This window comes from Gossypium arboreum, chromosome 3 (assembly GCF_025698485.1).
Source record: "Gossypium arboreum isolate Shixiya-1 chromosome 3, ASM2569848v2, whole genome shotgun sequence".
In the NCBI taxonomy this organism is placed as follows: domain Eukaryota; kingdom Viridiplantae; phylum Streptophyta; class Magnoliopsida; order Malvales; family Malvaceae; genus Gossypium; species Gossypium arboreum.
Window position 1 is genome coordinate 137,238,022 of NC_069072.1, and position 72,089 is coordinate 137,310,110.

At 33.3% G+C, this 72,089-nt stretch overlaps 5 protein-coding genes and 2 pseudogenes across 5 annotated transcripts; 1 reads left to right on the plus strand and 6 right to left on the minus strand.

The window, feature by feature from the left end:
• Nucleotides 1-11,142: 11,142 nt before the first annotated feature.
• LOC128290622 (uncharacterized) lies at nucleotides 11,143-18,212 on the minus strand. Its single transcript, XM_053026352.1, has 2 exons — nucleotides 16,245-18,212; nucleotides 11,143-11,301 (listed from the first exon to the last, which is right to left on the minus strand). The coding sequence occupies exons 1-2, from the start codon at nucleotides 18,210-18,212 to the stop codon at nucleotides 11,143-11,145; spliced, it is 2,127 nt and encodes a 708-aa protein (XP_052882312.1).
• Nucleotides 18,213-21,238: 3,026 nt separating this feature from the next.
• On the minus strand, nucleotides 21,239-22,914 carry LOC128290623 (benzyl alcohol O-benzoyltransferase-like; annotated as a pseudogene).
• Nucleotides 22,915-23,887: 973 nt separating this feature from the next.
• On the minus strand, nucleotides 23,888-29,997 carry LOC108462564 (protein PUTATIVE RECOMBINATION INITIATION DEFECT 1). The gene is made up of 9 exons (XM_017762494.2): nucleotides 29,494-29,997; nucleotides 28,559-28,668; nucleotides 28,309-28,484; nucleotides 27,666-27,977; nucleotides 26,294-27,260; nucleotides 25,480-26,197; nucleotides 25,125-25,405; nucleotides 24,389-25,058; nucleotides 23,888-24,253 (listed from the first exon to the last, which is right to left on the minus strand). Exons 1-9 carry the CDS (start codon nucleotides 29,953-29,955, stop codon nucleotides 24,032-24,034), a joined length of 3,918 nt encoding a protein of 1,305 aa, XP_017617983.1. The 5' UTR covers nucleotides 29,956-29,997; the 3' UTR covers nucleotides 23,888-24,031.
• Nucleotides 29,998-30,358: 361 nt separating this feature from the next.
• Nucleotides 30,359-35,606, minus strand: LOC108464522 (protein transport protein SEC23-like). The gene is made up of 12 exons (XM_017764866.2): nucleotides 34,596-35,606; nucleotides 34,324-34,497; nucleotides 33,948-34,109; nucleotides 33,663-33,805; nucleotides 33,396-33,471; nucleotides 33,127-33,299; nucleotides 32,924-33,005; nucleotides 32,568-32,645; nucleotides 31,705-31,866; nucleotides 31,329-31,592; nucleotides 31,097-31,201; nucleotides 30,359-30,943 (listed from the first exon to the last, which is right to left on the minus strand). The coding sequence occupies exons 1-12, from the start codon at nucleotides 35,346-35,348 to the stop codon at nucleotides 30,797-30,799; spliced, it is 2,319 nt and encodes a 772-aa protein (XP_017620355.1). The 5' UTR covers nucleotides 35,349-35,606; the 3' UTR covers nucleotides 30,359-30,796.
• A 2,155-nt stretch (nucleotides 35,607-37,761) lies between these two features.
• Nucleotides 37,762-42,037, plus strand: LOC108462563 (peptidyl-prolyl cis-trans isomerase FKBP65-like; annotated as a pseudogene).
• LOC108461348 (cysteine proteinase inhibitor B-like) lies at nucleotides 41,604-42,173 on the minus strand. Its single transcript, XM_017761170.2, has one exon. The coding sequence runs from the start codon at nucleotides 42,171-42,173 to the stop codon at nucleotides 41,796-41,798; it is 378 nt and encodes a 125-aa protein (XP_017616659.1). The 3' UTR covers nucleotides 41,604-41,795.
• Nucleotides 42,174-63,527: 21,354 nt separating this feature from the next.
• Nucleotides 63,528-66,065, minus strand: LOC108461490 (transcription factor bHLH62). Its single transcript, XM_017761347.2, has 6 exons — nucleotides 64,741-66,065; nucleotides 64,578-64,643; nucleotides 64,439-64,507; nucleotides 64,283-64,354; nucleotides 63,944-64,196; nucleotides 63,528-63,859 (listed from the first exon to the last, which is right to left on the minus strand). Exons 1-6 carry the CDS (start codon nucleotides 65,566-65,568, stop codon nucleotides 63,822-63,824), a joined length of 1,326 nt encoding a protein of 441 aa, XP_017616836.1. The 5' UTR covers nucleotides 65,569-66,065; the 3' UTR covers nucleotides 63,528-63,821.
• Nucleotides 66,066-72,089: the final 6,024 nt, after the last annotated feature.

A 72,089-nucleotide genomic window follows, 5' to 3' on the forward strand; every position in this document is an offset into this window, starting at 1 on the left:
GATATGCTCCGCTATTGGTCCAAAGGCAATTTTCTTGCGACAATTCCTCCCCGCAATCGGAGGATTAGCACGATTCGAGTTCGCTTTCACGGGTGAAGGATATATGAAGAGAGTCCGAGACACCGCAAAGTCGTGGAAGGAAATTCATTTCATGGAATTAGCCTTGTATGCTGATACCCTTACCCAAGATTACAACGTATGGAGGAAGCAACGGTGAATAGTCGCAAATCTCGACAACAAACCACCCCATCCGAATCCTTTCTCGAAGGAAATGTCGTCGAGCTAGAAATGGCAAGACAAGAATTGAGCGAGAAAAGGCCAAGATGTCTCGAGACCTAGTGCCCTTCAAGAAGAAAACTATCAACTCAAGATTGAAATTCAAAGTTGAAAGATCCGAATCGAAAAGGTACAAAGAGAAGCCGAGATTGTGAGAAACGACTTAAGGGACCTTCATTTGGAAAATAAGAAATTAAGAAACACTATAAAGAATAGCGGGTTGGGCAAGTCGACAGCAGAATGGAAGGAAGAAATTAGCAATATCAAGGAGGAATGGAGTTTTGGAAGGAAAAGCAAAGAAAGAGGAGGAAAAAGGTCACACACACCGTGATAGAGTTAAGAAGGAAGAACGCCGAGTATGAAATAGCGGTAGAGAATTGGCGAATAGTCGGTCGAACATCAAGAATTAAAAGGAAAACACGAGATCTAGAAAATATGCTGCAATCTCATCAACAACAATTAGATAACCTTCAAGGCTCTAGAAGAAAAGAGTGAGCGACGATAGGGACATTCACGCGTATGAAGGAACTCTCAAAGAAAAGGAAATGCAACTCGCTTCTTGATCAATGAAATTAGCAAAGCGGCTATGCAAGTTGTTCAATTATCGATGAAGTGAAGTTCTCGCTTACCAATTCCTCGAGCCAAAGATCGAACATATCAGAGTTTTTAGAGCAAGTAAAGAAACAAGGCAATGTGGCTAGGAAATTTGTGTAACCATTGAAAAATGGAAACTTTGTGTAATAGGCTATGTTGATCAATGAAATGCCTAAATATGGGGCTACCTTGAAATTAACACCAATTTTTTGCATTCCTTGCATAATTAACATGTTAACATTTTGACATTCGTACATTCATTCATGCATTCATCCATACATTGCATATCCCATACTCGGTCATTGAAGACAAAATATATAATTCGCAGTTGTAATACCACAAGATGGAACCACGTCATCGAGATAAAACGCTACCGACAAGCTAGAGTGATGGAAGTGAATTCAATGAGAGAATTGAAAGGATGGAAAGGACTCAAAAAGAATTACAAGAGCAACCGCCAAATCACAACAAGAGACGAGAGACCTAATGATGAGATCTCGAGAGGAATCACTCGAGCAAAGAGATCAAATGGCCAAAATGATGGAGATGATGTCACTCTAGTTAAAGGGAAAGGACCCATGCGAGCCCGACATTGAAGAATCTCGATCAAGAATTCACCACGATCAGATCCACTCTATCCCCGTGATTCACTCCACCATTCGCATATACAACACAAAGAGGGTGCACTCAAGGGAACCCACGGCTTGGAACATCGACCCATGCCACCGCTCCACCCACTAATTTGGGGCAAGGAATATTCGCGTCAAGCCAGGGGATAGTCCTGGCGATCCACTAGTTCCGCACTGGATGACCCAAACAGAGGTAGCCAAGTTGAAATTGGATAACCATGATGCAAAATATAGGAGTCTAGAGGAAAGACTCAAAGCGATAGAAGGCACTGAAGTCTTCTCCGCACTAGGTGCCAAAGAACTCAGTCTGGTACCCGATCTGATTTTGCCCCCAAAGTTTAAAGTACCTGATTTTGAGAAGTATGATGGGACAAGATGTCCAAAGGCGCATTTGGTCATGTTTTGTCAAAAAATGACTAGTTATGTGAACGAGGATAAACTACTCATACATTGCTTCCAAGATAGTCTAACAGGGTCAGCTCTCCGGTGGTACAATCAACTTAGTAGAGAAAAGATTCGATCCTGGAAAGACTTGGCGTCGAGATTTTGCGATCAAGACAAGCATGTATCGGAGATGGTGCCAGACCGTATGACCTTGCAAATGATGGAGAAGAAACCAGCAGAATCCTTTAGACAATATGCGCAAAGATGGAGAGATATCTCGGCCCAAGTGGAGCCTCCACTGACTAAGACCGAGATAACAGTCCTTTTCATCAATACTCTGAAAGCACCGTTCTATGACAAGTTGGTGGGAAGTGCTACGAAGGATTTTTCGGATATCGTAATATCTGGTGAACTCATAGAGAATGCCGTCAAGAGCGGCAGAATGGAAGGATCAGAAGGCTCAAGAAAAGCAGCACCCGTAAGGAAGAAAGAGCCAGAAGCCCACATGGTGGGAACTGGGAGTCATTACATTCCCAATTCGTATTCTAACCAACCCCGACCTCGAAATTATCCACCCCCGAATTTCCATTACCCTCCTCAAACACCTTACTACCAAGCATCACATCCGTCCTACCCTGTATACGCCATGAATAACCAAAGGCCCGTCACCACATTTCCACAAAACACTCTGCCCACTCAAAGCCAACCCAGAAATGAACCAAGACCAACAAGGCCTAATCCTGAGAGACAGCAATTCACCCCTATTCCTGTATCATATGGGGAACTGTACCCAAAACTTCTGGAGAAACAATTGATATCTCCCCATTACATGGCCTCCCTTAAACCTCCATACCCAAAATGGTACGATCCAAATGCTAGTTGCGCATACCATGCGGGGAACCAGGGGCATTCTACTGAGAATTGTCTTGCTTTCAAAAGGAGAGTTCAAGGGCTCATCGATGCGGGCATTTTTCGATTCGATGGTACTGGCAGTAAGACCGGGAATCCATTCCCAAACCACACTGAAGGGAATGTGAGCGCAGTAGGAGAGGAGGATAAACAACAAAATAGAAGATGGGTTTCTGAAGTACGAACACCTCTGCAGAGAATCTGGGAGATACTAAGTGAGAAAGGGTTGCTCTGTCATTTTAACGGAGTATCCAAAGGAGAAGATGCAAAAGGTCACAGTTTTTGCAAGCTCCATGGTATTGGGGAGCATAACATTCAGTCCTGTAAGGAATTCAGAAGTTTACTGCAAAGCATGATGGACAATAAGGAGATTGGGATTTTTTGTAAAGCCAAAGAGGCCGACAGTGGAGAAATATGTGCCTCTGACAATCAATCATCAGGTTTCCCATATAGCGTGACCGACCGTTAATAATCTATTATGACGCGAAGAAGGAGCCGTGAAACCAAAATGATAATTGAAGTACCATCTCCTTTCCCTATAAGGACAATAAAACAAGATCTGTGGAAGTACGATGTCAACATCGTTACACCTGAAGGTGAAAAGCTTGAAGTCACAACTGAAGACATTGGGGAAGTAGGTCATTTTACCCGCAGTGGACGGTGCTATTCTAAAGAAGTTGAACCGATAAAGAAAAGTAGCGACTTGAAACAAAAAGGGAAAGTAGTGATGCACGAAGTCGAGGTCGAGCAAGAAATTCCACCCGTACAAGAAACTAAAAAGCCTGTGAATGAGGAAGAAGCTCAAGAATTCTTGAAATTTATTAAGCACAGCGAGTATAGTGTGGTGGAACAATTGAGCAAGCACCAAAGACGAATCTCGGTTCTATCTCTCTGTTAAATTGAGCCACATCGAATGCTTTATTGAAGGTGTTAAATCAAGCTTATGTGGCCAACAACATATCTGTCGAAAAGCTTGATAGATGGGTAAACAATCTGAATGCGGACAATTTCATCTCTTTTAGTGATGATGAGATACCGCCAAATGGTAGAGGCTCGGTGAAAGCGCGCATATCACGACTCACCGCAAGGGCTACATAATACCGAACGTACTCATCGATAATGGGTCAAGATTAAACGTCATGCCATTGGCCACGCTTTCCGAATACCGATGGATTTGTCCTACTTAAGGCCTGTCATTCCATGGTAAGGGCATTCGACGACGAGGCGCGAAGTCGGGGAAAGATCGAAATCCCTTTGGAAGTGGGCCCTTACATCTATGAGGTCGAGTTCCAAGTCATGGACATTACACCTCTTATAACCGCCTTTTGGGAAGACCTTGGATCCATTCTCATTGGAGCGGTTCCATCATCCCTCCATCAAAAGTTGAAATTTATCATGGATGGCTGTTTGGTCACGATCGAGGGTGAAGAAGACATTGTCGCATCTATCTCTGCTGATCGCCATACCGGAAGTAAGCAAGGACGCAGTGGAATGTTCCTTTCGATCCTCGAATTCGTCAATGCCACTTTCATCATTGAAGGAAACAAAATTCGATGCCAAACTATCGAAAAATACCGAATGGGTGTCAAGTTGACTGTAGGAAGAGGAGCTCGTGCGAGAAGAGGTTTAGGGAGACATCTACAAGGAATAGTTAGGGCTTTAAGGCCAGTGCACCACAAGGCCCGATACGGTTTGGGGTTCCAACCTAACATGCGTCAAAGAAGAAGACAATGGAAGAAGGATCAAGAGAGAAGAATTGCAAGAACTTTAGGCCGAGAACCAGAATGGGAACCGATAGAGTACCCTCATTTGTCAAAAATAATTACATCTGCGGGAATGTTGTACCGGACAAGATGATCCACGAAACATGTCAAGTTAATTGAAAGGGGTTTTCGAATGTCGATATAAGTGTCATCGACAAAGAAGTCGGTGCAAGTAAAGATGTCTCGAGGATACGCCTTTGCCCTCCCGGTTTTATGTTGAACAATTGGACTCTTGAGGAGCTTCTTGTAGTTTATAAGTCTTCAGAGTAATGCTAAACATTAACCTTCTATTGTGTCCTTAGATATAATAGAATTCTTTTGTAAGAGCTTTCATTCGCTCTTTATCATTTAAATGAATATCGATGAAGATGCATTTTGTCACGATTTTTCGCGTTATCACTAATTTCATGATCATTTTCTCATTTCATAGCCTATCTTTACATTTGCCTCATTACCATGACATAACATTTTGTTTGTTATTTCCAATACTTGGATGTCCCCCTATAGCTTCCTTTTCCATTTCAACTTTCGGTGCTCGATATTGACGACATGAATAAGCCCGCTTCTTAATCCTCGAAATCGATTTTGAGAAGGTTGTTTGCTTAGGAGAATTTGAAGTCAAGAAAATGTCAAGATTATGTCTCGTCTCTGAATTGTTAAGAATGGTGGAGCAAGAGGATAAACAGATTCGCCTCATGAAGAATCTGGAAACAATAAATTTGGGCAATCAAGAGAGGAAACAAGAAGTGAAGATTGGGACTTCTATTTCGAGAGTACCGGCATAGTTTGATCACTTTACTCCGCGAATACAAAGATGTTTTCGCATGGTCATACCAGGACATGCTGGGCTAGATGAAGATTTAGTGGTCCATAAGCTCCCATTAAAGCGAATGCAAGCCCATCCAAAGAAAAATTAAGACGGATGAGACCAAATGTTGTTGAAGATAAAAGAGGAAGTCAAAAGCGCTTGACGCGGCTTCCTACAATCCTCCAAATATCCGAATGGGTGGCTAACATAGTCCCGGTACCAAAGAAAGATGGAAAAGTACGAATGTGCGTGAATTATCATGACCAATCGAGCAAGCCCAAAAGATAATTTTCCTTGCCACATATTGACACGTTGGTGGACAACACAAAAAACATTCATTGTTTTCTTTCATGGACGGATTCTCGGGTATAATCGGATCAAGATGGCCCCGAGGATATGGAGAAAACTACCTTCATAACAATGTGGGGAACGTTTTGCTACAAGGTGATGCCATTCGGGTTAAAGAATGCTGGGGCAACATATCAGAGGGCTATGGTAACGTTATTCCATGACATGATGCACAAAGAAATAGAGGTCTACGTCGACGACATGATTGCTAAATCCCGAGGGGAAGAAGAGCATGTGGTGAACCTCAAGAAGTTGTTCGAGAGGCTGAGAAAGTTTCAGCTAAAGCTTAATCCAGCCAAATGTACATTCGGGGCTACCTCGGGAAAGTTGCTAGGCTTCGTTGTCGAGAAAAGAGGTATTGAGGTTGATCCAGATAAAATAAAAGCCATCCAAGAATTACCACCTCCACGCACGCAAAAGGAAGTTAGAGGATTTTTAGGGAGATTAAACTACATTGCCCGATTTATCGCTCAACTTACCAACCAATGCGACCCAATCTTTCGGCTTCTTCGAAAACATAACCCGGGAGAATGGAACGAGGAATGCCAGGTGGCCTTTGATAAGATAAAACAATATTTGTCTAGTCCTCCAAAGGCTAGTACCGCCAACCCCGAAGACCTTTGATATTGTATTTGACTGTGTTCGAAAGTTCAATGGGTTGCATCTTTGGGGCAACACGACGAGTCGAAAGAAAGAAAAGCGATCTACTACCTCAACAAAAAGTTCACTGATTATGAGGCAAAGTATTCGTCCATTGAGAAATATTGTTGTGCCTTGGTTTGGGTAGCTCGGAGACTTAGACAATACATGTTGTACTATACGATATGGTTGATTTCAAAGCTGGACCCGATAAGATACATGATGGAATCGCCGGCACTATCAGGAAGAATGGCGCGATGGCAGATTCTCCTCTCAGAATATGACATTGCCTATGTAAGTCGAAGTCGATAAAAGGAAGCGCAATAGCTGATTTTCTAGCAACTCGAACAATGAAGAATATGAGCCTTTAAGATTCGATTTCCAGACGAAGACTTAATGTGCATCTCGAAATAGAATCCGAAGTTATCAAAAGAGAGGTCATGGAAGATGTGCTTTGATGGTGCGTCGAATGCGTTAGGGCATGGAATTGGAGTAATCTGGTATCACCAGACGGAATCATTATCCTTTCACCGCAAGACGAACTTCTTCGTACCAATAATATCGCAGAATATGAGGCTCTGATCATGGGGCTTCGTGCGACTATCGAACGAAACATCGAGATCTTGGAGGTGTATGGAGACTCACCTAGTGATTTACCAAATTCGTGGAGAGTGGGAAGTGAGGGACCCAAAATTGATTAAGTACAGACAATTTAGTGGTTGGATTAATCAAGGAATTCAAAGAAATAACTTTTCATTACTTCCCACGAGAAGAGAACCAATGGCGGATGCCTTGGCCACTTTGGCTTCAATGTTCAAAGCAAGTAAAGAAGTAGAAATAATGCCCCTCAAAATGAGCATATACGAGGTCCCTGCACCCTGTTGTAGCATTGAGAAAGAGGCGCACGGACGACCATGGTTTTACGATATCTTAGAATATATCAAGAATCAAAGCTATCCGAACAAGCAAATGAGAACGACAAAAGAACGATCGAAAAAATGGCGAGGATTCGTTCTTGATGGGGATATCCTATATAAAAGGGGAAAGGATCAAATAATCTTGAGATGCGTGGATAATGTCGAAGCCAGAAAGATACTTGAAGATGTCCATGAAGGAATCAGTGGGACACATGCCAACGGCTTCAGTATGGCCAGAAAGATTATGAGACTCGGTTACTACTGGTTGACGATGGAAAGCGATCGTATTAGTTTTGCGAAAAATGTCACAAATGTCAAATCTATGGCGACAAAATTCATGTAGCCCCTTCACCCCTTCACGTCATGACTTCTCCTTGGCCTTTTTCTATGTGGGGCATGGATGTTATAGGCCAATTTCTCCAAAAGCATCCAATGGACATCGATTCATTTTGTGGTTATCGATTACTTCACAAAATGGATAGAAGTCGCTTCATTTGCCAATGTGACGAGGATCTAGCTTGCAAGTTTTGAAAAAGGAAATCATTTGCCAAGTATGGTTTGCTCGAAAGAATCATTTCAGATAATGCCACGAATCTGAACAATAAAATGATAAAAGAAGTGTGCGAGCAGTTCCAAATAAAGCATCATAATTCCTCGCCCTATCGCCCAAAGATGAACGGGGCTGTTGAAGCAGCTAACAAGAACATTAAGAGGATCATTGGGAAAATGATGAAACATATAAAGATTGGCACGAGAAACTTCCATTTGCTTTGTTTGCATATCGCACATCTGTATTTAACATCTACGGAGCAACTCCTTTCTCTCTAGTCTATGGAATGGAAGCTGTGCTACCTATCGAGGTCGAGATCCCCTCTCTGCGAGTATTGATGGAATCAAAGTTAGAGGAAGCGGAATGGGTTCGAGCTCGATATGATCAGTTGAACCTCATTGAAGAAAAACGTCTAAGGGCAATTTGTCACGGGCAAATGTACCAAAAGAGAATGATCGCAGCCCATAACAAGAAGGTACGACCAAGAGAATTCCATGAAGGAGAACTCGTGCTGAGAAAGATTCTCCCAATACAAAAAGACCTGCGAGGAAAATGGGCACCAAATTGGGAGGGACCATACGTTGTAAAAAGGCATTCTCAAAGTGAGCTTTGATCCTTCTTGAGATGGATGGGAAGGAGCTCTGAATCCAATGAACTCGGATCAATGAAGAAATATTATGCTTGAGATGAAAACCCGAAAAGGGCATCTAAAAAATAAAAAAAAATAAAAAAAAAGGGGGATCAGAGCGAAAACCCGAAAAGGGCGCTTTGGTTAAACATAAAAGATTAGGATGAAAACCCAAGAGGGCGTTCTAATGAAGCAAATATTCGGCTTACAAGGCAAGGCGTTCTAAACTGTACGACAAACAGTGAGACTACAGTATTTGAAGCATCTCTGAAAGCTCGAAATCTTCTACGCAATGAGCCATACTCTAAAAGATTCTTGATTGAGGAGCGTGAAGTGTTCATGTGTCGAATATCTAAAGCATTTGTATTCATTGAATACGATCTTTTCTTTGCACATTTGTACTATCATTAGTTAACTTTCTTTGTTTGCCACATTTGAAATAAAGGAATATGAGATATCCTTTTGTCCTGCTGACCATTTTCATGCATATCATTATGTGTTTATTTACATGATAAATGGTGAAATGACATGCTCTAAACAAAAGAAATGTTAAGCATTACCGGATGAAAATTTAATAAGCGCAAGAGCCTCAAAGTAGGAACAAAGTTCAATTGGGGACAAAAGAGTGACACTGAGAAACGTCGATTACCCGTGAAGCTTGAAGACATGTACATGGCAAAGAGCCAAGTAATGAATGCGACCATCACAAGAATCGAGACGAAAAAGACATACGACAAACATACTTAAAGAGCACGCATAATCATGTAGGCATAAAGGTATTTAAGACAAACATGTACATCATGCATGGCATATACAGTACTCCAATGAGCAAGAAATGGAATGAGAGTCACATTGAATCAAAGGAAAAGACACTTGAATTCTACCAAATGACAGGTTTTGATATTTTTGATGTTCAGTTTCTATCCTCCAATTTTGTTTTTTCCAAAAATCAACTCATATCGCGAGAAGTGAGTTGAGCCTCAGGGCACGCTGAGGTATTTTCAATTTCTACTTTTTAATTCATGTTTTCCAAGAAAATCAGCTCATATTGCGAGAGGTGAGTTGAGCCTCAAGACACGTTGAGGTAATTTCAATTTATGTTTCAAAAATCAACTCATATTGCGAGAAGTGAGTTGAGCCTCAGGGCACGCTGAGGTATTTTCAATTTCTACTTTTTAATTCATGTTTTTCAAGAAAATCAGCTCATATTGCGAGAGGTGAGTTGAGCCTCAAGACACGTTGAGGTAATTTCAATTTATGTTTCAAAAATCAACTCATATTATGAGAAGTGAGTTGAGCCTCGAGGCACGCCGAGGTATTTTCAATTTCTGCTTTTTAATTCATGTTTTCCAAGAAAATCAGCTCATATTGCGAGAGGTGAGTTGAGCCTCAAGACACGTTGAGGTAATTTCAATTTATGTTTCAAAAATCAACTCATATTGCGAGAAGTGAGTTGAGCCTCAGGGCACGCTGAGGTATTTTCAATTTCTGCTTTTTAATTCATGTTTTCCAAGAAAATCAGCTCATATTGCGAGAGATGAGTTGAGCCTCAAGACACGTTGAGGTAATTTCAATTTATGTTTCAAAAATCAACTCATATCGCGAGAAGTGAGTTGAACCTCGGGGCACGCTGAGGTAATTTCAATTCCTATTAAATCTAAAATCAACTCATATTGCGAGAAGTGAGTTGAGCCTTGCGGCACGCTAAGGTATTTTCAAATTCTATTTTCAAAAGTTAATTCATATTGCGAGAGGTGAGTTGAGCCTTTAATTTTCGTTTTTCAAAATCTACTTTTCAAAGATCAACTCATATTGCGAGAGGTGAGTTGAGCCTTTAATTTCCGTTTTTCGAAATATACTTTTCAAATTATTAACTCATATTGCGAGAGGTGAGTTGAGCCTTTTAATTTCTGCTTCTAATTTCTATGTTTCAAAAATCAACCCATATTGCGAAAAATGAGTTGAGCCTCAGTTCACCTGCTGAGGTATTTTCAATTTTTGTTCTTAATGTCCGTTTTTAAAGAGTCATTTCATATTGCGAGAAATGAGTTGAACTCAAGGTCACACGCCAAGCAAAGACTAATGAGTTGAGCCTCAGTTCACCCGCTGAGATTTGGATACCCTGAAGTGCGGTGAAGTAGGTCAAAGTTGCAAGTCCGGTCTCCTTGAAGTTTCAGTGGAGCTGATCGAGGATATCAGATCTTGCCTCGCTAGAGTTACAGAAGAGAAGATCACGAATCTCATCTCACTGAAGTGATAAAAGAGCAGATTGAAGCCGCAAATGTCATATCCTTAAAGTTACATTAGAGAAGATTGAAGTTACAAGACATATATCAGAAAATGCGGTGGATTGAACCAAAGCTACAATATGAGATGGACTGGAAGGAAACTATTTGAACAAGAAGAGCACCGATGAAGTCAAGACTCGGCAAGACGGAGCAAAATTGGCCTTTCTTTATGTCTTTGCTCTATTCCCGTTACACGACAATGAGCAAAGAGGGGCAGCTGTACAAGCCAATTTTGGGCCCTAAACCAAACAACCCAATTACCTTTTTACAATGACCCAACAAGCTAAACCCAACAAATCTCTTAGCCCATAACCCAACCTAACCCAAGGACTAAAACCCAACTAACCTACCCAAGACCCAGCAGAAACCCAAACCCTAGCCCAAATCACAAACCCAGCTAGCCCATGACCTATCTTGAAACACGAAACCCTAAGCCCCACTTGCGCCAAGAACACCCATACCCTAAACCACTTGCGCGACCACTCATTTCCACGCGTCGACACCATCTGCCACCGCATGCTTCTTCTCCACCACCAGCACCTCCATACCCTGCAACACCACCCGTCACCTGCAAGAAGATCACGAAAAGACAAGAATATTAGATTAACATTTGTAAGCGGTTATAAAAACAAAAAGGAAAATGCTTTGTAAAAGGGTCGACAGTTTGAAAACAGAAAATATAAGAAATCATTTTGAAAAAACCCTAAGCGATAGCAATTCTTTCCTCAGCATTAGATAAACAGAAAAGCAGCCAAACAAAGGGAAGATCCCAGATCACAGAACCAGAAACTAAATCTTAAGGTGAAAATTCCATCGTTTATTTTTTAGTTTTACTTCCAAACACTTTTCTAGCATTTACAATACATATATAAATAAATAATAACAAAACTTAGAATATAAAAATAATAAAAATAAAAAATAAAAAAAATCAGATTTTTACCTTTACGGCCACCGCGTGCGGTGGCCGGCGCCGGCGACGGACGGTGGTCCGGCGGCCGTCCGGCGACCGGACCCCTGGCCGGAGTCCCACCGGAGCTCCCTCTCCCTCTCCCCTTTCTTTTCTCTCCCTCTCCTCTCTTCTTTTTTTTTCTTCCCCTTCTCAAATGATTTTTTTTTACAAAATTTTTAACTTATATAGGGGACCAAAACGGTGCGTTTTGGTCCCCCCCCTTAATAAATAAAACGACACCGTTTAGGCCTTGGATCGGGTCGACCCGACCCTAACCCGCCAGGATCCGCGTGTTTTTGAAGCGGAAGGGTTATTTGCGCAATCAGCCCTTCCGCATTTTCAATGTTTTAAATCAAGTTTATATTTATTTATAATCTGGCCCTAAAATTCGATCTGTTTTACAATTTGGCCCCGTTTAATATGTTGAGTTTTAAAGGCTTGGGGATATTGCGCCTTTGGTCCCTCCAGTTCATGCGCGCGTTGTAATTTAGTCCGATTCAGCTTTGTTTCTAATTTTGTCCCACAATTCCGTTTGATTACGATTTCATCCTTTTCGTTTTATCCTGAAATAGTTTTTTTAAAAACATTAGTTTTACTACATTATTATATTATTATTGTTGCTTATTATCATTATTTTGTAAATATGTTATTATACTTAATATGTACTATTATTTTTAAAATATTAGTGAACTTTATATGTATATATTATATTTATGTATATTTTAGCATTATTACATATACATACATATATATATTTACAAAGTATTGTATTTAGTTGTTTATAACATCATTACTCTTTAATATGTACATATTACATATGTATTTTAACACTATATCATATATACATTTTACACTACGCGTATATATTTTTTATTATTGCTTTTCTTTTCATATTATTATTATAATATATATATTATATATTTATGTATATTATTATATATATTTTAATGTTATGTATTGTATATTTCTTACTGTTCGTATACTCTTACGTCGTTGTAATTATATTTTTATTATTAGTTATATATTTTATACATACTATTTCATGTATTTTTTTTACATGTTATCCTTATTATTTGTATTGACATTAGCATATGTCTATATAGATATCTTTAACATATATATATATATATATATATATATATATATATAGGCATATATTTATGTAACATTATTAATATTCATTTTCCACATTATTATGATATATATATTATGTAAATATCTTAACATTATATTATATATGCATTTATATATATTACGTATGTATATATACCTTTTAATATTATATTTCTATATTATGTAAATATTAGTTTAAATCTTGTATTGTATATACATATCCATAGTACCATGTTACATATATTGTGTATATACTTGTTTTCTTACCCTATTATATTTATTGTTAATACATTTATTTTTTTGTATATATACGTGTATACATACCCTTTTGTAATATTATTTTTTACACATATATGTATATATTTTATTTTATTGTTGCTAGTTATGTACTTTTTACTATCTTATATGTACTTCAAACACTATACGTATAATATATTTCTAACACTATTACTATTTATATGTATATTTTACGATATACTCTTAATTATCTTCATATGTGTATTCATTGTATTCTCATTACGTTCTCGTATTCAATGCTAACACTGCATTTGATCTTGCATGCATGGTTATTATTTCCTAATATTATTGTTATGTTTGTTATTTGTTTCAAATGTATCAAACCGTTTCATTTGCTTATTTTCATTCCGTATCAATTATGTCTTGCATTCTCTTGAAAATTACGTTCCGGTTCTTTAATTAATTTCAATAGTCAAGGCAATATATCGATTTAACATTAAGTCATCGAGTTCATCGCTATGTTGGGTGAACGTCAATGACCCGTGTTAAAGCGATATACCCTTCTAAAAGAAAACGGAATAAACTAAAATTTCTTGTTTTTAATCAGATCACGACTAAATTTTACATTGAACCCGTATTCTCGAAAATCAAGACAACTTTGTGTTTATGAGATACCAATTTTTGGGCGTGCGAGGTGCTAATACCTTCCTCACGCCAGTAATCGACTCCGAACCCTAATTTTTCTCCGGCTTTTAATGTAGACCTAAACTCACCCTTTTATTTGTTTTAAAAGAAGTCGACAGTGTCCGGTCACACCTAATAAAAAGGATCGGTGGCGACTCCTGTTTATTTTAAAATCAAATTTTAGCTTCCAAGTTTTCAATAGATGGCCACAATTAGCGATCAAACCAAACCAAAATTGTGACGTCGCTACATTAATAATATTACAGTAAAATATATAAACACTAAAATTTATCACCCATATTAATGATATTCTCATAATTATTATTTCATTTATATATTTTATCATTCTAAATTGAAATATATGAATCTATTTTCCCCAAAAAATTATGTAGTTGTTATGATACTTATTGTATTATGCTCATATATATATATAGTAATTTTGTGGGCTATATTTATTATATCTATTTTTACTCACAAATATATAAAACATAGATATAATGAGGCAAAATAAAAAAATTTGGGAGGTCGAATTAAATTGTATATTTTACTATCGTAAAATATAATTTCACTATTTAATGATTTAAAACTTTATCATTTTAAATAATTAAATTAATTTTTTATTATTTTTAAAAGAACAAATTATAAATTTTCCATTACTAATTTAAAATTTTATAAATAATAAAGGGACCGATGACTCCATCATTGGATATAAGTATTCGATATTAAAAGAATTAAAATTATGATGTAAATTTTTCATAAAAACACTTTTGTAACACAAAAAATTAACTATTTTAGTATGACATGTTGGAATGTATATTTTCTGTCCATGGCACCTATCCAACTCCATCCTTTTCTCTTTTTTAAGCCATTATAAGATAATGGTTAAATTTCCACTTTAATCCTTCTACTGTGCTCATGTTTTGTATTTAATCTTTTAATTTGGCATAATTTGATTCTATATTTTAAAAATGACATAGTTTAGTTCAAATAGTTAAAATCCACTAAAATGATTATATGAATATTTCTTAAAAACATGCGAAAATCTATTTCGACATGATAAATTAGAATGAATATTTTTAGAAAAAATTTAGCCTCAACATTTTAACAATAATAATTAAGGATGCTAACTATTTGAACTAAATAATGATATTCTACAAATATAAAAACTAAATTATTTCAAATTAAAGTATAAATACCAAATCCTAAATTTAAACATACTACAACAACCATAACCGCAGATTTGACAAAAAAACAATTTATCCTAACGTAATGTTTTATTATCTCATTTAATAAAAAAGTTTGGATATTTTTAAAAGTATTTTTAATCCGTAAATAATAAATTATACATTCAACGACTATATATATAAAGAATGATCATGTTAGATATATGTTGTTTTTGGTCATATTATGACATTAAATTTATTATTTAGTAAAGAAATTACATACAAGGTTGTGATATAAAAGAGTAAAAAGAGATGAGAGATAAATCTACATAGAGTTGAAGCATCCACCACAAATACATAATCAAATGCTAAACCTAATTTGAATGTGTAGCAAAGAGAGAAAATAATTTCAGAAAAGTTGTATTTTCAAGTAAACTTATATAAAGAAATAAAGAGAAGCATCCAACAACACTTTTATTATTGTAAGTACAATCACACTTCCAAATTACAATAAATTCTAAAATTAACAATCAAACACCAATGCAAACCTCACAAGTATTAGCTTCAGATTATTACATTATATTTATTTATAACTTAAAAAGTCGGAAAAATAAAATTACAATAACTGTTGCGCGGAAGCGTGTGAAAGAGTAAAATTATTGTACTGAAAAATCACACCAAGTTCAATTCCGTGAAAGAGAGGTAGATCACGAAGATCACTTAAATACCAAGTCTTTCCTAGCGAAATATCCCTCTATCGTAATTTAATAGCACAATAAATCACTACAATCACATTCACAAAATATGCAAAACAAATAATAAAGAACACGAATTTTAACGAGGTTCAAAGAAATTTTGCCTACGTCCTCTCAGCACGACCAAATATATTTCACTCCAAAAATTACAAGTGAAATTTACAAATAGAGAGAGAATAATGCCTTAAGTAGAGAATGGCAATTATGGGATGAAGAAAGTAAGAAATGGTTAGGCCTATTTATAGTTGAGGTTCAAGGATCAACTTGCAATGTCCCTATACAATTAGGGACCAAAATTGCAATTATCCCATGCCAACTTTTAACCCAACTTGCCAACCAATATTACTTTCTACTTTCGGTGCCCACCCCATTTGACTTTTCAAAGAATGGTGGGTTCCAATAATAACAACAACTAACACCACAAGCAACAATGCAAAGATCAAATCATGTTTTCCACTCTTTAGTTTACCTGCAAATGAAGTGGCAAGTTTCAAATATAATTACATCTGAATTGCTACATGAGCAACTTCCACCAACACTTTAGAGAAATGGGTGCTACACAATCCCAGTGGACAATATATTTGCACTCTAACTTTGAGCACTCAAGAACCACATCTTCACAGGGCTTACCACATTTATCACAATCAGGATAGTAATACTTCTTCTTCACAATGGTGAGTGGGTGTGGATGATCTATTTCTTCATAGATGCTCCCGAGTTTGAGGAATGGATATTTTCCAAGAACACAACCAGTATGAGCAGAAGTATCGCATGTTGCACAATGATAAAACCAACGATTTGGATCTCGACTATTTTCACAGATATCACAATGATGCCTTTTTGAATAATTATCATCATGATCAGTGAGTGAAAGAAGATGCTCATCGCATTTGTGACGAGCTTTAATTGGAAGTGAGAAACATCGAAGATCTAGCACAAAATTGCAATCCTTACAAGAAAATGCCCCCCGCGTAGCCGTACCACAAGCATTGCATTTCCTATCAAGGCATTTGAAGTAAATGAGGGGTCGCTGATTCCAATCATGCTTGTAGTAAATGGGGGAGTGCTCATCTTCCAAATCATCCCATCTGTAGTAAAAGAGGGGGTGCTTATGTTTCAAACTTGTTCGAGCACCAGGAGTAAGAGCAATCACACATAGGAGACATATATTTCTCTTACATCCACAACATTCATAAGCAAAGGCATTAGATATTTCCAGACATTGTTCACAACTAAAAGGTTTGTCAGAAATAAGGGCGAGAGGCTCTTGGCAATAATGATACCAAACATTCATCATCTTAGGTAATTCGGCACACGTTTTATGAAGAAAAAAAACACATTCTGAACAGTAGTAACATGGATCCGTGATTGGCAGCATACACCCTATGCAACTATTTTCATATCGTCCATCAAAAGGACCTAACATTAGATTATGCATATGCTTGAAATGCTTTATTTTTGTAGCTTCTCCAGCATCTTTCCTCTCAATAACAATGATGGAACTTTCATTGGGCATCTCGTCTTCATTTTCTAGTGAAACTATTGAATATGAGCCTTTATCCTGTGTCACACACCGCACATGGAATGTAATATTGCAATGTGAACAAAAATAACTACCATGCTCTGGATAGACTCCATCATGACAAATGATGCAGTCTGAACTTCTAAATTCATCCGGAAGGAAATATTTGTGAAAAAGGCGATGATCATGCCACTTGCTTTTGATGATACGTGGCAATGTAGTGCACCTTTTATGGACCATAATGCTGCATGTAGAACATGTATAGGCAACGTAAATTCCTTCAATACCACACGCATCACAAATGTACGGCACTCTTCTCAAAAGTCGAGTGAATGTGTGTTGATGGCTTTTGTCTTCAACAGCAAGATCAAGTGGTGGTGATAAACATTCTATGTGAAATACAAGCTCACAATATGTACAACCATAAGCAAATCCTCTTCGGCTAGTTGCTTTGCATATCTTGCAACGAAGTCTCGCATTGTTAAATTGTAAAACAAGAGGATGTTGAGAATGGTACATAAAATTCAATTTGAGAGGAAGCTTAGCACATTTCTCATGTAAATTAAATCCACAATCAGGAGAAAAATGTGTATAATTTGCTAATGGTTCCCAACACCCAAAGCACATAGCAACATAATCACCATTTTCAGTGGAAGTCAAAGGATGTTGAAGGGCAACATGCTCAAGCTCTTTCAAATTATTCTCAGCAATATTAAATGTAAACAAAGCACATTTAATATGAAAGTTAAAATGGCAAGAGCAGTGATAAAAAAACTCATTAACCGCTTCATAGCAAAAATTACAGAGGTACATTCCCAATGAATAAGGTGCCTTTTGCATAAGAAGAAGAGGATGATGAGGATGAAAAGGATGATTAAGCTCCAAAGGTGCCTCGGCACATACCTTGTGAAGATAAAACCCACAATCCTGGGCACAGCTAAAACATGGAGTTGACACCTTCTCTCCACACCAAGAGCAGTTAGCTACAATCGGCTGATCTTCATTCAAAAGAAGAAGCAAGGGATGTTGGTGACCATAATTCTGTGACTCCTCCATTTCTCCTTCCTCTTTGGTTTTTTCCGTCGACGTAGGAAGAAAAAAACAGAAGGTGAATGTTGGAAGTAAAGTAGAAATTTGAAAGAGAGAGACTCCAAAACTATCTTAGTATATTGCTTTTAATCTGTCTTTGCTTTCATACTTCATTTTAGTGGGTTTCTTTTATTTGTTTGTATTTCTTAACTCTTTTTTTTTTAATTATTTTCTTAATAATAAAGTTAAAAGTTTAGTAAACTAGAAGACAAACCATTATTGTAAAATTATGAGGGTATTTTAAATAATATTTCAAAATATTATATATTTTTATTACATGGCTTTTGTTATTTGGCTTCCACTTTTCTCTTTTATAATTCAATCTTAATTTATAAAAGCCAAGAATGGGATGTAATGGAATTGGGTGGTTTCTACTTTAATTCTTAAATTTGACAACAATGGATAAAATTAAAAGAAGAATACCAAATTTTCACTTTATTCCTTGCTTTGCTTTGTGGATTACACAATGAATATTGATTTCCAATCTTTTTGGTATTGTTCTGTATCAAGAACTTACATGCACAAATTATGAGTTTCACAAAAAGAAAAGTATGTCTGAAACAAATTTTAAAAAATCATTTAATTCTTTTTATATATTGTTGAAATTTTCATAAATATTTTATGAATTTTAAATATATTTTAAAATTTTCTGGTAATTCCCATGATAATCAAAGTAAAGCGATATTTGAAAAAGAAAGACTCTAAATCTATTTTCATATATTTCTTTTAGCGAGTTCCTTTAGACTACATTGATACTTTGCTTGAGTGGACGAGATTCTTATAAATGTTACTTCAATGAGGTTTGATACTTTGTTTGAAAGAGTTCATCTACCAAAGACTTTTTTTTTTTTAAAATATCAATACAATATTAGAGGATTGAGAAGGAGATTACAGAGTTTAAATCACATCAGATATCAGACAAGAATTTTAATCACTACTCTAAATATATCCAACTCTACCAAAAATAAGTTAAAAAACAATAAAATATTCCAGAATATAAATATACTATTAACAAAAACAATATAGAACATCCTTTTTATATTTTTAGTGGGATGAGATAAAGTAACTTAGATTCCTTAACAGTGTTAACCAAATTTGCCCATCAACTCACCACTGGAGAAGGAAGCTAGAGACAGGTTGGTTTTGACATATGCAACAATGAGTTCACCTGTTAAACAACTGTTTCAAATCCAAACTTGTCTTTTAAATTTTGGGCCAAGGAGAAGGAAAGGTTTGGGGTTGCAAGGTTTGTACCGTTCATCTATGTCCTCAAGTTAGAATGGATATGCGTAACATGACTTAATCAATCAAACTATGTAATGCACAAAGCACAATCTTTCTGTACTTCTGTCCCCACCAAGCAACCCTTATATGGTATACCAATTGTACCTGAACAACCTTCTGACAACGTTTATAAAGACAATTGTATTACAAATTATATCCTATATCAATTTAGACTAATAACACATTATATGAACATTATCACCAATATTTAACAATCAATATGAACCAAAACACACAAGCAAGCAATTCAGCAAACATTATAGGATATTTTAGAATTTAGAGAACACAGATTGATAATCCGTATCAGACCCGTTCTTGACATTTTTAGGCCTAAGCAAAATAATAAATTGAGCCTTTTAAAAAAATTATAAAATATAATACAATAAAAGTTGAATTTTTTTTTTTGGATCTTAGGAGAAAATTTAAAACCTTAGACATTTAATTAATTTATTTTAATCTGAAAATTTTTTCACTACATTAAAAACTGAAAAAATATTTTTTTTGAGCTCCTTTCAATTTTAGTCCCTGAGCGACAGCACTCTCAAATAATCTCAGAGTTAGGCCTGACCGGAACTATAATGACTTCAACTCTGATGAATCCTCAACCACCTTCAATTTTTCTTTAGCTTTGGAACTTTTTGGCAACTTATTTCCTCTCTAAGACACATTCAAAATAATGAAACTAATAAGATTAATGTCAACTAAACGTCTTAAAACCTTAAAACAAACGCTACCTAAAAGGATTCCCATTTGAGTATAGAAATAATATTAAATCACTACATTTATTTTTAAAAGGTTCTAATAATTTGTCATAATATAATTTTATTGTCTTGCTGGAGAAAGGGAAAATAATACGATTCCATTATGTTTGAATAATTGTAGTTTAACCAAATTTATTTAACTAATACCCGAACCAAATTCAATAAAAATTGGACCAAAAAAGAATTTAACACTATAATTCAAATTGATTTTCGATTAATTTTTCCTCAACCTTACTACTCTCAGTACTCATCCTTACACTATTACATAGAATTTATTCATCTTACCCTCATTTTGTTAGTGTTTCAACATGTTGTCCAATTCATTGGCAAACCTTTCATTGGCTGGAGCTGGTAAACAAATTGGTACAAAGTTCCTGTTAGAATGTGGCCCTCCATGCAGCTCAAGCACCAGTCATCCGATCATGCAGAGCAGGCCAAGACCAGAAGCTGTCGAACCAAGTGCTGCAATCTGTTTTTGTTCATTTTGTTGTTTTAGTCAATGTAACTTTTTTGGTTCATATTGAACTACATTAGGTAGAAGATTGATGTATGAATGAGCTGTTAATCAGCTTTTCTTTCATGTACAAGTTTAGTCTTGTAAGTTCCAATGTCTTAGTGGTAGTTGGTGTAGATTAGTTGACCACATGTTGATTTTGACAAGCAAAAAGCTTGATTTATGTATTGGCAATATGCCGTTGTTTATGTTAATGAAAATTATCAGATTTCATTCAATCTTATGCTCCATTCTTCTTTTGCCTTCTAAAAATTTTAAGTTCTGTTCTCCATTCTTGACAGTAGCTAAAAGCTTAAACTTCAAGTATTTTTCTTTCATATTCTACCCGGGTATAATACGTTGCTGCTGATGCTCTGTTTGAAATTCTTACTTTACCCGGTTATAGTGTGTTGAAAATCCAACAATTCCAACTTCTCCTTTCTCCTTTCTTAGTCTTAGTTGGTATGAAAAAAATTGATCATTCCAATGGCTTTTGTTAGCCCTCCAAAAATTGCCTTACCCCATCCGAAATCGACATCTTCGAATCTGATGTTTGTTTCGGATATCACATACGACTCGACATCATCCGAAAAATGGAGTCGTTTACCTCTAATCACAATTAAAGCTACCAATGATTTCACATATTCCAGTGTCACACTTGCTTTTGCTTGCTTTATTTATTCTACTATATACCCTAATGGATTGTGGCAGAGGTTTTTACTGCTGTTGGGGAGACAACCATTCCATAACATCACGATGACAATGAAGGATAAAATTTAGAACATACCTCTTTGTTAGGGTCAAGATTTAAAGCAATGGTTCGACAGCGCCAAAAGCAAGCTGTTAAGAGTTCGAACTTGGTGCAATTCGAAGGTGGAGAGGGAGGGGCCTACGAAGAAGTGAAACTTCAACAGGGCCAAAGAAAAAGGAATGTTCAACCATGTTGTTCGATGGCGAGGCGCTGGTGGTGGCAACTTCCACTTCGTCATATTCGGGGTGGGTGAATGTGACTCGTGGTGTGTCTCGAGCATTTAAAAGATGTCTTTCCTATACAAGAGGGATAGAGGGGATGTCTGCACCACGTGCCATTTCGCCAACAGCGGACATGAATTGCTTTAGGCCGGTGGCGTCGCTCATGACATGGTTGAGGGGACAGCGAATATGAAACCATCACATTTCAGTTGTGTTACCTATTAACACATAAACTAATACCAATTAATAAAAAAACACAAAAGAAAACAAAATTACAAAAAAAGACTGAATTATTAAATGTTAAGGGTTAAATTTTTAGAATCAAGACTAAATTAATAAAAAGTATAAATATTTATTAAATTATTATTATATTAATTTTAAAAGTTGCTAGTTATTCAACTGAAGACCAAAAAAAGACAAAATCGAATGATTAGGTCACTATATCTACATGTTTCCCTGTTAGACAATTGATGATTGGTATCATCCATGAGCCAGGGGTTTTGATGTAATTTATGTCTCATGATAGCTCCTAATCAATTTCCCCCATTGTCCAACCTCCAAGGTGTAAGCCATTTTGGAAAGCGTGTCTACCTGCTATTTCTTAGCATGTGGTATTTGTTTGATGGTGATTTACTGTATATCTTGCATTCGTTTTTGCAGGGCCTTGTGATAAGCCATCAATGTGTTGCCTTTCACCTCGTATTCTCTTTTTGAGTTGTTTAAATACCAGTTGGGAATCGACAAAAACTTGCAAATACAGTACATCGAGGGAATGAGCCAAGACAAGTCCGGCCAGCGAAGCTCCATAATCCACTGCGTCATTGGTTACAGAAAGGCTAATGAGAGGCAGTAGTGATATCCATGCCCTATGGGATCAGTCAGGATTATTTATGCTCTTGATCCTTTTTTCACAGATGATCCGGTCTGTGCATAAAGTTAACAATTGTTCAGTGTTTGCAAATTCAGCTATAGCATTAGTTTCTTGATCCGTAGTGGTCCGTGAATCCTTGCGAAGTTTCACTCTGCTACAAAATCCGTAGTGATCTTGGATCAATACTGGGCATGCACTCGGTTGTCCATACGAACACATTGGTGTTATTACAGAAAAGGCTACCAGCTGATTCCTTCCTTTGGCAGTGAGGTGAGCAATAATGTTCATGGCCGAATCTACTCGAGTGGGGTCTAAATAGATGAGTTTTATTTTCTGCTCTGCTTGTTTGTCCTCTTTGTAATTTAAGACGTCTAGAGTAAGTTGATCTGTGTCCATATAATATTTAGAATCAATTGTTCAATCTGTCATAGTGTTTTATCCAGTGCTTGTTGATGGGCTCGGAATGTATTCATGAGGTACTGGAATTGGATCGAACATTAAGCATGAGGTTCAAGCCGATGAGAAGCTGAAGGTATGATATTAACCGTAGACGATTGAGGAAAGGGAGGTGGTAAACTATTCATGTTTGGTATAGTGGTCACAGGAGGAATCGTGCTTCGTACGGGGGTTGTTGACATCTGTGTAGTAGGGGTAATTGGATTGGTGTTGAGTTGCCGCTCGACGGTGGTGAGAGGGTGGAGTGAATGCTCAACAGTGAGAGAATTGTATCCTTGACTTGTAAAGGTGGAGGAGCTAAATTTGTAATTATATCTATTCTTTAAACAAAGTTAATGGAGCAAGATAACCAAAGGACTGAAAATACCAACTAGAAAAGTTGAAAGATAAATTTTGAGCAAATAAAAGTAGATAAATTAAATTCACACAAACTGATAAAACAGGGATTATCTTCTAATTTAACCTTTCATATATTGATAAGTTTAAGTTTTAATTATATCTATTCTTTTTAAACATGTTAATAGGATTTGAGACATGTTAATAAGATTTTAGACATATTAAATATTAATGTTAAGTAAGTTCTTTATGTTAAGATTGTTGGATTTGAGTTTTTACTATTTATTTGTAATTAATAAAGTTTATGAAGAATTGACTTTTGTAAACAAATAAGAAAATTATAATCTCTATTTAGCTTCTTACCTCTCTATTGAATTGTGTAGTAACTTGAAACTACAAGTAGAATATGAGTTTCCCTACATTACCCACACCATAATTCAAGACATAATGCTATGTATAAGTGTATATGTTTCCTTCTGATATGTAACCTATTTTATTGCATAGTTTTGAAGCCAAGCACTTAATTCTATGTTAGCTATTAGTACCTCAGACAAGAGATCAAGAAAATCAAAACGAAAAAAAAAATAAAAATAAAAGAATATTTTTAACTACGTTATGGTTGAGCTGTACTACCTCCTTCTGTTAAACTGCGGAAAAACATTTCTAGTTCTTGAAACAATCTTTTGTTCCCAGAATTTGTGTCTGAAGAAGATACCATCAAGTGAATGAGATACTCACAAATTTCTCCCACCTCATCTGACCACGTCACACTCTTCTGATCATTCTTATCTGTCGTATGTTCTTTACTGTTGTTGTACATGCGTTTTCTGCATGCCTACAATACGAAAAATAACATAGATATAGGGACCGGTTACGGTCATATATTCGACATTCACCCTTGAGTCTGGATAAAATATCAATCAACATATTTTGTATCTTCGTGATAGGCAAAAGAAACAATTAATGTTACCTGGAATACATGATTAAGACTGGCTATATGCTCTGCCTTCAAGAATCCAGAGTTTAGTAGAGCTCGAAATAAAAGCACCATCTCAGGGGTAACATCCATGACTTTAAGGTTTTCGATTATACAAGATATGGAAACGTCATCGAACACGGTTCGGATCCACTCGGGAATCTTCTCGAGTTTTAGCAATGCGACAGTAAGATGAACAGCAGGTTTGTGGTAATTGATGAATGATTTTGATGCTAAGCATGGAACTGCGAAAGACATAGCCATTTCCTCCACAATTAGTCTATACCAGCTACTTCTCACAACTCTTGATTCCTGCATTTCTAGTTCTTTTTCCCACCCTAAAATTATTGATAAGCAAAGGCAACAGTTCATTGCTACCCGAATGTCATCGTTAAATACCTGACCTTCTAATACAGTCATTATGGACATTATGTAACCCGTGAAGCACTGTGACTCCACATGTTTCCCTTTTTTCTGATATGATATTCCTGAAAGAAACTCCAACAGGCAAGATGAAGCAACAAGCTTGACCATTGGAGACCCAAAATGTATCATCCTGCACAAATCATGGAAGTGAATATTGATTATGGAAACTGGTTGTGCCATATCGGGCGACTTGAGGAAAGTTTCCCAGTCTGGAACCTCTGGTAAAACGGCATGGAAGCTGAAAATAAAGAAGTTAGTTTACACAGCATGGATTTATAGAAGAGTGTTATAAGAAGGTGCTTACCATCTTAAGGTGAAGTAGTATAACAAAAGTAAAAATATTAGGTTTTCGCCAGAGCTTGTTCCCTCATCATGCTCTATTAGAGCAGGTCCCTTTGAAGAGACTACCTGGACTGTGCTGTTGATGGTAGAGATCAAGGAAGCATTGAAAATTATACTTTTCGAAGCCTCAATGAGTGCATGGCTAGAAGAATTATGCAAAATCAAGGAGAGAATTCCCACTAAAAGTAGACCTTCATGATTCCAGCCATACTTTCTAACTGCAGGAATTAAGCAGTCTATCAACTACAAAGGAAGTAAAAGACTCATTAATTTGCTGAAACCGTGAGTACACATTAAAATGAAAACTGACACGGTACCTTTGTAGACAATGCAAGCCAAGATTCGCCATCAGAAAGTGTTTCATGGTGCACTGTACTTAGAATGTTAAATAGCAGAAGTAAGGTGGCCAGAAGTAACTCTGAGGAAGAAGAATGACTTGAATTGTAATAAACTACCATTAATATTGCATTGCCTATTCCATGCAAGCATAGTTGGTCCGAGGCAGTTGGAAAGATGTTAATGACTGTTAATATAAGATTTACTACTGCTATAATGTCTTGATTTTGGGCTCCTTCCTCAGCAAGCTCTACCAATAAACACATCAAAAGCTTTGCAGCATGGTTATCTCTCCTAGCTACCAAGTCTGCAATTACTCTTACATCTATAGTGTGATTATTGTCCCTATGGATGAGGATTCTGTTTCCATCTGAGCAATCTCTTCTGCAGAATTTTAGAAGTTGGCATGATAATGGTTTGCTGATTTTCTCCTGTTGGAACAACCATGTCACTGCAACTGGATGAATCACTGCAGAAGGCAAATCCCATTCACTTCGACACAGCATATGGAACAAGATCCTCTCAGCTTCCAGGCTGTGAGAAACTTGATTGCTTGCCTTAGCAAGACCTCTACATAGGCCGTAAAGATTCAACACTTGCATCATTGTCAAGGAATCAATGCTCCCGGAGAGGAAATCTCCACTGTTAACAAGAATATATTGCTCCAGAGAAGCTAAAACCGATCTCTCATCTGCAAGCCTGCGGAAGGTATCAATAACAGTAAGAAATAAAGGTGAAGAGCAAATGTTAAAAATGCAACATGAATAAGATGAAAGAACCTGGCAGCTCATTTACCAGTCATCATGCAGGCAACTGAAATGCAAAAGCAACAAAACTGCAGCTTGGCAAGAAGACAAATCTAAATCATGGGAGTTCTTCTGCCCAAGCAGAAACAGCAAATCAATAGGATCAGATGGAAGAGAAAAAACAGCATCTCTAATTGGTTGTCCAGCTTGATTTCCCAAAAGAACTTCCACAAGTGAACTGAGCATTAGATATACTCTCCATTTCATCTTTTCAGCAGGAAATAGTCCGAGACATCCAAATGAAAAACAGAACCAAGAGGATGAAAGTAGGACTTTTGCTAGTTCTGTTGCTTGGACATCAGGATTCTGAATCAGTATAAAATGGAATGTTTCGAATACCCCCATGACAGTTTCCTCATCAAGTTCGTTAACAGCCATGGAAAACCAAGGTAATATATGTGAGGTACATATGTCCACAATACAAGTTCGCAGTTCCAAGTTGCTAGATGTGTTTGCAGAGCACGCTTCGTGACTGTATGAATATGCTTCTTTAAGAAGGTATAAACAATGTAAGAGTTGACCTGGATCTTTCTCAGAGATAGTCAGACAAGCTAAAACAGCATGTTTCAATGATTCTTGAAGTAATGCTGCAAGATTTGAAGCCCCTTGAGAAGAAGGGAATTTTAAAAGAGCTACAAAGATTGAACAAACCAATAGGAAAGTCTCTGGAATCATGCCAATTTCCCCATCTCTATGCCTTTCAAGCATCCTTGACAAAATAAGAGCTAATTCTTCAATATTAGAGGTTGATGCTATTCCAGGGCAATCAGAAACACAGTTTTGTATAAGCATAAGTGTGAATGTTTGAGCAGGATGGAAAGGAACTTCAGCCACATAACGAAGCACCGGAATCAGAGTTTGGAAACCAATAATAAGCCTTTGTCTGAAAGACTGCTCAGTACAGGGAAAGAGATTAAGAACCCTAACACAAGAGTAGACAAGGGGATCCTTGCATTCTGTTTAACAAGAGTAGAATTTCATTAATGCAAAAGCCTCGTGGCATTATATAATTATCACAAATGGACATACATATGCACGCATACATGTAATGTCCGTGTACAAACATAAGCACCATGCTCGCATAATATACACCTGTATAATTCTATGTCGAGCACACATGAATGGGGTCAACAAATAATGATAGAACTCGAAAATGATACACTGCTTTCGTGACTAATTTGCCTGAATAGAACTAGTTAAGTAGAATATTGAGTTTGATTAAAACAGAATGCTACAAAACTTCAAAAACTAAACTACAATCTTATTTTCTTTGGTGCGCTATTGAAAACAGTATTTTGGGTTATTTGACTCACTGAGGAAACTTGCATGCCATTTAACTGTCGAGATTTAGCTTCACTTACCTGACAATCTTAATATCTCAAACACATAATCCACAATATTTTCTTCTATCAAAATCTGAATCTGTTTGGAGAAAGCATCTCCACACGTCAAGTAGTGAAAAATCAGATCCAATGTGCTGATTTGCACTTGGCTGTCAGATGAAAGAAGTGGGCCTTTGATGGCCTCAGCAAACAATACGCTTAATGGGGATTCATCTAGTCCATCTTCTATCGTTTGCATTAAGTGGTCTGCTTCATCAGAACTCAAGCTGTTTATATCATTTCCATGTCCATATCCAAACAATCCAATTTGTGCCAAGAGCATTAGAAAAGCTACAAATGCAAGATTAGAATTTATTAGTTTGAGAGGATATATTATGATGATCATGATGAAACACAGCTGCACATGTGAAGGTGGCCTTGATGTGCGAGGTGAGTACATTCCTAATAAAGACCCTAATAAACATTATGTTATGCAGAGCAGTGAGTTAAAGCAAACTGGAGGCATTCACTTTTAAATGATGTCAACTAGTTGCAAAGACTTTCCCAACATGGAATGTAACAGAACTTAGTAGTTCCCGTGGGCTATGCTTCAAGAAAAATGCTTCAATTTATCTTGACACAAAATTTTAAAGAAATCAATGTAGAAAGCAATTTGACAAACCTACTCCATTCAATCGTACATCATCTCTTTGGGTTTTCAGAAGTGCCTCCATTGACAAACGCAACAGACTAGGACAAAAGGCCTGAAGAACATTTGCTCCTAAACCATCTCTAGATGCATATCCTTGAATAGATAGTTTATACAGAACAAAAAGAATCTCTCCTCGGATTTCATCGCTGCAGTAGGAAACAACTAATTAACAGCCACAATTAATACAAACGATCTGTATCCAGTAACTTTTATTTGTTACCTTGGCAATTGAAGACCAGCTACCAAATTGGATACTAGAGCTTCTTTCTCTCTGATGTGCATACAAGGATCATTTATTCGGCAGTTCAAAAGAATTCCTAAGCAATGCAGCTGGCATTTAAGATAGCCAAACATAGCAATAGATCAGTTGTCTAAATTTTTCTCAGAATAATAAATAACGGAAAAGTTCACACTTCAACTCAAATATGTTGGACTGACTCCTTTTATTAGAGTACCAATGTCCGGTGCATATTCGGACATGCGTACTCCAAGTATCTCCAAATGCATGGAAAACTTAGAAAAAGAAAAAGTAAACTTACCCGGCTTGAACACTCACACAGTGGCACTTTAATCCAAATAAAATAGCATGCTTCATGATCTTTCATTTTCTCAAATTATGCATAAGATTAGGCACGAATACTACCCAAATTCATCCTAAAAGAACCTAATACATTTTCGCACCTAGTTCACTTTTTATTTCCCTTATTTATTCAACATTATCAAAATCTAAGGCTCCATTTGGTTGTTATATCTGTACTAGCATTTAAAAGGGAAATGTGTTATGTTGTTTTATGTAACTTTGTTTTTTTAATTTTCAGGTAGCTGTGAGAATTAAACAGAAAATAATACTGAAAGAGAATGAGTAACAAAAACAAGGATCACATCAAATGTTGGAAAAGCAGCACATAAAATTTATAAACTCTCCTCTTCTTTTTCCTTCAATTTTCTCAGCAACCAAACACAAACTACCACAAATAACAAGTTCAAACTCACTAGTCACTAGCATGCAACAAAATAATAATATCACTGTATTAAACCACAGAAAATAATAAGAACAAACTCCAGCTACTCTTTTCTTATGATTCATGTTTCTCAGAATCCAAACAGATCCGCAATAGAAACAACAATCAAAAGATTCAAAACACACATACTTACCATATAAAGCTGCCTTCGACTCCACGCTAACGCGCCAGAAGAGAGTTTTTCGGCAACTTGCGCAATGAAATCTGCGGTGACAGAATCACTAGCAGAAGCGCAAAAAGCGGAGATTATATCAATGAGTTGTTGAGCGATGGGATCATCGTCGAAGGAAGAGAGCGCGTGGAGGAGAGGGGAGATGAGGAAGTGAGGGTGGAAGGAAAGGAGGGAGGTGAGGAAAAGGGGTTGAGAAAGGGCGTCGGAGAGTTGGGAGAGAACGTAGGAGACATGGAGAGTGGGAGCGCGTGGGTTGGAGATGAGGTTAGAGAGGCAGAGGAGGCAGATGGAGCCGCCTTGTTGGGTGCGAATGGATAAGGTGGTGCGGTGGCCTTGAGAGCATTGGATATTCTCCTGTTCTTGATCGGGATAATGATCGGCGGCGAAGGAGATATCCGGTTCTTGCGGATCATCAAACATCATTTTTCCGGGAAAGACAGAGGCAGTTGGTGATTTTTGAATTTTAGCGGGAGTCGGGCTTTTCTAATATTTTTATTTTTCTAATTTTTTTCTCCTATTTTTATTAGAAATAGAATTAGTTATACCACTGACACTGTGCGTGAAACTGAATCCTTTTTTTTATTCTAGTTAATTAGACCAAACATTCCCAAACTATAACTATGATCCTCATTTTAAATTAATCCCTAAACTTCAAATTATTTTAATTACACTCCAAAACTATTAAAATTATATCAATTAAGTCCTTCCAATAGCACTCTAATGAGGCATTATACAATAGCTTTTGCTTGAGGAATTTTGAGTAAGAAATGCAAAATTATAGAAGGAAATCAAAAGAAAGCAGAGGAAAAAAAAACCAACCATAAAATTCATATTTAACTTTTGGATGCTTTAAAGTTTTGAACTGTGAACTCAAGACATAAAAACAAAACAAAAATAACCCCATCTTCATTTAACTTCCCCATCTATACAAGTCTCTCAACCCCTAGCTTTGAGGTATGTATTCATGACCTGAAAATTCCATATATACAACACATAGGCTGCCACCTCACTTGATCTGATTGTATACAAAACCAATAACAAAATCGAAATTCTGTCGAGTATGTTCCTTATCGGTCCCCGATGACGAAACCGGGTTCCTTCAACTAATATTCTCAAACTCTCTATGACCTCATTGTTGCCTTAACCGCACCTGTCCGATGAACTACTGTGAATGTACCGGACCTCTCATTTGTAAAATTGAGGAGAACCCACACTGATAGAATTTCACGTACAAAAATTTACGTCGTTCAACTGTTTTATACAATCAAGATTGCACGGCCAACTTCTGGAGATGCTCGAAGAAGATTTGTAGGCTTACATCGTCTGTAAAGATTACATCTGATCCGGCAGTCATGTCAATGGAATTATTGTATGTTGCTGATGGGTTCAATTTTGCTAACAAAAATCTTGCCTGTAAAAGGAAAACCAAAATAAGCTCTTGGCATGGAAGAATATAGGGAGAGGTCAATGTAACTAGAGATTGAAGATAAACACGAAGATGGTTCAACGAACCAGAAATGGGGAATAATCAAAGACAAATGGATATAACAATGAAAATACTGACCTGGGATCCATGTTGATCACATACAACCAATCTAGGGACAGGGAAGCGCTCCTGAATAATCATTTGGGCATCAACATGAGGTGCTTGCAAAAGCTGTGAAAATGCCTGTTGAAAGAAATAAGCTTTTAGACATCAAAATCATGCCATCAGATATCGCATTTGCACATGATGATAGTAATGTTTTGAAAATTAAGCTCTACATTTATGTGGTATGAACACAAAATGAGCATACCTGATGTTCAGGCTGACTCTGGTAACCCATGTTGCGCCACTGTGCTATTGTCATACCATGGAATATAACAATACTGAAATATGCATCTAGCAAGAGAATACGATCAGCTGAAATGGAAGCCACATCCAATAATGCTGGTTGAGGCAGCGAGTTGAATGAATACGAAATTAATGATGGCTGAATCATAACAGCTGCATTTGTAATGTTTTCTCTGTTTAGTAACATTCGAAAGTAGGCAGTTTCATCAGGACTGTTGTTAAAAACCTGTCACAGAAAGGAAAAGAGAGGAGCCATATATGAGTGTAGGTCAATTACATATTACAAAAATAGGCAAGAAAAAGGCCTTTTATTTATTTTTATTTTTTAAACCAGGTACCTGAACAAATTGTGACCGTCGTAGATTAAACATAAATTGAGGGAACAAAGAAAAGCAAGGGTTTAATGTAAAAGATGATGCATCATCCTTCCGATACTCTCCAAATTTGGAACAAACTCGAATGAGATTCCGATCCAACCACCGTGTAGCATCAAACCCATCCTAAATGAAACAAAAGGCAATAATTAAGCAAGGGTGGCAATCAATAAACAATTAATTAGAAGCAACAATTGATAGAAAATATCGCAAGCCAGGAAGCCTTGGCTAGGAGGAAAGCGAGTACAGAGAAAAAGTGTTGTTAACGCTTTGCACCTTCGCCCTTGACCATGAAAAATCCTCAAATGGACAGACACCTGCTGCGCCTAGTAACGCTTTTTTGTTAGGCCAAAGGTACAAAAAAAGAACGATTGCCTAATTAAAGTTCTCCTCGATTTCTTTGATTTTAATTTTTTTCATTATTTGTACATTTTCTAGTAAGAACGGTGATAATACCAAACTATCTATTTCTTAATATTTGAGTATTCAACAATAGACAGGAGACTAGGAAATCATGCAGATTAGCCAACAAGTGAAGAAGAAAATTTGGCATATTTCGTAGGATAAATTGGACCACTCTTTAGAATTTATTACCATAATTATGTCTTAAATTTATTATACAGATAAATGCACACACAGAGAAAACAAAGGCACACATACAAAAACATGCATTTAAACATATTGTGCCTTACTTCACTCAAGCAAGCACTTTTTTTGCACCTGGTACCTCAGGCAACATAGAGCAAATAAATTATATGTTGAAAGTGGATTCTAATAAGAAAATAGAGCAAACCGTAAATTATTGAATAGAAGGCGTTTCAAATTACCTCCATCTCCATTTTCAGGGAAGTTACTCTTGCCATTACAACAGCAGCAGCCTCTTGATCAAAACCATGTACTAATTCCTAGAAAGGAGATATTATTACTGTTAGAACAAATCAACCAAGAAACAAATGGAATTGACAATTATACACGTTAGCTGACCTACCAACATTCAAATTCAAGACTCCCTACCACCCCCAAACACAAAAAGATAGTCCTCTTAATTGTGACCAAGCATGACCTTATTTAAAAAACACAATATGGGATGAAGTGGCAGAAATGAAATAACACCCTTGCCTCTCATTTATTTTAAGACAATTTAAACAACAAAAACTACAAAATTGAGATAATCCAAACTAACCTCTGTACTAACGGCACTGTCTACCCATTGTCTTGTCAAAGTAGTAACTCGAAGCATTCTTTTACCTTCAGGGTCTTGATAACTGTAATTAAGATAAACAAGATCACAATCATATTACTAAACAAACAAATAAAACCCAAATCAAACATATTTAATTTTAAAGAAAATAAACTCGACACTGCTGAGTAGTCCATGCAGCAAACCTTGTAAGAAACTGCAAATAAAGCTGTGAATTTGCCGTTCCTGGGGCATTTGATCGCTCAGTTGATGAAATATCAAATAAAACCGTCAAGCATGTACTCTTGTCAAGGCCACACATTTTCCATGCTGAAGTGCTCCCCTCACCAATGACTGTGTCAGAGACGTTAGGTCCTTTCTGCAACACTCGTAGTAATCAGCTTAAATACAAGTAAATTCAGTGTGTTGTTTAGAGAGAGTGAGATACATTATTAAATTATTAAGTAGGTCCAACCTTCTCCAAAGAAGTGCAAGGTCCAATGACCCCTTGAATTTTGATGTCTTTTGAACAGTTGATCTCAAGCAGCCCACTAGAAATGGGTAAAAGGAGAATATAAGGAAAATCAGGTGGTTGGAAAGTCTAGAACTCAAATAAATAAGACAAGGTCAACAAGAACTGGAATATAAACGGAAGTTGACTAATTAATAAGGCATCCACATAGTTGTTTATAAATAATCATTTTTAAGAGAAATGAAGTTAAAATGTTGAACAAGAACTAACTTAAAACATAGGCCAAGAGATTGTTCTCCGTCCTTGAACATACGCCTGAAAGAACCTTTAAATACAGAATGACCAAAACTTTCAGCTAGAACAACAAGGCCACCAGTTCTTTCAACTGCAACTTTCATTTCAGCAACCCCAACCTGAGAACACATCAGACCCATTCATCATGAAGATTACCACTGGCTGAAGTTATTAGACTTCATTTAGACTAAATGGTTTGCACTTTGCACCTTTTAGGAACATAAAAATGATTAAAAAACCTAAAAGGTGGCCAAAACAGACCTGATCAAGTGCAGATGCAAAAAGGTCTAGTACATGACCCTGGCTGACTAACTGTTTTGCAAGGCTATCATAAAATCTGACTGCTTTCTTAAAATATGGTGCAGCATCCTTATCAAGATCTTTATGTGAACGTACAGGTTCTGACAAGTCCTTCGAAACAATCTGCAAAATCATACAATCAGTATTATCTTGATGACAACCAAGTACGTTAACACAAATAAAAAAAGGCCATATTAATTACACAAACTATGTTCATATTAACAATGACGTATTATTGATGCCGTGTACATCCATAATATCAAACAATTCATTAGAAATAAACGATAAATGCATTATATCAGCTATATAAATTCGGTACATAATTTAATGGTATTACCGTCCCCGGCCCTTCAGTACATGGACCACCAACCAAAGCAATAATCCTTACACCAGTTCCAGGCATGCAGGCTCCAAGCAATCCTGTTGCAACACTTAAGGCCACTCCGGTGCACCTCGACGCCCTATTTCCCGGTTGTACAGGCCACTGATCCGTTTGCAACTCATCCAACAACTACATTAAAATCAACCAAGCACTTCGATAAACAAAAACAAAAAATCAAATATTTCAAAAATCAATGAATTTCCCACCACATATAAATAATAACGCACCGAATTGAGGGTGTACTCGCAATCGGAAGCAGGCAAAAGAAACCGGTTAACGCCGGTATTGGAGTGCCCATTTTGCAGGCCTTTCGGATATCCAGCGGTCGGCCGCCGCCCAGCAGAACCAAGGCCCAACTGCTCCAACACTTGTTCCTTTGAAATCTCCTTATTACCCCTGAAAACATAGACCTTTGATATATCCGAGAACCCCAATTCATGAACATGCGCTTGAGTCCCAAACGAAACGAACCCAACAAGCGCGTGTTCCGGCAACAACCCAAGAGCCTGTTTCATCGCCGATTTAACGAAACCAAGCTCTTCCTCGATCATACACGTGTCCAACACGAACACAAACACCGGAGGCAATTGAGGTACATTGGAAGGGTTGTTTGGATCGGGATTCGCTTGAAGCGAGTATTGCACCGTGGTATATTGCGGGTAGAGTTCACAAGGCAGGTTCGTCTCGGAGATCATCGCATAATGCGGCGGGAAATGATTGCGCTGGTAACAGAACGGACAGATCCAAATCTTGGCGGTGAAATCAACGCGCGCGAAAGCATTGAGCGCGGAAGAACAGGACTTGCAGCGTAAAGGCGCGTAAGGGAGCGTCGGGATGTCCGGGTGTGACCGGATCGGAGCAATGGAAACGGCTAACGGAATAACACAGGCGCTCGCTTCCACTTTAGTACGTGGCCAAACATTCCACGTCATCCGTACGGCGTCAATCCCTTCGGGATCAGTGTTCGCCATCTCCGACATGGTTGAAAAAGTTATTTGAACAAAAAAAACAAAAAGAAACTTAAATTTTTTTTTGGTTTTTTCGGATTAAATTTGATTAGTAATTTAGAAATTGAATGAAAAAGTTGAAATTTTTAAGAAATTTTTTACTTTTTTTTATGATTTTGGGCGACCCCAAGAGAAATTTGAGAGAAAGGGGTCACCAAGAGAACCAAAGCGAAAAGAAAATTGGGTTTTATTGAAAGAGAAATGATAAGTGGAATTGAGCTTTAAATTTGAGTATTTAAAGGGAAGGTTTGTAATAACGGAAGGTTATGCGCTTTCCATTCTTCTAACGACACATCAGCATTTTTCTTTTGGATTATATTTTTCTACCAAAATAAATATCTAATCTCTCTCTACATGGAAGGGTAGATTTTGAACAAACTAACCTAATTTTATATTTTTATTTAAATATTTATATCTAATTTACTTTTAAAAAATATTATTTTTTAATTTTCCAACTCAATTAGAGACTTTATAAATAGTGTACATTAATGGTAGACGTCGAATGTCGATTCACCCTCAAAGACAGAGAGTCGCACAATAAAAGTGGTAAAGTGGTAGTTTGTTGAGAGAATATGAAAAAAGAGATCGGAAGAGAGAGAGATGAGGAAATTGAAATGTATGGATTGTCTCCTTCTCTTGGATGACGATGAGGAGGGTTCTATTTTTTTATTATTTTATTGCACTCTCGCTGATATTTTTGTTGTTCTTTGTATAATCTCTGGTGTATGATAATTTATTCCTTTCAACCATCACCTTTTCACCTTCATTATTTGACTCTCTACCTTAGAGAATAAATCAGTTTTCGACTTTCAATACCACCTCCTTCACATAGATTCCTTATATCTACAATATATATATATATATATATATATATATATCTTATGGCTAACTAAACTAAACAATGTATATAGATTTAGTAATACAAATTTATATTTATTAGGCACACCATTGTAGGGTTAATTGGATGAAGATGGGTGGGAAGAACACTACCTTTTTTCATAGGTGAAGAAATAATGTGATTACTATTCTTGAAGGTAGGATAAAGTCTCAATTTTGAATCAAATTGTGTAGCAAGTTGTTTTATCTATTGTAATATGTCAAACCACAAATTTATTATACCTTAGCTATTTTTTATTTTGTATTATCGTTATAAGTAACAAAAAAATATGAGATATACAGGGATATCTATAAGTTGATGCAACACACTTAAAAAAGACTTCGATTAAAAGAGTTAGATTCAAAATATGATTCTTGAAAAGTCTTTATTCTTGATTATCCTTGTATCTTGACAGCATGCTTTGGAGAGTCCTAATCCAAACATAAGACTTGCAATTGACAATAATTTTGAGAATATTTGAAACCTACATATACATGATTGGTTCGTGGACGTAAGGATAACGAATTTAAAGAAAGCATATATGATTATTGTAAGGAACTTTTACGTGAGAGTATTTTGTTCATCTTTGAGTGATTTGTTAATAGTCTTTTGTAAAAAAGGTTTGTGGAGAGTCCATACTAAATGTATTAGAGTGAGACTGCAATTATACCAGGTTTATGAGAGATTGGGTTTTAAATCATTACTTGTAGAGTGAGTTTAGTAATGGATTTCTTTTTTAAGTAAGGTCTTGTAGAGTTAGTTGTTGCACCAAACTAAGTAACCAGCATTTTCTGCTTTGTTCATATTGTTGCGCCAATATGTGTACTAAACTTGTGGCCACATGACATATCACAACTTAGCCTGACATTTTTTCACTCTGTGTTTTAATTTGATCATTTTTAGTCCTTATAATTTTAATTTTGAAAATTTTAATCTCAACTAAATGATAATTATTAAATTCATTAAGTTTTGTCATTTCTAAAATCTTATGCATAAAACATATTATGACATCATAAAATCTAAGTTTTGCCATGCAACTTTTTATTTCCATATAATACTCGTTAAATTCAAGTTAATAGATTTAATGACTGTCATTTTACATCAAATTTGAAATTCCAAAATTTAAAAAAATAAAGACAGAGAATAATTAAATTGGAGAATATAAATTAAATTTACTAACTTTATGTATATACGAGACTAAAATAAAAAATTATCAATAGGCTTTAACCACTGCCATTTAGGTAAGGATTAAAATTGTAAAATTAAAAAATTAAAATTAAAATTTATCAAATTAAAATATAAAAACTAAATTCAGAATTTATATATTCTAAGGAGTAATAGTAGAATTTAACCAAAAATAAACGACTACCGGATTGTAAGGCCAAATATGAAAGACACTGTCAACTGCTCGCAAAAAGGAGGGAAAACTCAAGAACTAGGATTCAGTCCGTTAGCGGGAACAACTCTAATACAAACTCCCTCTGTTGTCGTTTATCTGTTTCATCTCAATGCCACCTTTATATTCTCATAGACTCGGATCTCTCTACATCGCTCAGGAAACCCAGAAAACCAATCTTCAAGCTTTTTGCCAAAGAAATACGACTTGGATTACCCAAAAGCAACCAACATGGAAGAAACCGCAAAAAAGGATGACTCGATTAACCCCATCCTCAAAGCTGGTGAGGAGAAAGATATTGGGAACGATGGCTTGAAGAAGAAGCTGGTTAAGGAAGGTGAAGGGTGGGAAACTCCCCAAAATGGGGATGAAGTTGAAGGTAATGGTGGGGTGGGGGGGGATCGTCTTCTTTGTTCATTGTTCTATTGATTTCTTTAGGCATTTTTGAGTTGATGGGTTTATTTTGATTTCATTTGCAGTGCATTATACTGGAGTTTTGATTGATGGAACCAAGTTTGACTCCAGTCTTGATAGGGGAACTCCTTTTAAATTCAAGCTTGGCCTTGGTAAATAAACCTTTTTTATCTCATTTTCAGTTCATCTTCTATTAACTTAAATTGTATTTAGTGCAGATGGTTTTCCTTGATGCATTGAACAGAAAGGTTATAGCTCATGTTATATGGACTTGAGCTTGAAAGTCAGGGGGATACGCGTTATGTGCCTAACACGAATATGGTTAATATTTTTTAAGTTTTTCCAATATTTAGAGGATCAAACCTCAAATCCGATTTCAATACAATTTTATGACATTGAAGAATCACAGGTTATAACTACCTAGTTGAACAAAACCATGGATATGCTCTCCATGGTTTTCAGGACAAGTAATCAAGGGATGGGACGAAGGTATCAAAACAATGAAGAAAGGTGAAAATGCCACTTTCACAACACCACCCGAGTTGGCATATGGTGAATCCCGATCACCTCCAACTATTCCTCCTAATGCAACACTTCAATTTGATGTGGAGCTGATTTCTTGGACTAGTGCCAAGGATATATGCCAAGATGGAGGAGTCTTCAAGAAAATACTTGTTGAAGGGGAGAAACGGCAGAACCCCAAAGATTTGGATGAAGTATTTGGTATATTAGGATTCATTTCCTCTTTCTGTTTAAATCATTCAAAACTTGTGTGCTTACAGTGGTTGTCTTGTGTTTATGACAATCAAGTATGAAGTTTGTTTAGAAGATGGTACACTGGTTTCAAAATCTCATGGGGTGGAGTTCACAGTTGGAGATGGTAAGTGTGATTCCTCTTTACTATATGTTCTTACTCATCGTGAACGAATTCCGCAAGCTTAAATAAGAAGTCGGAATTTGTACCATGCAGGCTATTTTTGCCCTGCATTTGCAGAGGCTGTAAAAACAATGAAGAAAGGGGAGCAAGTTCTGCTGACCGTGAAACCACAATGTAAGATGAATTCCGTTATATGCTTTTATTGGCTTATATGGAACACTATGAAAACTCAGTTGAGGGGTGACTCCTTTTTTCGAATATAGATGCATTTGGTGAGGATGGTAGGTCAGCAGTTGACAGTGAAGGTGCTGTTCCTCCGAACGCTACCCTCCATATCGCTCTTGAACTGGTTTCATGGAAGAGTGTTGCCCATATCACAAAGGACAAGAAGATATTGAAGAAGATCTTGAAGGAAGGAGAAGGTTATCTTCGTTCATATAATGGAACAATGGTTCAAGGTAACATGGCTTTGGAATTTATTATCTCATTACATTCTGTAGTTGTTTAAATGGTTTTCCATAACTCTTCTTTATACTCTTTGCTAGTGAAATTAATTGGGAAGCTGGAGGATGGGATGATCTTTGTGAAAAAGGGAAAAAGGGTCATGATGAGGGGTCATTTGAGTTCAAAGTTGATGAAGGTAATAATAGTTTTCATCCTTATTTGGTTCTTTATAAGATCTCATCACATAGGCACATTAGTTTCATACTTAGTCTTTGTATGAAGTTGTTTTGAATTGGATGACATTTGTGGCAGGACAAGTAATTGATGGTCTTGAAAAAACTGTGAAGACCATGAAGAAAGGAGAACATGCACTTATCACTATCCAGCCCGAATACGCTTTCGGTTCATCCGAATCACAGCAGGAGTTGGCTGTTATTCCTGCAAACTCAACTGTGTATTATGAGGTTGAGTTGGTCTCATTTGTGAAGGTTAGTGTATATACTCAACCTCTGATGCACATTTTCCATGTCAAGTGTGTATGTGCCCAACATGAGTATGCTTAGTTATTTCTTTGTTTTTTTTTTTTTCATGTATTTGGAGGATCTTTTGATATAAAAAATGTTATAGAAGCCCTTGTACTAGGAGTTGAATTGCATTTCGTCCCCTCTACTCAAAAAATGAGAAGATTAGTCTTTGCATGTTAGATCAAAGAGTAAACTGGTCCTTCTATTACAAATTCTATCAATTTTTAATGTTAAAAACTAGTCCCTATACGTCATCATGAGGTACACGTGACATGCCATATATAATTGTCTAGTTATTTCATCAATCATACCAGTTTTTAACAAGTAAAACTGGATGAAACTTTTAATCTAAGATACAAATGCTAATTTGCTCATTTTTTAGTAAAGAATGTACAATGCAATCTAACTCCTATTACATGGACTTTCATGATACTTTCACTAATCTCTGGATGTAATAGCCTCATAACCATATGTCAGACAGGAGTACTTTAAAATAAGAAGTTGAGCAACATAGGCGCTGACACTGTCTAAAATGTTGATAATGAATGGTTGCAGGAGAAAGAATCATGGGAAATGAATGCACCAGAAAAGATTGAAGCTTCTGGGAAGAAGAAAGAAGAAGGGAATGTATTATTCAGGGCTGGTAACATTGAGAGAGCATCAAAAAGATATGAGAAGGTAAAGTTATGCACCATGAACTTTGCCATTTATACAAATTGTTTTAGACTGTTTTTACTTATGATTCGACCATTTGACAACAATTCCTTTTGTTTCAGGCTGTTAGGTACATAGAACATGACTATTCTTTCAATCATGAGGAGCAGCAACAAAGTAAGTTGCTAAAAGTAACTTGCAATCTCAACAATGCAGCTTGCCAATTGAAACTCAAAGATTACAGGCAAGCTGAGGAGCTCTGTACTAAGGTAATATAGCTTTAATGGGGGCATCTAGAGCTTGTCTTGTTGGGAGATGTAAACTGCTGATTCACTTATGCTGATAGTTAAGGCTCGTGTGATTTTTTAGGTATTGGAACTTGAAAGTAGGAATGTGAAAGCACTATACAGGAGAGCTCAAGCTTATATTCAACTTGTTGATTTGGATTGGCAGAGGCTGTTATAAAAAAGGCCCTGGAGATTGACCCTGGTAACAGGTATCTTTTTAATGCAAACTGTTGGATGTACATGAACATGACTGTTATACACATATTCTAGGTAAATGTGTGCTTTGCTGCAGTAGGGAAATAGGGGCATTTTTGTAATATATACAGGTAGTTGTTTTATGAGTTAAATTACTATTTGGGATCTGAATCCAAGTTAAGTTTTGAATTAAGTAATTGAATTTTTTATTTAAATTAGACCCGAACTTAATTATTGTTCTCACATTTGTTTCAAAAGAAGTGATTTAACCATTGTTTTTACAATTGTTGTCATTGCCGTGGAGTTAAATTATGTTTGTTTTGTTGACACCAGGGAATTTAAAATGGGGTACCGAGTCCTGAAAGAGAAAATGAGGGAATATAACAAGAAGGATGCACAATTTTATGGCAACATATTTGCAAAGATGAACTTACAGCAAGCAAATGAAGCAAAACAGGAACAGAGGACACCTATGATCATTGACAGCAAGGCATGATCAGATTGTTCTAAGATAAAAGGCTCAGATAATGCTACTCACTTGGTCTAAGAGGCCATGCATGTTGATGATATGCTTCTAATTCATTTAATCAACAAAGCATCTTTACATGATGTTAAATTTTTTGTGCTTTGAATCAATCATCTTCACCATAACCCCAGTCCCCAGAATTTCTGACATACAAGCAGTTAATTACCATCCTTTCTTATTCAAACGCTTTATTAATTAAGATTACAAGGGAAAAAGACTACTCCTTTTAATGAGTAGAAGGGGAAAAATTAAGCAAGTCCTTGGATTGAACCCAAGGCTTAACCAAAACCACTGACTCAAAGGTCTTGGTTACCCCACCTTGCATGGCTTTAATCTCGAGATAATACTTGATCCCAGCAACCACCTGTTTCTCAGCTCCCACCACTTGAGAGAAAACCAACGCCGTCGACGGCCCACCATTGGCCAAACTGAAACGCAACCGCCCTTGGCTCCGCCTGTTATACTCCTCCACCGAGAACCTCCCAAGCTCTTGCACCTCTTTGTTTTTCTTCACATCGTTTATCCTCATCCTCCCTCCCAACCCATCAACCACTGTTGTCACCAACAACAAAGACAGAACAATTACAACCTCAGCTTTCGCCATATCTCTAATTTGCTGCTACACCTTATTTTATGATGATAATATGATATATGGGTTGTTCTTTATATAATATAATATAAACAAGCAGAAAAACAAAAAACTGAAAGAAAGACAAGTGTCAACTGGAGTGATGGGGTCATGTAATGAGTGAGTGTGTACTGTTTCGTGTTCTCGACACGCAAATTAAGGTGGTTGAGTGACAACACAAGCAAACCGGGGAGAACACACGAGTAACAAGCATCAACTGCTTGCCGCATCTGGTACTGATGTAATGTTTTTAGTTGTTTCCAGCTAGCTGCTTTCTTTGCAGTATTGTGATGTTATTAGGTACGTTTTGTTTTTTCTTCTTTTATCGTTAGGGATTGCTTTGGTGCTCTATAATTAATATATAAAACTGTAATTTTATCTTATTTTTATTTCTTCTTAATAAATTAAATTTTTTTAATTTTTAATTTTTTGGGTTTTTTACCTCAATATTATAAAAAAATTTATACACCAAAATAGGTTGTCAGCCAGATTAATTACGAAAATAGTATGTTTTTTAGGTCGTGCCTATCTGACAGGCACAACCGATTTTTTTAATATTAAAATTTTTTTTTTGTTTAAAAATTTATTATTATATATTTTTTTTTTCGGGTTAGTATACAACCCGTGTATATGGAAGCATACATACATGTTGTGCCTACCTGACAGGCACAACTAGTTGAGCCTGTCTGACAAGCACGACTAGTTGTGCCTGTCTGACAGGCACGACTAGTTGTGCCTTCTTGGTAGGCACAACTAGTGGAGCCCACATGCTTAATTTTTCCCTATATATTCTCCCGAAAATCAGATGAAGAACATACAGAAAATTTAGCAGCAAAATAGAAGTAAGAAGAGAGTGAGAAGAAGGAAAGAAAGGAAAGCAAAAAGAAGGATAAGGTATTTTAATTTATTTATTTTTAAATACGATGTAGAATTTTGTTAGAAATTTTATTATTTAAAAGTTTGTTAGCTTCTGAATAAAAAATTTTGCATTAAAAATTTTATGTAACTTTTTTGCTATTCGAAACTATTTTGAGAATTTTGAATTTTTTTTAACAGATCTAGTATTGAATATGGAGAATCAATTTTTCATATGCGTTTATTTTGATGGAGAAATTTTGACAACAAGCGTAGGATGTATATTTGAATGTCGCAAACAAGTAGCAATGAGATTCAATAGAAATATCTCTTTTGATGATATGAAGGAAAAAATTAGTGAAAAAATTTATAAACGTTGTGGGAGAAGGATCTCGAAACTTTTCTACAAGTTTCCAGTTTCGACGGATCCCATAAAATTCACCGAAATGGAACTTGTAGACGATGAAGACATGGAGACAATGGTTGCTCTTTATTGTGGGACTTGGAGCAACCAAAATGCACCGATTCAGTTATTTGCTGAGTTAGCTGGTGTGGAGGAAACTGAAGATGCCACTCCATTAGGTGAAGAAGATGGAGCTCAAGAACCGTGTATGGTGGTTCTATGGTATCATACGTTGGTAGTCAATCAACTATACATGGGATCGACATTGATCTTAATGCTGCACCTGAGACTGCTGTGGTTGGTGATGATGTATACCATAGTAGTGATCCTTCTGATCATGAAGTCGATAGTGAAAGTGATCCCGACGTGGATGAGGTCCCGGATGATATTGACGATGAAGGAGTGAATGAGGAAGTAAATGTTAATGCGTCTTCAGTCGGGAACCAGATTCGTCAGACAGATACATAATAATCTCTGGGTACACATGTCTCGGATAGACCCGATCGGCGCATGTAGCCGAGTTCCCAGAGTACCCTGAAATACAATCTGCTCATCGAATGGCCGTATATTCTGATCCTGAGGAGTTGTTCGTGGGCCAGAGATTCGAAAATAAGGAAGAGTGCGTATTTGCCATTAAACGGTATAGTATGAATATATCAGTAGATTACAAAGTCGTCGTGTCTAAACTGACATTATATATTAGAGAGTGTTGGAAGTCAGCGGAAGGCTGCAATTGGCGGATACGAGCTGCATTTATCCAAAAGTCGCAGATGTGGGAGATACGAAAATTTGTTGGGCCTCACACATGCACTTCATCACGTATGGCAGAAGATCATCGAAAACTTGATTCCAAAACTATCTGTATGTGCATCATGCCAATGGTTGAAGACATGCCGACCATTAAGGTTTCGGTACTGATTGCCGAAATACAGGCACGATTCCAGTATCGAGTGTCATACCGGAAGGCATGGATAGCTAAACAGATGGCAATGGAGCAATTGTACGGAGATTTTGATGCATCATATAATGAGTTGCAGGGATGGATTGCCGCTATAAGGGAGTACGTACCAGGGACTGCCATTGAGTTGCAGACACGACCTTATTATGGCCCGGATGAGCAACTACAACTATAACGGGTGCGCTAATGCACCATAAGTTTGAGTGGATGCGGGCAGACGAGGGAATAACTGCCATAATTTCTAGAACAGAATACGGCATCCAAAAGAACTGCACAGTTAATCATATTTTTTGTATTAACGTAGGTCGAGTGCAATAAAATAATAAAATAAAATTGATATTGAAAAAACTTACCCCCTCTCCAGAATGATTCTCGATCATCAGGCGGTATATCGGAACCGTGTATGATCTTCCGATACCCGGATTTGTGCTCCATCTAAGAAAAAAATTGTTAGAACAACATAATCCGAAAAAAAAAGTCAACTAATTGTTACAATGCATAAAAATTCATCACCTATTAACGAGTGGAAATATATATGATTGGTGACTAATTGATGCCAAGAATGGCATCCGGTAAAGTGCCCACGACTGCAGCAGTATGAGGCATCCGCCTATGTCCACCGCAGAAGGATCTGTCGTTCGACAAAGTTCTCGATACAACATGGCTAACACTGCGGACCCCCAACCGTATGAACGGTGTTATGCAAATTAGATAATAGGGGTAAGTACATCAAGTGAACAAGATTCGTTTGATTCCGTCATAAGTACACCCCTATAAGGTGCATAATGTAAGCTCGAACGGCTGCATCACCTCCCGTTCATTGGCGATTTAAAATACTCAAAATTGGCCTTTAGCCATGACAACCTCAAACCGGAAAATTTTCCCTCACTTGGCGAAGGCCAAGTAATTCATATAAAGGGTTGCCGGCACGAAATCGAACTTACGCCTGCGTGACCGCATTCCCGTCAATTGGGAGCCCGAACAGATTGCAACATCTTCTAGAGTGATGGTGCACTCCCGCATGGCAAATGAAATGTGTGGGTCTCGGGCGCCATCGCCGACTAAAGCGGAAATCGGGTCATATCGCAGATCAAAAGGCCGGATCAATGTCTGATCCAAACCCGCTAACTCCAAGAATGGTATTAGGCGTTCATCCGGTGAAACCCTATACTATTAACACGGCCTCTCAATACGCTGCGACTCGACATTATTATATTAGCGAAATAATTAATACAATATAATTTAATTCAACAAATAACATGACTATGAAATAAAAATTTTATTACCATCTCCTTAATGGTACTTGATATGTGATTTGTATTATTAATCAAAGAACCCATTTGTTACAAATCTGCAATTAAAAAAAATAAATTCAATTTTTCTTATTTCAAAAGATACAATAAATTTTTCAAATTTTAGAAATAAACACAAGAAATATCTCATAATTTCTCATTTTTACCTACAATTTTTTATGTTAGATAACAATAATAATATAATTAAAACAAATAAACTGTCTAAATATAAAAATATACTAATTAAAAAAAACTAGAAACATACCTAATTAGAAGAACTTCCAAATAACCTATAAAATTATGTAACAACAAATTTAATCAACATTTTAATAAATCAATAAAATTATCAAATAAATATATAATAATATAAAATTACATTATATAAAAATTATATTAAAAATTACAAAACACTAAACTATAAACACTAACAATTTATAATCATATACTAACACAAAATAACTATAAAATTATTTTTTAAATACATTACTAAATAAAAATCACAATACATTAATACACACTAAACCACTAAACACTAACAATATATAACCTAATCTTAAATTACTAATAAAATAGCTATAAAAATATTTTTTTAAATATATTACTAAAAAAAATCACAATACACTAATACACTAAACCACTAAACACTAATAATTTATATAACCTAATCTTAAATTACTAATAAAATAGCTATAAAAATATTTTTTAAAATATATTACTAAAAAAATTACAATACGCTAATACTAAACCACTAAACACTAACAATTTATATAACCTAATCTTAAATTACTAATAAAATAGCTATAAAATATTTTTTAAAATATATTACTAAAAAATTACAATACGCTAATACTAAACCACTAAACACTAACAATTTATATAACCTAATCTTAAATTACTAATAAAATAGCTATAAAAATATTTTTTAAAATATATTACTAAGAAAATTACAATACGCTAATACTAAACCACTAAACACTAACAATTTATATAACCTAATCTTAAATTACTAATAAAATAGCTATAAAATTATTTTTTAAAATATATTACTAAAACAATTACAATACGCTAATACTAAACCGCTAAACACTAACAATTTATATAACCTAATCTTAAATTACTAATAAAATAGCTATAAAATTATTTTTTAAAATATATTACTAAAAAATCACAATACACTAATACACTAAACTACTAAACACTAACAATTTATATAACCAAATCAACTATAATTTTTTTTAAAATATATTATTACTAAAAAATCACAATACACTAATACACTAAACACTAACAATTTGTAACCTAATCCTATAAATTATTAACAAAACAAATAACTATAACAAAATACAAAAAACTAATAATTTATAACCTAATCATAAACTACTAACAAAATAATTATACAATTTTTTAAAAAATTTACATACTAAAACTCACAAAACACCATAATTTTATAATAAATTACTAAAATAATACATTACCTTTTTTTTTTCTTCTTCCTTCTTCTTCTTTCTTCTTCTTCTCCTTCACCTTCCTTCTTCTTCTCCTTCTCCTTTCTCTCCTTTCTTTCTCACCCGTAGGTGCTTCAATATGGTGGGGGGGGGGACCATGCTTTTAAGGTCCCCCATAAATTTTTTTTTTCCCAAATAAGACTCATGAGAAAAAATGGGCAGCATGCAGGGGAAGGCACAGTAGCAAGGGGTGTTGTGCCTACCTGTCAGGCACAACTAGTTGTCTTTCTGCCGATGCGTCGACCCGTTTTGAGTATTTTTACCCGTATAAAACCCGTATTTTACATATATATTAATATAAATATTAAAAAATAATATAATAATAATTTTTAAACGAAAAAAATTTAATATTAAAAAATCGGTTGTGCCTGTCACGATAGGCATGACTTAAAAAACATACCATTTTCGTAATTAATCTAATGACAACTTATTTTGGTGTATAAATTTTTTTTATAATATTGAGGTAAAAACCCTAATTTTTTTAATCCGATTTATCATTATCTTGTTGAAAGTATATATAAAAATAACATAGAATCACATCACACTCCTCTCTCATAATTAGGCATTGGTTTGTTAGGTAAATTTGAAATATATGTCTATTTTAAAAAATATTTAAAATTTTAAGTCAATTTCTTTTATATTTAGGGATATGATAGAATATTTGGAAAATTGTAAATACAACAATCAATAGAAAGGGTTGAATGACAGATGAAAACCTTCTTAAATCCAAATCAGGAGTAAGATGAAACCTATAGTGTTATCGCTTAGACGACAATGTTGAGGTCGTTGAAAGTTATAAGCAATGCTTGCAAAAACTCTGCGGCTAAGGTGGCAAAACGTGTGCTCTATTCCCTACGTGTTTAGACTGTTTAACACCACTAAATATATTGAAAGTACCATGAAAACTATCATATTAAAACTGGGATCATCTTTTGTTTTATCATTTAAAAATAGATGAATTAGTTATTAAACATTATATCAATGAGTAAATGTTTAAAATTTTATTGATTTTGACAATTAAAATTAGTCATTATATGTTAGTATGAGATACACATAACACGTTATTTGTAACAGTTTGATTATTTTGTCAATCACATCAATTTTTAACAGTATAAATATATAAAATTTTAATACAAATAATCAATTTATTTTTTAATCTAACGCGTAAAAATAAACTTACTTATTTTTAAATAAAAAATAAAATAAAATCTCACCCTTGATATAAAATTTCTGTATTACTTTTACCGGAAAACTTGTATGAGTTATGAGTTATGGTATTTACATCACAAAGGAGCTTTATGGACAGTGATATTGAAGTGTTATTTAATGTGGGGTTAATTTAGTGTTGAATAGTAATCTGTTGTGAACATTTTAGACACAGTGATTTGTGGAAAAGAAAAAGACGATGGAAGTGGGGAGAATTCTTATCGTCTCGGGCACTGTTGGAATGCTGATAAGGATTTACATTCTGGCATTGATGATTGAGGGAGATGGACAGCTGCATCAATAAATTGACAAGTGGCTGTTTTTAAATATGATAATATGAATTTCATATCATATAAAGTATATTTTTATATTTTTAACGACACTCGATCAATATTATTTGAATCAGACTGAACGGATTAAATCAAAATTAATTAAAATATCAATTTAATTAACATGAATAGATTAATTGATTCACTAATTATTATAAATTGATTAGAATCAATTTAACCTACTATTAAACTAATTTTTTATTTTTAATAATTTATTTAATTAAATAAAAAATCAATCAAATTAGTTAAATTCGAAGAGCTTCATTCGTCAAATCCCAACTTTCATGAATAAGATTAAAAAAATACAATTATAGTACCAAATATAAATTTTAAATATTTTTAATAATTAATATAAATTATTTATAAAATTAATGAAAGTAATTTAAAAATAAAATATAATAATAGATTATATTTAAATAATTTAGTATAATCATATATGATATTTAAATAATTTAATATAATGATACATAAAATATAAATTAGTCTAACTTTTTATATACTTTTAAATAAATAATATAAATAAGAATATTTTGATAATTTCACTTTCAAGTTATAAAGCTTTTTCTTTTAACGAATGCAACGGTAGGGTAAACTTATCCATGGGTCGAGCCACTTGGCCTGGCACAAATTTAATTTTACGATAATAAAAATACAATTTTATCATTTTAATATCCTATTCTTTATAATTTTTAAAAATTAAACAATTTTTTATCATTTTAGGGATCAAAATATAATTTTATCTTTACTAATTTTAAAAATCTTAAAAGGGTTTAAATGAAAAATCTTCTATTTTTAAAAGGTCAAATCCTTATTAAACCCTTAGTTATGCCTTGCCAATGATTGAATTAATTTTTTATTTTATAATTTTTATAATTTTTATAATTTATTAAATTGAATCGAATAACTCAATTAAATTATTTTAGTTATTAAACTAAAATTTAGTAATATAATCAATTTTACCGCAAATCCAATTTTTAGAAGGTAAAAATGTCTGCCTTCTGGCATCTACTACCACTTTTATATGTACAATCTGGTATGCATCATGGTCCTGGGAACTTGTGATGTGCAGCATAGATCATGTTTTTCTGGTCTAAACTTGGATCACCAGTTAAAGCATGCATGCATCTGCATTGGGCTCCTGTCATAACCGGTTCAAAAAGTTGAAGCATGTGCATGTGTCCCAGAGTGATACGTATTAATGGAGCTAAAGTTTCGACCACGTCACTAATGCATTTTCTTACCTGAAAAAGAAAAAGAAAACAGCCGAAAGCCTTGTTCTTGAAAAATGTATTGCACCAAATTATTAAATTATGGATTAGGTCCATTGGGGAAATTTTGCAGAGCCCAAAATAAATCCATGGGCTGCTACAACGATTGAGGTAGGAAATGTGTTTGATGTATCTATATAAAAAAAAATTATGGCAGGAATTAAATTATATATTTTTACATAGTAAAAATATAATTTTATTATTTTAATATTTTATATATTTATAAATTTTAAAAGGTTAAATTAATTTTTATTATTTTTAGAGGTTAAAGTTTAATTTTTACTATTACTAATTTAAAATTTTATAAATTATAAAAAACAAAATTGAAAATTTACCATTTTAAGGAGGTTAGGGTACTTGCCAGCCTCCTGACTTCGTCATTGTATAAAGCAATAGACGCGATAAAACATTGATTTAAACACACTTGAATGTATAATATTTTCATTTTAGATTTTAAAAGATTATGAATAATATAAATATTTTATAAGAAAATGACAAGTTGGTATCAGTTTTAATAATTTGCAATGTTGAAAAATCCCACATCTTTGTGCTATTTTATAATAATTATTATTATTTTTACCAAAAATAGTTGAATGAATAATAATATTAAATACCACATCTTTGTGCTTATTAGGTTGTGCCTATTCGCAAGAATTAGTGTGGCATTGTGATGTTAGTCTCTGGTTCTCTGATTTATCGAGGGGATTGTAGAAGCCCAAATTGCCCGGGCCCGATTATATCAAAACCCAACCAAACCTCTAAACCCACTAAAACCCTTAACCCATGACCATTTACATCTACCCAAACCCATTACAAAACTCAAATATTAAACCCAATTCAAAAGCCCATTAAGCCCTCCCAAAAAAAAAAAACCTAACTAAAAAAAAAAAAAACTTAACCAAAAAAAAAGAAAAACCTAACCCCCAAAAAAAATCAAGAAACCCTAGCCACCTAACCACTTTCCCACTTGCCCCATTTTTCCTCCCATTTTTTATATCCATTGTCTACCACCACCACCTACAAAATAGAAAAAGAAATAATAGAAAATCATGTAAAAGATGGCTATAAAAAGCCATTCAAAAATCATGTAAGAGGAGGGAATTTTGATAAATACAAAGAATTTATCTTCAAAAAATACCTAAAGGTGATTTTATTTTCTTTATTATTTTATTCTTATTTTATTTTTACTTTTACTTTTTTCCTTTTTTCGAATCTATTAATCTATATATATACATTATAATAAAAATATAATAAAATATATATACAAAACAAATATAAAAAATTACATTTTTCGCCACTGCATGCGGTGGTGTGTAACGCCAACGATGGATTTATGCCCACAGTCGACCATTGATCGCCCCGGCCGATTCCCTTCCCCTCCCTTCTCTCTTCCCTCTTCTTTTTTTTTCATTTATTTTTCAGATTTACCTTAGATTTCATATTATTTTGCTATTTAATTTAGCTTTAAATATTAATCATGTTATATATGTAATATTGTTATCACTATTATTTTTATATATTGTTATTATTATATTATATTTAACTATATATATATATATATATTTTCTTTATGTTCCGTTTCTTACTATTGTATGCATATATATCTATTATTATATTTATTATTAATATTGTTAGCATTAGTACTTTTACTTAATGTGTATGTAGATATACATGTACATATTAATAGTTTTTATCATATGTGTATATTGTATATATTATATTTATATTTTATATATATTCTTAATGTTATTAGTTGTATACTTCTTGTATATTTCCATGAATATATTTTATATTGTCTCATGTACATACTCAAATACTATTATATATATACGTATTTTTAATACCATATCATGTGTATATTATTATATTTATTTTATCCCTATTATATTTATTATTAATATTAGTACACATATTTTATTATAGGAGTATATATATTCTTTTCTTTATATAGTATTATTTTCATATATCGTTATATTTATTATTATACTTATCATTTTTCTCTATTGTTACTTACTATTTTGTTTTAAATTATTATGTATTATTTGGTATATATCGTCTTTTATTATTACTCTTATTATCATTATTAGTACATGTCCATTATATATGTAGATATTTTAATACATATAAGTACATATTCATGTAGTGTCGTTAGCATATATATATATATAAAATATATTTTTCTGTTATTAATATTTCTAATATATGTTGTATATTTTCATTTTGGTATGTCATGTATATATATATATATATATGTATATGTATGTTTTATGTAAATATTGTTATTTTCTATTGTCATTATGAATATATTATTTTTCTTACTATATTGGTAGTACATCATTTCTATTCTTTTGTAAATATTAATATTGTTGTTTTAATATTCTCGGTTTTAACATTTCATTATTAATTGCATCGTTGTTTTGTATTATTTACTTAATTCTTATTTTAAATAATGTTTTACTCATAATTTTAATTTCAATAAATAAGGCAACATGCCGATTTAATATTAAGTCATCGATTTCATCGCTATGTTGGGTGAATATCAATCGACTCGTGTTAAAACGGTATGTTCTTCTCAAAAGAAAACGAAACTTGAAATTTCTCGTGTTTTGATCGGATCACGCTTCAATGTTACTTTGAACTTGCAATTTTAAAAATTAAGACAATACTTGTTTAATAAGATACCAATTTTGGGCGTCGCGAGGGTGCTAATACCTTCCTCGCAGTATCCGACTCGAACCCAACTTTACTTTGGCTTTTGACGTGACCTAAATTCGCCTTCACTTTTGTGCAAGAATAAGTTTTCTTTTCTAAAAGGATGATTTATTAGGTGTCCGGTCACACCTGGAAAAAAGATCGGTGGCGACTCCCTTTGTTAATAAAATCGAAAGTCGGTTTTTTAAATTTCCAATAAATTACCTCAATTAGCGACCGAAAGCTAAAAAAATTTTTTTACGTCGCTACAGGGATTATAGTGTCACATTGATATTTAATTTTTGTTTTTTAATATAATGTTTAGAATTATCTATATTCTTTTCCTAATCTTTAAAAATGAGGATAATACGCTTCAGCGTACTCGAAACCGCTTCCTTTTTTAGTCGATTGAGTCTTAGCTCAATTGATATTGGTATTGTTCAGTAATAACAATACCAATACCAATACCAACTGAGCTAAGACTCAATCGACTAAAATTTAATATTTTTAATCTTCTTTCTTCTACCTTAGATATAATATCAACTCAGCAACACATAAAAAATAAGAACATCCATAAAATATACAATCTCAACAACAAAAGGATAGCAACCCCATACATGTTCAAAGTATTGAGGTCGACTAAAGTGTCCCATGAACGAATAAGGTTGTGCTGGTCAAGACAAGGCTCGACTGATAAATTGCAGAAGAAAATAATATTTGAAGTTCTTAGTGCAAGAAACTTAAAAAGATCATATATATTATTGATAATGATTGGTTATTTAAATAATTTCATATGTAAATTTTAAAAAAAAGTGTATATAATATAGAAAAATTCATCTATTCAATATGGAAACCCTTTTTTAAAGTGTTATTTCACTTTGCAATGTTGATAAACATATAATTACCCCAACAAGCTACTAGACATATTATTTACATAATATGTAATACTCAAATCTATAATAATAATAATAAAAGTAAATCAAATATCTGCAAAAATCACCATCCATTACCATCGCTAAATTAGCATTTAGGGTTAAAACCTAGAATAAATGCCAGCAACCCATCTTGAATGAGCCAAAATAAAAAAATTAAAAATTAAAAAAAAAACAGTGGCCTTTGTTTATTCTTGAAAATGTCTTAATGCTTTAGAAGAACTTTAGACATTTTTTGAGAGTTTCAAAGTAGATCTTCGGATACGGATTCCGCCCACTAAGGTTGAACTTCTCTTTTATCGAGACCAGTTTCGGGTCAAGCGGGGATTGGTTTTATTTTGAAGACATCGATTCTAAGTCGAGATCGAGTTTAGTATAATAACAAAATATCTTTATATATAATATAGTAAAAATATTTGAAATTCTGTCATACACGTATGTATATAAAAATTACTTATTTAGAATATAAAATGTATTTAAAAATAACATATAATAAATGATAAAATATATAGTTTAAAGTTAATTATTAATAATAACACATGCAAGATCTACTATATTAAAAGAAATTAGGTTAAAGTAAAACAACATTTAAACATGTAAATACATCAAATTAAAAATATTAATTGCACTACAATTCTATATCATGGTGTTGTCATTAATCTTGTGTTAATGTAGAGTTAACTTGTGATACCAGATTATCAATATTTGATTATGACACACTCACAATGTGGGTGAAACTAATTATATAATAAATTTATTAAAATTGACATTAAAACTAAATATGGGTTTGATTGAAATGCTTAACTTGTGTTCAAATCTCATCATATACGATTTATTCTATATTTTATATGAACATAAAAAATCGTTGAGTTGAGAGACAATATTGAAGAGTAACACGCAAACTCATAAAACTATATACAACACAGCAAATCAAGAATCGGAAAAAATCTATACATGACATACATACATATATACATGATGAGATGAAATCTCACTTACCGTAATTCTACATGATAAAAGATTTAAGCTTGAATACTTAAAAACTCAAAACGTTCGCTTTCACCACGAAACTAAGACATTATTAGCTCCAAAAACTAATATTTCCCAAAAAGTAAACGTAGTATTTATTTCCTTTGTATACCATTCTCTTGGCAACAAAAGGGAACACGAAAGCAAGTAATAACGTGTACACATTGAAGTACATAAACAAACATCATGGCCAACATGTTGTTTGCTATCCATGTCGTTCCCACGTTCCAAACTATGGCATTCAACAGACATAGAAACACCACCATTAATAACCTTGTGTCTGAATTTCCACTTCTCTTCTGTTTTTTCTTATCTCATTTGTGGGTGTTCTTATGATAATGGATATGATGGACCACCCAAAGTTTATTACACAAAATTGACATGAATGGAAGATTTATTGAAAAGCCACATAAAGATATGCACTTGTTTTTGAAGCCTTAGATCATTTATTAGTTCGGTTTTGGTGTCAATAGGATAGGGGGACAATCCCTCAAGTTGATCATAGAAGTATGTCTATAATCAAACTCAATATATTCATATATATATATATACATACTCGTTTTGTATTTATGTATTTTTATATCATAATCATGTTAATTAACATGCTAATAATTTAATGTATTCATATATTTCCTTTACGTAAGTTGTAGATTTAGTCCTTTTAATCTTTGAAATTTTAATTCTAACCCAAATGTTAATAATTAAGTTTATTTGGTTATATTTTACTAATAGTCTTGTACTATGCGTAAAGTTGTAGGTTTAATTTCTATTCTCCAATTTGATCATTCATAATATGTATACTTACCAATTTTCGAAATTTCAACCTTGATGTGATCAATCATCATCAAATCCATTAATCGACTTTTCTGGGAGTAATGATAATATGTTAATTACAGAAAAATTTGAAAAATAGCTAACTTTATTGAATTTAATAGCCATTGTTTGGTCATGATTGGAATTCCAAAGTTTGAAAAGCACAGTGAAAAAAAATGACCAAATTAAACTACAAGGATTAAATACACAGCTTATATATAATACAAGGACTAATGGAATAATTTAACTTTTTTTTGGTATCTTATCCTACTTTTCGGTTAGAGACCATAAAACAAGAAGCTTGTGGTTTTGTCTTCCTTAGGAAACCAAATCATTCTAAACCCAAACTATGGTCCATTTTTCACACTTTTTGAGACCCAGTTTTATAAAGATTGGGGACTGCCATTGGATGGTGATAAAATAGGACAAATAGCTTCTAAACCCTGGCCATACATCACCAATAATTTTCTTATAAAATTAGAAATGAGTAAAAGCCATCAAATTGGAAAGAAATAAATAAATAGGCTTGAAAATGATATCCATATGTATTTCCTACACCTTCTCTTTGAAGAGGAAGACCAAAATCAAACACATTACTAGAACCCTCTCTTTGAATTTCGTATTATCATTTGAATCGGTTTGAATCGAGTGAAAATTTTTTGAGTTAATCAAGTTGACAAGTCATATTTTATCATTTTAACTCGATTTGAGATTTTTAGAATCAAGTTGAGTGGAATGAAATTCGAATCGAGTTGAATTAAGTGAAATTATTTGAGTTAAATTAAAAACTTAAACATGTCAAATTAAGATCTTATTACACTATAGCTAATTTCATGTTAGAAAACATAAATTTAAAACTATATTGTGAAAATAGAATGTTGATAATGACAGTGAATCGCAAAGAAAGAGAGAAAAGAATACCCAGAATTTTATCTGGAAAAATTCATTATGTCGAATTCGAATGATACAAAAGGAGTATAGACTACGTCTATTTATAAGTTTGTAAAATCATATTCTAATCAAAGTCAAACAGAATAATGCAGTAAAGTTAAAACACCTTATTCTAATCAACATCAAATAGATGAAATAAACTTCCATACGAATTTCACTTGTGCAACCCTCGGCCTTCGCTCTCGTAGATCACCTTATCTTATCACTTGTATTTTATTTTAATAGGAATTTGGTCACACAACTTCTAACACATATTTTTAAAACTTTAAAAAAAATCCTTATAGCATTATAAACTTGAATATTAATTAACTTATTTATGTCCCAATATTATTGTTTTAGAATTTATTTAAAAATTATAATTATTTAAAAATATAAATTTTAGAATTTTTATAAATATTTTAATTTTAATTTTTAATTTTAATATTATTTGAATATTTTTGTAATTTTTGTTAAGAGAGATCAGTTTGTTTATTTTCAAAATTGACAGGGGTTAAAAGGGTATTTACACTAATCTATTATTCAAGTTATTCAAATTGTAAAATTCAACTCGACTTAAACTCGAATAATTCAAATAATAGATTCAATTAACTCGGATTTAAACTTTTTTCGATTTTTTTGAATCGGATCTAGTTTTGCTTACCCCTATTTGTATCTATATATTCAAGGACATCACCAAAAAGACAAGTAGGGTTTTTGGTTCCAAAATGATAAAATTATAATTTGACCCCACTCAAAATTATAAAAAAAAAATTGTAGTCCCTTTACCCCCTAAAATTTATAATTTAATCTTGACCCTTCTAAAATGAATTTTTAACTTTAAGATAATTACACATATTCCTTTATAAAAGATATTGCTTAAAAATTAATATTATATCAATTAAATCTTGAGTTTAAATTGTATGAAAAATACATCATGCATGCTGTAATTTTCTTCATTCTGTCTTTTTCAGTTTGTGGATTATGCTTTTCCAAAGTTATGTTTTCTGCATATAATAATTGCTTAATTTTTGGAGATGAAGCAAAATGTTAGGTTAAAGAAATTATAAGATATGGTTGAAATATTAATAAAATATCCCAATCAAAGTTTGATATGTACCAAACCAAAGTTAAAAAAAAAACAGTGTAACAGTTGTCGAGGTTAAAGAAAAAGACATAAATGAAAACGAGAAAAGATGTAGAATAATATTTAACAGATGATATAATGGAAGAATTTAATTGACAGCTAGTTTGTAGGTAAATTGTCACCCCCCCCTTCTAATTCATCATTATTTTATAAACTCCACAATAAACATTACATATTCTATCAATCTCTCTAAATCATTCCACATATGTTACTCGAATTTAACTTAGAAATGTTCGATTGATATGGGTTTGAGTGCGTTGAATTGCATTATCCTCTTATTTATGGGTTCGAGACGAGTTATGGATAGTTCTAAGTACTATATCAAGTAGAACAGATCTGATCAGAACATGAGATTCTTAAAAAAAAAAAAAAGTTAAAAAATTTCTAAAAGGTTGATAATAAATTATATATTTTAAATTAAATTGAAATTTTAATATTTTTACAAGTTGAATTATAATTTTATTATATATTAATTTAAAATTTTATAAATTTAGGATATTAAAATAAAATTTTCCTTTTAGGGCCCTCCTTCGTGCTTTTATCTAATAAAAACTTTCTAGATTAATTGGTAACATCTATACCAAAATTTGATTTAATAATTGATTCATAATCAATAGATTTTTATCACATAATAATATATTTTAAAAATTTTAACTTCTTAATTGATTAGAAAAATTCATACAACAGTCGATTAAGTCTTAGCTCGATTGATATAGACATTGTTACTAATGTAGGAGGACATGGGTTCGAGTACGCTGAAACGTATTTTCCTCTTATTTATGGGTTGGGGATGGACTATGAATAGTTTTAAGCCTGACCCTGGAGATTATTTAAGAGTGCAGCTGCTCAAGGCCCAGGGTTAGAAGGGCCTAACAAATTATTTTTTCAACTTTGAATATGGGAAAAAAAATTTAGACTAAAATACTTAATCTCCTAAGGCCCCAAAATTTTTTTCAGTTTTTATTATATTATATTTATAATTTTTTTTAAAAGAGATCCAATTTATTATTTCGCCTAGGACCTTAAAAACATCAAGAACGAGCTTGTGTAATTCTAAACATTATTAAAACCTATAATAAAATTATTAAAAAACATTATTGTTGGTGGATAGTATTACCATAAACCAAATTATAATAAAATTATAATTAATATGGGGTCTGTAAATTAAAGCAATTGCAGTAGTAACAGTGGGACAATAAGCATAAAACACTAAGAGGAAAGTAAAAAAAAACAAAAAAGAATCCAATGCTGCAACTAATTTTACCTAATTAGTTGAAGTTAGATAATAAGCATCCACATTAATGTTTTGGGTAAACTGTATTACTAGTCACTCAATTATTAGTATATTTCTTTTTTAATCATTTAACTATTAGTAATTTTTTTTAGTCACTTAACTATGAAAAGTCATAAAATGGTCACCTAATTATTCAATTCTGTCTTTTTTATCATCAGTTAGCTAACGGTAGCCGTTTTTAAATTGACATAATAGCAACTTTAATCCTCAACATTTATATATTTTGTCAATTTAATCTTGATTTTAAAAAATCTACCCTAAACATTTATATATTGTGTAATTTAGTTTTTTTTTTTTTGCAGTTTTGTTTTTCTTTGTGATCCTTTCACCTAAAAAGTTAAAAAAATAAATTTATCAACTAAATTTGGTTGAAAATATACAGAAAAATGAAAACACTTGAAAATCCAAGATAATGATTTTTATTTTTTCTCCTTTTAAAATTAACCCAAAAATGCAAAAAAAAAAGACCAAATTACACAATGTATAAATGTTGATGGTTACATTTTTAGAATTAAGACTAGATTGACATAATTTATAAATGTTAAATGTTAAAGATGCTATTATGTCAATTTTAAGAACAGCCACTGTTAGCATGTTGGTGATAAAAAAACAAAGTTGAATAGTTGGATAATTATTTTGTAACTTTTCATAATTGAGTAATCACGAAAGTAATTTATTAATAATTAATGGTCATTTTATAATTTTTCATAATTGAATAACTAAAATTTTTGTAAATAATTGAATGACTATTAATATAATTTATCTTAATATTTATTGAGTTCAAATTCGAATATTGAAAAATTAGTTATAACTTTAAAAAAATCTTTATAATAATGATCTAAAACATTTATGATAAACAACTCGAATAATTTCTCATTCAAGGACTTAAATCGCTTTCAAAGGGCAATGTTCAATCACAATCATGGATTGATTTGCTTGTATCCTGCTAGATTTAGTCGCATAATTTTGCTTTGGCATCATTGTCAAAATGTGACATTGATGATGGAGAAAGGTATCAACTACCTTTAAATTGATTCAACCATTCAAAATTCTCATTGGTTGTTCCATAAACAATATCTAATAATAAAAAGCTTTTCTTTTCTTTTTATTTTTTTCTGATTATAGATATTAAGATTCAATTTTATTAATATCAGATTCTTTATATATTTTTTAAAAATTCAGTTATGTAATAAAAAAAAAGTATTTTTAGAGATTAAGTGTGCGGATTCTGATTTTATGAGTTTATATGTGTTTGTTGAACCGTTAATATCTATTCAATAGAGAAAGGATTGTATGAAACTGTAATTCCATGTCATCTTTTTCCCTTTCCAATAGGAGAATGATAAATCAGATTCTTTTTTATCATTTTTAGCATTTTTAGACGAAAAATCTGATTGTTATTTTTTTATTGGAAAAAGATAAATATGACGTGGAATCGCAATTTTATACAATCTCTTCTCCTATTGAGAGATTGTTGTTAGCCGATTGTAATAACTTCCATGGAGAAAAAGAAGCAAAAAATCCCTTTGAATAAGGGCAATTATCTTAACTAATTTGTACTTAATTAGCCATAACTATCAACCATATCCATTAATTACCTAAAGGTACAAGAAATAAATGAAAACTGATGCACCAAAATTGCATTAGAAAAAATGTTCAGATCTTATTGTTTAAAGCTGATCATGCAATAAATTTGAAATTGTTCTGTGATAGAATAATTCTACAATTGACAGTATATGTCAGATTCATTCAATCAAATAAAGTTGAAAAAAATATAATATATTACTGTCATTGCAAGTAATGAAATAAACAGTTTGCTTAAATAACCAAAAAAGATTTGGAGAATTATTAGGTGGGTATGAAAAAAGAGAGTAAATAGAACATACCTACATTAAGAAAACAAAGGTCAAATTTTGTCACTGGTCTCTATATTTGAACAAAGTTAAAAATTAAATCTCTTTGTTTTTTCTGATTTAAGATAAATTATACTAGTAATCATCTAATTATTAGTAATTTTCTGGTTACCCAAAGATGAAAAGTTGTAAAATAGTCACCTAATTGTTCAATCTTTTTCTTGTCACCAGTTAAATTACTAACGAACTTGGCAATTTTTAAAAATTAGCATAATAGTAACTTTAACCCTTAACATTTATATGTTTTGTCAATTTAGTCTTAACTCCAAAAAAAAAAAAACCTCAACATTTACACATTCTGTAATTTGATCTTTATTTTGTTGTTTTATTGCTCAACTATAAAAAATTACAAAATGATCACATAATTATTTGACGTTTTCTTTTTTGGTCAATAACCGTTAAATTACTAATGAAATTGGCAATTTTTATAATTGACATAATAGCAACTTTAACCCTTAACATTTATACATTGTGTCAATTCAGTCTTGACTCCAAAAAAAAAATCTCAACATTTACACATTGTGTAATTTAGTCTTTATTTTGTTGTTTTATTTTATTTGTGACATTGAGGGTTAATTTTAAAACAATGAGAAAAAAAATTAAAATTATTATTTTAGATTTTTGGGTGTTCCCATTTTTGGTATATTTTCGATCAAATATATTTGTGATACAATGTATAAACGTTGAGGGTTAAATTTTTTAGAATCAAGACTAAATTAACACAAAGTTATAAATATTGAGAGTTAAAATTGCTATTATGCTAATTTTAAAAGATGTCTCGTCTCTTTCCATCAGCCATTTAACGATTAGTGGCCAAAAAAAAAAAAAAACTGAATAGTTAAATGACTATTTTGTAATTTTTTATAGTTAAATGACCAAAAATAAAACTCACCATTAATTAAGTGACTACAAATATAATTTATCCTTCGATTTAATGCTCATAATTCAGTTCTTGATACCGTTAGTATTTTACATTACAATTACCATCATCATTACAACCATGCAATCATTTCAACTTCAAAATCAAAATCGACTTATAAATTTTAAAAACCAAAATATAATTTTATTGAAGTAAAATTTAAAATATTTTAACAATTTATTAGTTGAATTATTATTTTTAATCAAAAAATAAAAAATTTAACTTTTAATTTTTTAAAAAAAGAGATTAAATCTTAAACTTTACTAAAAAACATGATAATATATTTTAATTAATAAGAGATAAATTACAAAATTCAGGTAATATGACTAATACAGTTAACTTTTTTTTTGATAAATTACAATAACATGGTAAAGCCCGAACAAGAAACACGATTAATACAACTCGAATCTAGATCACACCTGAGACAGTGAATACCTTAACTATCACGCATCACATGGGGTTCAAAAGTACTTAGCTTTTAATTCTCCTGTCCAGGTTTTCATTACAAGTTACAATTCAGACCAGATTAATAAATAAAACAACAATTGTATATATATTGCACTTTGGGGTTGTTTTCTTTTATTATCCATAATAATTTGCATTAAAAAATTATTCAATATTTGTGCACATAAATGCATTGCTCAATTCACCCAAAAGGTTGGTTTGTAAAAAGTAAAAACTTGAGAATTTCCAATACAAACTTTGATGGCAAAAAAGAAAAATTGACTTCAAAAAAGCACCCCTTTATCTAATTTACATATGAATTCCACTACTTTAATTTATGTATTTTTCCATAATATCCACTTTTAATAGATTTTCCTTTTTGTCAGAATTTTCTAAAGCTGATTGGATTGTAAAAGACTTATTCTTTAAGCCAACTCATAAGTTCACTAATGCCCTTTTCTAAATCCAATATTATATAATTTCTTTTTACTATATAAATTAGTTAGGATTATTTCCACAAAACATCCCTAAACTATCACTCGGAATTTAAATTACGTTTTAATTGACTCCTTATAGTATTAGCATTCTGACTGATAGAAGGACCTAATGGTTAAAATCTATGTTCTTTTGAATGTAAATTAAATTAGGTTGGGACAAAATTTAAGGATACCTGTAAACTGGAAAAAAGAGAAAGATCCTGTTTGAAGAAATGACAATGGATTACAGCTAAAACCACACAAATCATTGTTAATCATCAGTTGGACTTTGAGATATCAATTGTCCCCACTTTAACAGCTGTTTACAAGTAAATAAAAAAGAATCTTAATTTTTATTTTTTTCCCACTAGTTTACTCCATTTTTATTAATGTTACATAATTGTCAATCTAATCCAATGCCTATAGGGTCCCCCTCCTTCAACCCCACTTCTGATTTCCAGCTAAATTTGAAAGCAATGGCAAATTTGCTGTCTTTTTCTTTTCAACTGTAGTTTTTGTTTGGTTGCCAAGAAAAATTATAAAGAAAATGGATAAATTCATGGGACACAACTGTTTTGCCTTTTTATCATATTATTCTTCTAATAAAACCCAAATCTGCGGATGGATTTTAGCCTAAATTATAGGCACTAATCAAAGACATTAAGTTATACATAGAAGCAGAATTTACTAAACTATTTGATACTTGAGTTTGGTTTTAATGTTTAATTTAATCCCTGAGTTCTTTAAATTTGATAATTGAAATTTTCCTTATTCGATTTGATACCTAGACTTTATTTTTTTACTAAAATACATGTGTAAAACATTCATTGAGTTGTTTAATTTATTATTAAATTAAACAATAAAGCAAAATTTAAAGACCAAATTGAATATTGAAGTAAAATTCAGATACCAAATAATATATTAATCCATTTTCTAAATGAACTGAAAAGAGTTTTCATTAATTTCTCAAATTTTAAGGCCAAATTACATATTGGTTGAAACAGAAGTATACATAAAAATTCATCTCTTCTCTCAACCCCTCCTCACAAAAGACAAGCTAAAAAGCTTTTAAAAAAACTGTGGAATATGGACCACTTCATTGTAATTAGTCCTAAAATATTACAAATCAGGATTTTGTTGTAAAAATTCTCTAAAGAATTGGGTTTTGAATCCTTCCTATTTACAAAACCATCTCTGAATCAGGTGTTGTTTAATGGTGGTTTTTATAGCTCAATTTTCACTTGGCCTGGAGCTATTGAACCTGCACCGAACAAAAAAGGGATCAATCGATTATGTTATTCCAACTCGAATTCGGGTATAGTTCGGATGTTGGATTATGCTTTACCTTGATAGCATTGTGCTTGATTCTGTCCAAACCCCATTTGAACAATGCTCTGTAAATCATCCTCCCAAATTGATCCAACTTGTGGATTACCATCAATGAAACCATTAACTTGAGGCAACTGAAAGCCTTGTTGAGAAGTAGTATTGGCTATGCCATTGTTGAGAGCTAGTCCTTGCTGTGGTTGATACCCGAAAGGGAACGTCGGTTCCATTGAATAGACGGTGTGCGGCAGCAATCCACGAGATTGGAACATCTGCATAACACAAAGAATGCAAAGATTAAAAAAAAATTCAGATGAGTTTGGCATAAATGGAGAGAGCAAATTGATTAAAAACTTACATCTTTTGATAAAAGTGTTTCCATGTTAACATCCATCCTTGGATTCACAGTAGACAACTTCATAGATAGGAACTGCAGGTAATAAAATCGTTTAATCAGAATTAAAATCCGACATTAAAATTCGAGAAAACGCTTAGCTCCGGCGACCAAACTTACCTCGACCTGGCGTTGCAATGACTGCACATAGTTGATGATTTCATCTAACATAACTGCTTTACCAGTCACCTGCAACAAACATCGTTTTATTAGACATGAATGTTTTAAGAGTAACACAAGTCTCAATTATGCTTTTTACCTTATTGCAACCAGGAACAAGATCCTGTAGGAACTTCATCCTTTCACTTATTTTCTCTCTTCTAACCTGGTCAATTACAATATATAATAAAGATCATTAGATTAATATAAACATCAAAAGAACATGCAAAACATTGGTTTCAATTTCTAGAGGTTTTTCATACTCTTTCAGCAAGACTATGACTATCAGTTGCTTGACCCCTTCTTGCCCTAACATGGATATAGTCCTTTGGTGGCTCTGCTGGCTTTGAATCCTCCTTATTTGAAGCTTTAACAGTGCCATTCTGTTTGCTTCTTTTAGCATTGGATTCATCATTATTCTCAGCTGCAACCTTGGCATCAACCGTTGCTGGTGATGGAGTTTCTTTTGCTTTTCCCCTTGGAATTGATTTCCTTTTCTTGGTATTACCACCTGGGAGTTGTTCAGAAACTGAAGATTCTTCCTTAGAAACACCAGATTCTGCATTTTCTGGTGAAGAAGATCTTGAAAGGGTACTGTTGTTAATGGTTTGAGATCCATTAACATGACCTGAAAGCTTAAGTGAATCCCTTAATGGATCATTTAAGCCACCAAAACAAGAAAATCTAGCAGCTCTTTCAGCAAATCCAGGATCAGTTGAAAATGGAGGTGAATTCAATGGCGTACTATAACATGAAACATTAGTACTGTTGGTGATGATATCTTTAGAATTGCATATATTCCCTAATCTTCCAATTAATTCCCGCATCATTACATTTTCACCGGAACCAACATTGGAAGCAGCTGGAGAAGACACCATGGAACTTAATGCTGATTCAAAGGGATCGCTCTGATCCATTGAATTATCCCAATTTGGATTGAAAAAATAGTTCCCAACTTGTTCTGTTCCACAATTCAGCTCATTTGCTGACATTTCTGTCATAAAACCACAAGGGTTCCAAGCTGGTTGTTGTTGTCGTGTTGTTGTTCTGTTCTTCAGCTCTTCAGACATAAAAGCTTTGTCTTTTTCCATGACCAAAAAAAAAAACACAAACCCAGATCGATAATCAAAGTGAAAACTGAGAATCAAGAATCAAAAAACAAAACCCAGAATTTTATTAGTAGAATTGAGTGAAAAAGAAAGAGAGTAGTTAAACAATGATAATAATGATGATGCTTTTGTGACTGAATTAAGGGAAAATGAAAGCAAAGCGAAAAGAAGAGATTGTTGGAATTTAGAAAAAGCAAATGCTAAAGCAAAGGCAAAAGAGAAGAAAAAAAGTGAGAGATGAAATGAGAGAAAATGATGAGCAAGCAAGGATAGATAAAGCAAGCAAAGCAAATGCCTGTTTGACCTCTTTTTTTTTTTTTAATTTACTTTTTAATTAAACGCTAATATTACGAAAATCTCAGCCTAAAACTGCGTAATAGACGGTGGAAGGAACGGAGGAGGAAAATGACGAGCTTCAAAGTTCAAACTTCAAACCAGCTTTTGAAAGAGGGGCTGCCATTGTGATTAATTTTTTTATTAATAAAAACATTTACAACAATTGATGTTTATTTTTTAATTGTAGAGTAAATTCTGTATTTTCCTTTAAACAATAAAAACATTATTATCTTATATATTATCGGTGGAGCAAAATTAGGATGATGTCATTTGTATTGAAGATAGTAAAATAGTAATAAAACTTCTATCCACTTGTTCTGGGTTAAATATTTATTTTTTAGTAAAAAAATTAAAATTTATAATTTAATGTAATAGTCATATATTTGGAGCTTAGTCTCTGTTGAGTAATTTTTTTCGTGTTGTATTAAGAGAAACACATGAGGTATTTATGTACATTCCTATTGTTACTATTACAACTCACAATAGAGTTCACTGTTTTGTCTCGGCCTTTAAGTCGATAGTACTAACATTTCTTGTCCCTAGTGTTGACATTCTTTGAGCCTCCTTCGACTTATTGAACGCTTGCCTACGGAGCACGTGGTCCTTTCTGACCCTATTACTATTACAACTCACAATAGAGCTCACTGTTTTGTCTCGGCCTTTAAGTCGATAGTACTAACATTCCTTGTCCCTAGTGTTAACATTCTTTGAGCCTCCTTCAACTTATTGAACGCTTGCCTATGGAGCACGTGGTCTTTTCTGACCCTGGGACTAACTTTCCCAACGAATATCATACCCACCAGTCACGAGCTGGGGTCCTCTTTGCAAACATGGCTCTCGACCTCGTCCCTACGATGTTGACGCGAGCTCTCCTCTTGCGACCTCATTCCTGCGAGGCTTACGCCAGCTCCCTCCGCGGGCTTCCTGTACGAGCTATCTTTGCTAACATCTTGCATTCCCGTGAGGTCCTCAACTGACTATGCTTGTAGGCGAACACTCTTCTTCCAGGTCGGAGGTCAGATCCTATCGGTCACTTGGACAACCGGTTCCCAAAACCTAACTGTCATAACCATTTTTTTTGTGGAAAACGGGAATCGACTTGGATTTTGAAAATAAAAACGAAAAACGGGAGTCGCCACCGATCCTTTTTGACGAGGTGTGATCGGGTCACCTCATAACAGTGGTTTTTTTTTTTAATAAATAGTTTGATTTATTTAAACAACAATTTTGGTCTCATAAATCAAGAAAACAGCAGTTCGGAGTCGGTTACATACGAGGAAGGATTAGCACCCTCGGTACGCCCAAAATTGGTACCTAGTTGATTAATTAGTGTCTTAGTGTCGAAAATTAAAAAAACTTGAAAGAATTTTAAAATACGATCCTTCTTTATAAAAAGCTCCAGTGTTGAAGACTTTCTCGTCTCAAAATATGAAATGTCACACCCAATAAGTTAGGACACGACATCTTGAATTTTCGAGAGCAAGCTTGCCTTTTATAAAATCTGTGTATTTTATTAGAAGGGTGTTCGATTATTTAGAGTAAACGAGAGAAATCGAAACCCAGTAAGTTAGGGCACGTTTTCTCAAATTCTCAAACACCGAATATTGCCTTTATCCCAAACAAATTCTTATTTCGAGATGACAAAAATGTCATACCCGTTAAGTTAGGGCACAACACTTCACATCTTCGAGAATAAGCATTTTTCAAAACTCGTATAGTGATTTAAAAAGAATATATTCTGTTATTTAGGTTAAATGAGAAAAGTCGAAACCCAGTAAGTTAGGGCACGATTATCTCGAATTGCCTAATATAGGATATTACTTTTATGAAAGAATTGTTTGAATATATTGAGTGACAAAATATAACGTGATTTATAAAGGCAAATTTTGGGTATTAATAATAATGTATAATAATGAGTGTGACGATAACAAAAATAATAATGTGAGCAATTATATAAAAATGAAATGATAGCAAGCCTAGTAATGTGTAAATATAAACAAATGCATGAAGAAAATAAAACCATCGAATACATGAAATAATAAAGATGCATAAAACATGACAAAAGAAAAATGGCGATGATGACGAAAATAATAATAATAGCAATAGTATAAAACGATAATAGTACACATGGTATTAAAATATGTATAATAATAGAAACAAAAATATATATGATATATTAAAATATACGGGATATATATGAAATGAGCACATAATAGTTATAAAATATACATAATAGAATGTACAAACGATATGATATTTATAGTATATATGTACATAATATATATGATATGCATTAATGTACATGTGCATAATATGAAGTATGATATACAAATATATATTAAAAGTATGTATATATGACACAAATGCATTAACAAAACAATAAGGTCAAAACTAATAATAATAATATATTCAGTATATATATATGTGTATATATATTGAAGATGTAAATAAACATATATTGATATTAATAGTAGATATGATGGAGGTAAAAGTAGATATAAAAGTATATATAATGTGGTATTAATATATGTATAATATGGTATTTAAGTGTATATACATAAAACATACATTAGGAATAATAATATATATGTGAAAAGACAACAATAAGAATGTATATATAAAATGCATGCAGTATTTAAAAAATGCCTAAATAATAGTAATATATGCTGATAATAATAATACGAAAATGGTAAATAAAATAATGAATAATATTTAAAATATCAAAGGGGAAAAAGAAATAATATAGAAACCACATTAAACTGAAAAAGGACTAAATTTAAAACAAATATGAAGTTATGGGGCTGATTTAAAAATTAATAGAGGAGAAAGGGATTAATTTGAAAATGCGCGCGATTGCAGAGGACCAGAAGGGAAATTTTCTCGGGCCCTTAAAACGACGTCGCTGGGGGAGGATTCAATCACAAAACGTGATGAATTTTGAGGCTAATTTGAAAGAAATGAAAAGCTAATTGCAAAACGTGTGAAAAGCGGAAGGACTTCGCAAGCAATTAGACCATGCTTGTAAAAAACACGCGGATCCTCGATCAGTCGGGTCGGGTCGCTCGGGTCTGGCGTGAAACGGCGTCGTTTTAGCGCTGGGAGTTGAGGCCCAAAACGGCGTCATACCGGGGGTGTATAAAAACCAAATTTTTCTGAGAAATTTTATTTGGTCTGAGAGTGAGGGAAAAAAGAGAGAGAGAGGGGGAGTGGGGCGATTTCCGGCCCCAGGGCCGGTCACCGGCCGACTGCCGGACTGCCGTGTGCCACCGTCGCCGGCCACCGTGCACGGTGGCCGGAGTTTCGAAAAGGTAATTTTTTTATATATTTTTTTACTGTTTTTAATATATATGCATACATACATGTAAACAAAGAAGAAAAAAAGTAAAGAAAAAGAAAAAAAAAAAAAGAAAACCGATTCGAAACTTAGAGGATTTTAGAAAACCTTTTGATTTCTGGTTATGATCTCCTCCTTGAGTTTCGTTTTCTGCTCTTGATATATTGATGATATCTGTTCTTTGCTTTGTATCTTTTTTTCAAATCTAATATTGTTTCTTATTTATCAAAAATGCCGATCCCTACAAATGTTTTGGATTCAGCCTCTTATAGGCATTTTTTTACAACTTGCTTCTTTTTTGTCTGTCTCTTTTTCCTTTATTGATGCAGGTAAACGGTGGTGGAGCAGAGGCCACTTGCAGGCGTCGGTGGTGGAGCAGAGGGGAGCACATGCTGGCGGCTAGGGTTTCTGTTTCTTTGGTTTTGGTGTTTTTAGGTTACTGTTGGGCTTAGTGGGTTAGTAGATGGGTTTTGGGCTAGGGATTTAGTGGTTTTTGGTGTAGTGGGTATTTAGTGGGCTTGGGTTTGGGTCCAAAATTGGACTTGTACACTAACAATCTTCATACTTTTATTTTAAGAAATTTATTTCTTCTACTTTCCAAGTTTAAAAATGTAGTTCTATTTATTAGCATTGTTCAAATTATTTTGTTAAATTCGTTCGTGTAACATTTTGAAAAAAAACTCATTTGGTATTCATATAAGAAAATGACATTGTAATGAACATTTATTTAATAGAGAATTTTAATAGTATTAACAATTTTAAAATTTCGCATCAACATTTTAACTAGAATAAATTATTTAGACTAATTAATAAAATTATAAGATTTGAGGTATTATATTATTTTAAAATTGAAATATAAAGATTAAATATTAAATTTAAATGAAACATAGCTATCAAAACTGAAATTTAATTATACAAATTTTTTTCAAAAAATATATATTAGTGTAATAGAAGGAAAAAGGAATGGGCAGGTGTCACGTAAGAAAAGCCTCACGCCTTCCTTTTACATATATTAATATAAGTAATTAAGAAACACTTCACATCATCGTAAACTCGTTTGAAAATCTAATTTATTATTTATTATTTTTAAATTTTAATCTTGTTCAGTACTAGTTAAGGTGATGTTTAAAAATACAATTTATAGATTTTAATATAATAAAATAATGAGTTTAAATATAAATTAAAAATTAAAAATTAATCATTTACTTTAATTTATCAAAATTTAATTCGAAAATTTAAAATTAATTCAGTTTATAGGTAAGCACTTAAACTTGAATTTGTGATTTTATTAATTTAATGGCAAGACCTACCAATTACCTAATTGGGCTAACTAATTAGTGTTTATAAAGTACAAAAATAAAATTCGATTAAATTAACAAAATTTCTATAAAAGTTTTTTCTCAAAACTTATTGAAAATGAATAAAAATGAATCTCTTTGCGAGAGGGAGTGGTCAATTTTAGTTAGTTTAGTCTCTACTGTATTTTTGTTGTGTTATGACATAAGTATGTTAATTATCAAAGTCATCAGCTAAATTCATTGAGAATTGTCGAACAAAGTAAATTTTGTTAAAATAAGATACTGTTAATATCAAACAAAAGACTAGATTTTGAGATCAAGAGCACGATGATTTAGTCATATAAAACTAATTTTGTGCGACATCAATGCGAAGGAGTCTCTAGAGAGATTTGTCATTAGAGAAGTCTAAAAATGGCAAGGTGGGATGCAATTACTAGTAGTTGATTAAGGTGAATTGCAAGTTTGATCGGAATGGATGCTACCCGAATTTTTTGTAGTAATTTAATCGTAATTTGTAACGGGTGTATTATTTATTTATTAATGAAAATATTTTTATTTTGATAAATTAAAGTAAAATTTTAATATTTATAACCTTAAATTCAAGATAAATTTCTTAAAATTATAATTATTAATGAGTACCGTAATGTTTAAACTTACTATAAATATTATAATTAAATAATATTAACAAGTTTTAAAATATCAACAAAACTCATTAAATCATCATTAATCAATATCTGTACATATTAATTAATCAAATATCTTTTTTTTTTGTTGGGCACAAAACACTACAACTGTTTGTGTTAATTATCAATGATTAATGATTAATGCACAAAGGAAAAAAGGTGGGTCAGATTTCTTTTAATATTATATTTAATTTTATTTAACTCATTATAATTACAATGTCAGAAAGAGAGAGAAAAAATTATTATCTTTTATTTTTCAATTTTTTTGCTTTAAATAAACTGATGAAGAAGAAGATGTTAAGGACCTCACAATGTGAATTATTTGTGAAAGAGGTGTGCTGTGGAGTGGACTATGGAGGATCCAGGAATTTTCTTTTCCTTTTTGGTTTTAATTAATTAAAAAAAATTTTGAGCCGTAGAAATCCTTGATCCATTCTTATTTTTTAAATATTAATTATATTTTTGGATTTTTATTTAAAATTTTAAGGTGATGAAGTCGACCAAACAAGGCTACAAAAGTTCAATAACTTCATATTTAATTTATTATTATTATTTGCTTTTTGGTCCCCAAATCTTGAGGATTCAACTAACATCATGTACTAAAGTTGCCTAAAGACAAATTAACCCATTGTTTCCCATTCTATTGATTCAGGACCCAGATTTGGGGATAGACCTAGTTGATGACATAAGTTGTGTAAAGTTTAAGAAAAAAAATCAATATAATTGAAGTGCCTTAACACTTCAACTGTGCCATTATTTATGAAAAGAAGAAGATTTTCATTGATGCCTTTTATGATAAGGAAATTGGGTTAAAAAAATTTCATAACAAAAATTATATGAAAAGGTAAAAGT

Excerpts from the sequence above, each read along its gene's own strand:
- LOC128290622 (XM_053026352.1), bottom strand. The coding sequence starts at position 18,212 with ATGGAGGAGTCACAGAATTATGGTCACCAACATCCCTTGCTTCTTCTT. Across the intron at positions 11,302-16,244 it reads GTAAGCCCTGTGAAGATGTG|GTGACGGGTGGTGTTGCAGG; the intron begins GTTCTTGAGTGC and ends ATCTTCTTGCAG.
- LOC108462564 (XM_017762494.2), bottom strand. The coding sequence starts at position 29,955 with ATGATGTTTGATGATCCGCAAGAACCGGATATCTCCTTCGCCGCCGAT. Across the intron at positions 28,485-28,558 it reads GCTGGTCTTCAATTGCCAAG|CGATGAAATCCGAGGAGAGA; the intron begins GTAACAAATAAA and ends TTCCTACTGCAG. Across the intron at positions 25,059-25,124 it reads TACTACTTCACCTTAAGATG|CTTCCATGCCGTTTTACCAG; the intron begins GTAAGCACCTTC and ends CTTTATTTTCAG.
- LOC108464522 (XM_017764866.2), bottom strand. The coding sequence starts at position 35,348 with ATGTCGGAGATGGCGAACACTGATCCCGAAGGGATTGACGCCGTACGG. Across the intron at positions 34,498-34,595 it reads GCGAGTACACCCTCAATTCG|TTGTTGGATGAGTTGCAAAC; the intron begins GTGCGTTATTAT and ends ATTTTAATGTAG. Across the intron at positions 31,202-31,328 it reads AGAGTCAGCCTGAACATCAG|GCATTTTCACAGCTTTTGCA; the intron begins GTATGCTCATTT and ends TTCTTTCAACAG.
- LOC108461348 (XM_017761170.2), bottom strand. The coding sequence starts at position 42,173 with ATGGCGAAAGCTGAGGTTGTAATTGTTCTGTCTTTGTTGTTGGTGACA.
- LOC108461490 (XM_017761347.2), bottom strand. The coding sequence starts at position 65,568 with ATGGAAAAAGACAAAGCTTTTATGTCTGAAGAGCTGAAGAACAGAACA. Across the intron at positions 64,197-64,282 it reads AAACACTTTTATCAAAAGAT|ATGTTCCAATCTCGTGGATT; the intron begins GTAAGTTTTTAA and ends TGTGTTATGCAG. Across the intron at positions 63,860-63,943 it reads TCAAGCACAATGCTATCAAG|GTTCAATAGCTCCAGGCCAA; the intron begins GTAAAGCATAAT and ends TGTTCGGTGCAG.